The 57,700-nt window shown below is 46.2% G+C and overlaps 1 protein-coding gene across 1 annotated transcript; it reads right to left on the bottom strand.

Moving 5' to 3' along the window:
• Positions 1–39,512: 39,512 nt before the first annotated feature.
• Positions 39,513–56,391, bottom strand: LOC137316363 (NACHT, LRR and PYD domains-containing protein 3-like). Its single transcript, XM_067980432.1, has 10 exons — positions 56,302–56,391; positions 52,427–52,522; positions 50,538–50,704; positions 48,285–48,453; positions 48,114–48,179; positions 42,365–44,102; positions 40,731–40,817; positions 40,404–40,574; positions 40,052–40,219; positions 39,513–39,879 (listed from the first exon to the last, which is right to left on the bottom strand). The coding sequence occupies exons 2-10, from the start codon at positions 52,488–52,490 to the stop codon at positions 39,792–39,794; spliced, it is 2,718 nt and encodes a 905-aa protein (XP_067836533.1). The 5' UTR covers positions 52,491–52,522; positions 56,302–56,391; the 3' UTR covers positions 39,513–39,791.
• Positions 56,392–57,700: the final 1,309 nt, after the last annotated feature.

Here is a 57,700-nt window from a genome sequence, read left to right on the forward strand (position 1 = left end):
ATATTTTTGAAGATCTGGAACGCACTTGCTTAAAGGAACTTGCAAAAGGTAATTGGACATGTACTTGAAGAGGATTAGTTTTCAGGGTGATGGGGATAAAAGTGTCAGTAATAGTGTTATTAATAAACACTGTACATTATTATTAGTATCAGCAATAGTGTTCTTAATAAACATTGGGGATTTACATTGATTCCTGTTATTTCGCTGTCTCTGATCCCCAGCAAATGGGATATCGGTCTGAGAGATTCTTGCACCAAGGATCTCTCCTCCGCTCTCAGTACAAAGCGGTCACTGACGGATCCGAACCTGGGTATTAATGAACTGGGAGATTCAGGAGTGAAACTATTGTTTGCGGCTCTGAAGAACCCAAACTGTAAAATACAGAAACTGCAGTAAGTATCAGACTGTTTGAGATTGTGTTTGTAATAACTGGATGACTAACACTGTACATTATAATTAATATCAGTAATAGTGTTATTAATAAACAGTGTATATTGTTATTAGCATCAGTAATAGTGTTATTAAACAGTGTACTTTATTATTAGTATCAGTAAGAGTGTTATTAATAAGCATTGCATATTATTATTAGTATCAATAATGGTGTTATTAATAAATTCTGTTCATTATTATCAGTATCAGTAATAGTGCTACTAATAAACTACGTTATTGATAGTATCCATAACAGTGTTATTAATAAACACTGTACATTATTATTAGGATCAGTAATAATGCCACTAATAATCGACATTATTATTAGTATCAGTTATAGTGTTATTAATAAACACCGTACATTAATATTAATATCAGTCATAGTGTTATTAATAAACAGTTTATATAATTATTAGTATCAGTAATAGTGTTATTAAACAGTGTACATTATTATTAGTATCAGAAATAGTGTTATTAATGACCTCTGTACATACATATCAGTATCACTAATAGTGCTACTAATAATCGACATTATTAATATGATCAATAATAGTGTTATTAATATACATTATAATTGATATCAGTAATAGTGTTCTCAATGAACACTGTACATTATTATTAGTATCAATAAGTGTTATTAAAAACAGTGTACATTATTAGTATCAGTAACAGTTTTATTATTAAACACTGTACATTATTATTAGTATCAATAATAGTGTTATAAATAAACACTGTACATTATTATTAGTATCAGTAATCGTGTTATTAATAAACACTGTACATTATTATTAGTATCAGTAATAGTGTTATTAATAAACACTGGGGATTTACCCTGATTCCTGTGATTTCTCTCTCTCTGATCCTCAGTCTGGATGATGTCGGTCTCACAGATTCTTGCACCGAAGATCTTGTCTCCGCTCTCAGGACAAACCGGTCACTGACGGGTCTGTCCCTGGGATTAAACTCCTTCACAGACCGATCTGTCCCCGCTCTCCGCTCCCTCATACTGACCCGCAGGAGTCTGGAGCGGATCGGGTGAGTGTTTGTGTTAATGTTTAATGTAATAAATGAAATATCACTGGGATTCAGGCCCTTTTATGGGTAATATTTGTCTGTAATTATTATTGAAATATTAACCCCAGTCTCCCTGTTATTTACACTGTTGTTCAATCTGTTTATTTCCTGTTTAATCTTTAATCTGTTTCAGGTTGAGGGAGAATCAGTTCAGTTCAAACGGAAGGAGACACCTGGAGTCACTGCGGGAATCCAGACCCGGACGAAGTGTGGAACATTTCAATTTATAACCATTCCTGGTCTCATTATATGAACATTTCAATTTATAACCATTCCCGGTCTCATTATATGAACATTTCAATCTCGAACCATTCCTGGTCTCATTACATGAACATTTCAATTTATAACCATTCCTGGTCTCATCATATGAATACTTCAATTTATAACCATTCCTGGTCTCATTATATGAACATTTCAATTTATAACCATTCCCGGTCTCATTATATGAACATTTCAATTTATAACCATTCCCGGTCTCATGATATGAACATTTCAATTTATAACCATTCCTGGTCTCATTATATGAACATTTCAATTGATTACCATTCCTGGTCTCATTATATGAACATTTCAATTTATAACCATTCCTGGTCTCATTATATGAACATTTCAATTTATAACCATTCCTGGTCTCATTATATGAACATTTCAATTTATAACCATTCCTGGTCTCATTATATGAACATTTCAATTGATAACCATTCCTGGTCTCATTATATGAACATTTCAATTTATAACCATTCCTGGTCTCATTATATGAACATTTCAATTTATAACCATTCCTGGTCTCATTATATGAACATTTCAATTTAGAACCATTCCTGGTCTCATTTTATGAACATTTCAATTTATAACCATTCCTGGTCTCATTATATGAACATTTCAATTCATAACCATTCCTGGTCTCATTATATGAACATTTCAATTTATAACCATTCCTGGTCTCATTATATGAACATTTCAATTTATAACCATTCCTGATCTCATTATATGAACATTTCAATTTATAACCATTCCTGGTCTCATTATATGAACACTTCAATTTATAACCATGCCCGGTCTCATTATATGAACATTTCAATTTATAACCATTCCCGGTCTCATTATATGAACATTTCAATTTATAACCATTCCCGGTCTCATTATATGAACACTTCAATTCATTACCATTCCTGGTCTCATTATATGAACATTACAATTGATAACCATTCCTGGTCTCATTCTCTGAACATGTCAATTTATAACCATGACTGGTCTAATTATTTGAACATTTCAATTTATAACCATTCCCGGTCTCATTATATGAACATTTCAATTGATTACCATTCCTGGTCTCATTATATGAACATTTCAATTTATAACCATTCCTGGTCTCATTATATGAACACTTCAATTTATAACCATTCCTTGTCTCATTATATGAACACTTCAATTTATAACCATTCCTTGTCTCATTATATGAACACTTCAATTTATAACCATTCCTTGTCTCATTATATGAACATTTCAATTTATAACCATTCCTGGTCTCATTATATGAACACTTCAATTTATAACCATTCCTTGTCTCATTATATGAACACTTCAATTTATAACCATTCCTGGTCTCATTACATGAACATTTCAATTTATAACCATTCCTGGTCTCATTATATGAACATGTCAATTTATAACCATTACTGGTCTAATTATTTGAACATTTCAATTTATAACCATTCCTGGTCTCATTATATGAACATTTCAATTTATAACCATTCCTGGTCTCATTATATGAACATTTCAATTTATAACCATTCCTGGTCTCATGATATGAACATTTCAATTTATAACCATTGCCGGTCTCATGATATGAATATTTTTGGCCGATTCTCTGTCACTCCCCTTTAATCGGCCGCGCTCCAGGTTCAAATCCGAACGGCCCTTTAACGGTTTCCAGCTCGAGCTGAGCGAGCGTCGTCTCCCATTGTGACGTCAGAGGCCCAGCGACAGGGTCACGAGACTCAGTCACCCGGTCCCCCAGCGCTGATTCTGCCGGATATCCGGGGCTGGATGGTCCCCAATGGGGAACTGGGTCAATGTACAGACAGGAAGGGCACAGGGTGGGGCTCAGTCTGGGCTGCAGTGGGGCACTGGGTCAATGTACAGACAGGAAGGGCCCAGGGTGGGGCTCAGTCTGGGCTGCAGTGGGACACTGGGTCAATGTACAGACAGGAAGGGCACAGGGTGGGGCTCAGTCTGGGCTGCAGTGGGACACTGGGTCAATGTACAGACAGGAGGGGCCCCGGGTGGGGCTCAGTCTGGGCTGCAGTGGGACACTGGGTCAATGTACAGACAGGAAGGGCCCAGGGTGGGGCTCAGTCTGGGCTGCAGTGGGACACTGGGTCAATGTACAGACAGGAAGGGCCCAGAGTGGGGCTCAGTCTGGGCTGCAGTGGGTCACTGTGTCAATGTACAGACAGGAAGGGCCCAGAGTGGGGCTCAGTCTGGGCTGCAGTGGGACACTGGGTCAATGTGCAGACAGGAAGGGCCCAGGGTGGGGGCTCAGTCTGGGCTGCAGTGGGACACTGGGTCAATGTACAGACAGGAAGGGCCAAGGGTGGGGCTCAGTCTGGGCTGCAGTGGGACACTGGGTCAATGTACAGACAGGAAGGGCCGAGGGTGGGGATCAGTCTGGGCTGCAGTGGGACACTGGGTCAATGCACAGACAGGAAGGGCCCAGGGTGGAGCTCAGTCTGGGCTGCAGTGGGACACTGGGTCAATGTGCAGACAGGAAGGGGCCAGGGTGGAGCTCAGTCTGGGCTGCAGTGGGACACTGGGTCAATGTGCAGACAGGAAGGGACCAGGGTGGGGCTCAGTCTGGGCTGCAGTGGGAAACTGGGTCAATGTACAGACAGGAAGGTCCCAGGGTGGGGCTCAGTCTGGGCTGCAGTGGGACACTGGGTCAATGTACAGACAGGAAGGGCCCAGGGTGGGGCTCAGTCTGGGCTGCAGTGGGACACTGGGTCAATGTACAGACAGGAAGGGACCAGGGTGGGGCTCAGTCGGGGCTGCAGTGGGACACTGGGTCAATGTACAGACAGGAAGGGCCCAGGATGGGGTTTAGTCTGTGCTGCAGTGGGACACTGGGTCAATGTACAGACAGGAAGGGACCAGGGTGGCTCTGAGTCTGGGCTGCAGTGGGACACTGGGTCAATGTACAGACAGGAAGGGTCCAGGATGGGGCTCAGTCTGGGCTGCAGTGGGACACTGGGTCAATGTACAAGCAGGAATGGCCCAGGGTGGGGCTCATTCTTGGCTGCAGTGGGGCACTGAGTCAATGCACAGACAGGAAGGGCCCAGGGTGGGGCTCAGTCTGGACTGCAGTGGGACACTGGGTCAATGTACAGACAGGAAGGGGCCAGGGTGGAGCTCAGTCTGAGCTGCAGTGGGACACTGGGTCAATGTGCAGACAGGAAGGGACCAGGGTGGGGCTCAGTCTGGGCTGCAGTGGGACACTGGGTCAATGTACAGACAGGAAGGTCCCAGCGTGGGGCTCAGTCTGGGCTGCAGTGGGACACTGGGTCAATGTACAGACAGGAAGGGCCCAGGGTGGGGCTCAGTCTGGGCTGCAGTGGGACACTGGGTTAATGTACAGACAGGAAGGGCCCAGGATGGGGTTTAGTCTGGGCTGCAGTGGGACAATTGTTCAATGTACATACAGGAAGGGACCATGGTGGGGCTCAGTCTGGGCTGCAGTGGGACACTGGTTCAATGTACATACAAGAAGGGACCAGGGTGGGTCTGAGTCTGGGCTGCAGTGGGACACTGGGTCAATGTGCAGACAGGAAGGGACCAGGGTGGGGCTCAGTCTGGGCTGCAGTGGGACACTGGGTCAATGTACAGACAGGAAGGTCCCAGGGTGGGGCTCAGTCTGGGCTGCAGTGGGACACTGTGTCAATGTACAGACAGGAAGGGCCGAGGGTGGGGCTCAGTCTGGGCTGCAGTGGGACACTGGGTTAATGTACAGACAGGAAGGGCCAGGATGGGGTTTAGTCTGGGCTGCAGTGGGACACTGGGTCAATGTACAGACAGGAAGGGACCAGGGTGGGGCTCAGTCTGGGCTGCAGTGGGACACTGGGTCAATGTACAGACAGGAAGGGTCCAGGATGGGGCTCAGTCTGGGCTGCAGTGGGACCCTGGGTCAATGTACAAGCAGGAAGGGCCCAGGGTGGGGCTCATTCTTGGCTGCAGTGGGGCACTGAGTCAATGCACAGACAGGAAGGGCCCAGGGTGGGGCTCAGTCTGGACTGCAGTGGGACGCTGGGTCAATGTGCAGACAGGAAGGGCCCAGGGTGGGGCTCAGTCTGTGCTGCAGTGGGACACTGGGTCAATGTACAGGCAGGAAGTGCCCAGGGTGGGGCTCGGTCGGGGCTGCATTGGGACACTGGGTCAATGTGCAGACAGGAAGGATCCAGGGTGCGGCTCAGTCTGGGCTGCAGTGGGACATTGGATCAATGTTGGATCAATGTTCATCTGTCCACGAAGGGACTCCGCATTTCTTCTTGTGTTATTGCTGCTGGATCTGTTCCGTCCACTGAAACAGACAGAGTGGGCCCTGGTTTAACATCTCATCGGGAAAAGCAACAGTCAATGGAAAATAAAATCAGGCGGCGTGGAAAACAAGCTGCCAATTCGCTTTCGCCCGTTTTGCTCGAACGCCCGGGGTGAATTTATTCTCCAATCTATTCCCTGGACTGGCGATCGAATGGGGTTAAATTGTGAGATATTTAAATCGTGAGTCCGAAATTCGTCTCACCAATCTGCAGCCACTGATCTAAACTATAATGTGATAATCAGTGATCCAGCTCATGCTGAATTACTGTTGTACTCTCAGCTGCTTTTACAATCGGTTATTCATTGTGTTAATTATCTGCCTATTCATTATTTATTATTAACATTGCTAGATGTCCCTGCCCACAACTGTTTCTATGTAATTATTATTGGTGTACTCAATCTTTAAATAAGGATAATTATGAATTCCAAGTCAATAAATCACTATTGTGCATGATTTGCTGTGAGACGACTTCTTCTTTGACGATTTGGTAAGAAAGTGTTAATCCATTCACTCAGCAGCTTGTGGGGATCCTAATTAATGGTCGGTGAGATGAACTCATTCAATCTGAACTGGGTGATTTCAGACAGTTCAGGGAGCAATATTAGGCATCATTCACTTCTGGACATAGGTCACAATCGAATAGGAACATGTTAAACCGAGGCCCCAAACCCAGGGCCCAGAGAGGAAATTAAACCCCAGGGCAATAAACAGACTGAACTCACGTGGGCCCTGTTTGGTTGCAGCCTGTGGAGGAGGCCTCGGTCGGTCCCATCTGGGGCAGACGATCAGTCCCCTCTGAGGGAGGCAAGAGACACCCCAGAGTGATCCCAGAGTGGCAGTCTTTATATTGAGACCACCACGACAACTACTAGGACAACAACAAATATTTGTATTCATAATACATATATATATATATTTTTATATGTATGTGTATTTGCACACGACCAGCAACGTGGCATCTTGGACAAAATGGCGGCAAGTACGGCGGCCATCTTAGACATCTTGGACAAATGTCGCGAGTGCGGCAGCCATTTTGTATAAAATGGCGGAAAGTACTGCACAGAATGTCCCTGGTAATACCACAGTGACCACAGAATGTCCCAGAGTGCACTCAGTCACCCCAGTGTGATCCCAGATTGCAACCAGGGATCCCACAGTGCACCCAGTCACCGCAGATTCATCCCAGAGGAGCAGGCTTTATATTGAGATAACCACCACAACTACTGGTACAACAAGAATAAGTTGTATTATGTGTATTTTACACACGGCCAGCATGGCGGCATTTTGGACCAAATAGCGGCAGGAACGCAGCCATCTTCGAAAAAATGGCGTAAATTACCACGCGGATTGTCGACAGTGACCCCCGAATGTCCCGGTGAACACACAGTGACCCCAGAGTGCGCCTCGTCACCACAGAGTGATCCCAGAGTACACCCAGAGGTCCCAAAGTGCATCCAGTCACCCCAAACTGATCCCAGAGTGCTCGCAGGATCCCAGAGTGTGTCCAGTCACATCGGAGTGATCCCAGAATTCACCCAGTCACCCTAGATTGATCCCAGAGTGTGCCCAGGGATCCCAGAGTGCACCGAGTCAACACAAGAGTTGTACCAGAATGCACCCAGTGTTCCCAGATTGCATCCAGTCACCCCAGAGTGATCCCTGCGTGGCAGTCTTTATATTTAGACCACGACCACAACAACAACAACTTGTATTTATCACATATGTATCATATACATATATATGACATGTATATGTGTATTCACACACGGCCAGCATGGCGGAAAATACGTTGACCATCTTGGACAAAATGGCGGCAAGTAGTGCGGCCAACCTGGACAAAATGGCGGCAAGTACGGCGGCCATCTTGGACAAAGTGGCGGCAAGTACGGCGGCCATCTTGGACAAAATGACGATGAGTATGGCAGCCATCTTGGATGAAATGGCGGCAAGCACCTCAAGGCTGTTCGACAGGAACAGCTGGAGCGCATTCAGCCCTTCGAGCCTGTTATAGAGTAACAGGATGCCAATCAACCCCTCGAGCCTGTTGATAAGAACAGAATGAGGCTTTTCAGCCCTTGGAGCCTGTTACGCAGGAACTGGAGGCCATGCAGTCCCTCAAACCTATGACAATGGGACAAGGCGAGGCCATTTAGCTCCTCCAGCCTGATACACACGAACAGGAGTATAATCTACCATTCAAGCCTGTCAGAGAGCAACAGGAAGAGCCCATTCCAACCCTCGAAACTGTTACTCAGGAAGAGTCGGCCAATCAGACCCACAAGACTGTTATACAGTAAATGAAGTCCATTCAGCCCCTCGAACCTGTGATACAAAAACTGGAGGAGGCCAATCAGCACTTCGAGCCTCTTACACGGGAACGAGAGTGGCCATTCAGCCCTTCGAGCCTGTTATATGGGAACAGAAGTACATTCAGCACCTCGAGCCCATTACGCTGGAACAGGACAAGGCCATACAGCCCCTCAAGCCTGTTACATAGGAACAGGACGTGCCGTTCAGCCCTTCGAGCCAGTTACAAAGGAACACGAGGAGGCGATTCAGCCCTTCGAGCCTGTTATACAGGAACTGGACGACTTTCAGCCCCTCGAGCCAGATAAGTAGGAACAGAAGGAGGCTATTCAGCCCATCAAAACTGTTGTACAGGAACTGGAGGAGGCTAAACAGCCGCTGGAGCCTGTTACACAGCAACAAGAGGAGGCCATTCAGCCCCACGAGCCTGTTAGTTAGGAACAGGAGTAGACCATTCAGCTCCTCGAGCCTGTTCCGCCATTCAATTAGAGCATGGCTGATCTGTATCTTAACTCCATCCAGCCGCCTTGGTTCCATAATCCTTAATACCATTGCCGAACAAAAATCTATCAATCACCGTTTTGAAATTTCGTATTGACCCCCCGACTCAACAGAATTTTGTGGGAGAGAGTTCCAGATTTCCACTACGCTTTGTGTGAAGAAATGCTTCCTGACATTACCCCTGAACGGCCTGGCTCTAATTTCAAGGTTATGCCCCCTTTTTCTGGATTCCACACCAGAGGAAGTAGTTTCTCTCTATCGACCGTATCAACTCCTTTAATCATCTTAAACACCTCAATTGGATCACCCCTTAATCTCCTATATTCAGGGGAATACAAGCCGAGTCTATGCAACCTGTGCTCCTAATTTAACCATTTTAGCCCGGATATAATTCCGGTGAATCTGCTTTGCACCCCCTCCAAGGGCAACATAACCTTCCTGAGGTTCAGTGCCCAGAACTGAATGCAGTCCTCCAGATGGGTTCGAACCAGAGCTCTGTACAGCTGGAACATAACTTCCTCCCCTTTATATTCCAGCCCTCCTGAAATAAAGGCCGAAATTCTATTAGCCTTTTCAATTATTTTTGTAACTGTCCACTAGCTTTTAATGATTTCTATACTTGGACCCCTAAATCTCTCTGCTCCTCCACAGTTCCGAGCTCCTCACCATTTAGAAAACTCTCTGATCTATCTTTCTTAGATCCGAAGTGGATGACCTCACATTTCCCCAGATTGAACGCCATTGACCACAGTTTTGCCCACTCACATAATCTCTCAATGTCCTGGGGATGCTTGGTGCTTTTGTTTGGTTGGAGAATGCTTTATATCAGATCGTTATTTCAAAAAGATTACAACTGAGTTTTATTTTCTACAGTTTGAACAAGATCATTATTGCCCGATCAGTAAAATGTCCGTGTTTATTTGGATAGTGGTGATAGTTCAGAGATACTTGCCTTTTTGTCTACTTCAATTAAGTGAAATTTTGCTGATTTAAAATCAGCTGTATTTCTAAGCTTGAAAAAGCAGCTCCTCTGTTAGGTGAGGCTTCACTCCCAATGTCTCAGGGTTTCCGCTTGTCCTGATATCAATGTAACATTTGAAGGGCTCCAGGTAATGAACAGTGAAACCCCTTCAGATTATCTCAGCCCACTCGTTCTATCCAGTGCCTAATAGTGCCTGCTCTTCAGAGGGTGACAGATTCACACTAGACTAGGCCTTGTTTTAGACTTTAACTGTCAAACAAATTGATGAAACAGTGAGAGAATAAACAGAATAGTAGCAGTAAGACAACAGTTTTACTGTAAAGCTCAACCAGATCCTTATTGGAAAATAAAATAATAAATAATTCACAAATACTATACGAAACTGTGACCGAACTTTCGAACATCCTGGTTCTTTGTTGTCTTTTTCTCACAAACTATGGAAACTGTCGACTTGATTAACATTCTCAGAGATTCCAAACAGACTCACCAGTCTGAAAAAGACAGGCTAATAAATGCCTTCAAAACAGTGATTGGGAGCCAGTCATTTTAAGCAATGTTCTGTTTAATTCAAAAGAAGCTCTCAATCAAAACTGTGCGAGAAGAAATGACCCCGGAGGTTTGTATCTGAATCAAATGTTTGACTTTGTGAGGTGAAGGCTGCTTTTCAGAGGGGCAACCTGCCTTTAAGAGGTGCAGGCTGCCTTTAAGAGGTGCAAGCTGCCTTTCAGAGGTGCTGAGCACTCACACAATATAGCCCCCCTCCTCCTGCTGGTGAGAAGCCGCTCAACAGCGCAGCCAGGCCTGACTGCTCGCAGGAATCAGGTCAATCACCAGACAGCACCAATCTCACGGACTGTCTGCATCTCAACGACCGGGTGCAGGTTAATCACTCGGGGGTTAATCGACCCCCGCGCCCGGATTCGGGGGTTATCGAATTTAACCCCGTACATATCTTTATATATATATTACATAGAATACAGCACAACACAGAAACAGGCCATTCAGCCCATCTGGATAATGAAGTTCCCCTGAATTTCTTATTTGACAACAACTTCTGGAGTAGAAAATATAATACAATCTATAATCTAACAATATATTTATATATATTTAAAATCGAATGCTGAGTACAGCACAGTACAGAGGCCATTCGGCCCGACTGTTATTTCTCGTTTACAACAACTACTTCATGTATGTATAATACAATATAATATATCTTTAAATAAATATTACATAGAATGCAGCACGTCACAGAAACAGACCATTCGGCCCATCTGGGTAAAGATTTTCCTTTGAATTCCTCATTTGACAACAACAACAAATTCTTGACAATGCAGTATAATATAATATGTAATATAATTATATAGTTATATATATTTTACATTGAATGTACAGTACAGCACAGTATAGCACAGAGGCCATTCGGCCAAACTGCTATTTCTATTTTGCAGCAACGTATTCTTATATGTAAAATATATTTATCTTTCGACATATATATATATATATATATATATATATATACACACATTGCATAGAATATAGCACGGCACAGAAAGAAGCCATCCGGCCCACCTGGGTAAAGAGGTGTCTCTGGGATTCCCCGCTTAACAACAACAACAACAACGACAATCATTTATTTCCTACACCGAATTTACAGCAGGTAAACAGTGCCTTTCGGCCCAACCGTGTCAATTAATATCCCACAGTGCACCGAGCGATAGTGCTCCATTGATCCACAGAGTCCCAGTGATCCACAGTGCACCGAGTGATTCCACATTGCACCCAGTGATAGTTCCCCAGTCATGCACAGTGTCCCAGTGATCCACAGTGCACCCAGTGATCCCACAGTGATCGCAGAGGGACCCACTGATCCTACAGTGCACCCAGTGATCCAAAGTGATCCAGTGATCCAAAGTGCCCCAGGAATCCCAGAGTGTCCCAGTGCTCTCAAAATGATCTCAATGATCCCACAGTGCACCCAGTGTTCCCAAAGCGCACCCATTGATTTCACGGTGCACCCAGAGGTCCCAGTATCCAAACTGCATTTGTGTAAAAGTTTGAGAGACTTTCTTTGTATTCAACAACTTGTGTATATAAAATAACGTGTGTTATAATATTTATATATTACATAGAATGGATAAAGACATTTCTCCTTTGATACAATGAAGCTGAAACTCAATGGCGGCCAGCAAGGCGGCCATCTTAAACAAAATGGCCGCCAGTGTCCCAGTGATCTCACAGTAACCCAATGATCCCACAGTGTCCCACTGGTTCCACAGTGTCCCCAGTGATCCCACAATGTCCCAGTGAACCTGCAGTGTCCCAGTGATCCCACAGTAACCCAATGATCTCACAGTGTCCCACTGGTTCCACAGTGTCCCCAGTGATCCCACAATGTCCCAGTGAACCTGCAGTGTCCCAGTGATCTCACAGTAACCCAATGATCACACAGTGTCCCACTGGTTCCACAGTGTCCCCAGTGATCCCACAATGTTCCAATGAACCTGCAGTGTCCCAGTGATCCCACAGTAACCCAATGACCCCACAATGACCCAGTGAGCCTGCAGTGTCCCAGTGATCCCACAGTAACCCAATGACCCCACAATGTCCCAGTGAGCCTGCAGTGTCCCAGTGATCCCACAGTAACCCAATGATCCCACAATGTCCCAGTGAACCTGCAGTGTCCCAGTGATCCCACAGTAACCCAATGACCCCACAATGTCCCAGTGAGCCTGCAGTGTCCCAGTGATCCACCAGCAGCCCGTGATCCCACAGTGTTCCCAGTGATCCCACCGTGACCCATTGATCCCATAGTGACCCAGACAAAACTCACATGAGCCCCATTGCGTGCAGCCTCTGGTGAAGGCCTCGGTCAGTCCCCTGTGGAGAGAAAGCTTCTTGTACAAGGAATACTCCTCCTCCAAAACATTCTCATTCCACATCTTTATGTTACAGCATATCCACAAACAAATTCCTTTGGAGAGAGAGATTGTGAAAAGGAATTGATTAAGAACAAAGCAAGCGATTAAAAAGGCACAGCAAGAGCCCAGAGCTCCCTCACACTCACTCACTCAAACACATTCACACTCAGTCATTCATTCATCCCATTACACAGGCAGGCAATCTCTCAGCAAACACCACTGACAAACAAAATCCCCAGTTACAAAGCAGAGAATCTAAAGAAAAGAGAGAAAAGTTGGGAGAGAGAGAGAGACAGAAAGACACTCAGTGCAGACTGAAGAGCACAAGTTGCTTCTCTCGCTCTCTAATACAAGTTTGCTGCGTGTTCTCTCCTGATTTACCACTCATTCCCTCACTCCCTCACTCACCATCCCCCGTCCCTCCCCTGAAAGGTGTTGGTCTGTCTGCCTGTCCTGGTTAGTGTTTGCTGCAGGGTCCAAATTGCCCCTGTGCTCATTTTCTCTTCTGTTCCGGGAGCAGGGGACACAAACCCTGGGCATTTTTTGCTACTTCACCCTTTATGTTGCAGTTTCCAAAATTGAACGAACTTTCCCTTTGCTCTTTTCTCTTGTTTTAATTAGCAGTGGACAAAAAGCCTGTAGTTTGTGATCAACTTACAGTTTGTGGATTTTTCCAATTAGCCAAAGAGTTCAAACAAATTCATGACGTTTAAAACAGCGAAAGCAAAACAGTTTTATTAAAAACCTAATACACAGTAAGATCCCTCACTCAGTTACAAGGACAATCTCTCAGCAACACTCATTTACACAGAAACAAATCCCAGTTTATAAAGGAGAAGAATCTAAAGAGTAAAAGATTGAGAGACAATCTTTATCGACAACAAGAACATGTATTTATATATTACAGCAACAACTACAACATCAATTTGCATCTATACATATACACGTATTTCCATTATACAACTACGATTACAAAGCCTTCATAAAGGATGTGGGGAAAGAGCAGAGGGGGAAATGGGACTAATTCGGCAGCCCTTTCGAAGAGTCGGCACACACACAGTGGGCCGAATGGCCTCCTCTTGTGCCATAGTTACCATGAAACCATGAATCTATGAACAACAACTTCAATGCCATGAATCCGAAACAAAATGGACACCAGTAAGGTAGCCATCTTACTGAGAGACAAGCTGGACATCTTACTGAGGGGCAAGGCTGCCATTTAACTGAGGCGCAAGGCGGCCAACTTAATGGGGGCAATATGGTGATCAGGAACAAACTGGCCGCAACGAAGCATAAACAAAATGGCCGTCCTGATCCTGAAACATAATGGCCGCTAATAAGGCATCCATCTCACTGAGGGGCAAGCTTGTTATGGTGAGAGACACTGAGAGGGTTCATTTGCTGTTCCTATTAAATCATTGTTGCACTTTAGTTAAAGATGCACACTGTGTGAGACTGGCACTAGCTGGTGTTTAACACAAAGACATTGGCGCTGTGAGGGAAATAAAGACCAAAATATGAACTTCTGCAAAAAAATGGATTAACATTTGGTCATTTGGACTTAATTCGTACAGAGAAGGAGAGACCAGACATTCGGAGGAAAGGTCCAATGAGCCATTTTGTGTAGAGAATGTAATTCTAGCTTCTGTTAAATAAATCAGAGTAAAATTGGACTCAATCTGAATGTAGTTCTGATCTGGGGTTTAATCCATTTCTCCATTCTTCATATTTTTCTTTAATCTGAAACAATAACAGTATTTGTAACAGTAACAGATCAGGAGAGTGCTGCGGGACCCTGTCCAGTTTAGTAACACAGCAGAAGGGGTAAGAATACAAAGTGATTTATTACAGAATCCAGCAGCTCACTGGGAAAGTTACACATGGTCCAGATGGAGGAGCAAAAAGGTGCAAAGTGATTTTACACTGTAAGTTGGGGCAATTCCTTTTTGTCTCCTCGATGTTTAATGTTACATTTAAATAATGGGTTCTTTATCCTAAAGATAAAGTTTCAGGCACAAACCATGGCTTTATGAACAAAACAATCATTTATTGTTAATTTACTAGAAAAATTGAGATTACAATTTAATCAACATCTTTGGTTTAGCCAGATTTAGAATTGCTTTAACAACAATAAAACAACACACTCTGAATTCCCAAAATACATAACTGTTTGGAAATTAAATATGTATCTCAGACAGATCCCATAACAACAGTTATATCCTTATGTTTGGCTCAAGCTTGCCGGGAAGATTCCAGGTATTTTCAAGGATAATGTTGTAGTGTAGCGTGAGTTTCTCTTGTATCCAAGTCATCTGCTTCACAGGCAATCTGTAAACCAGCATCGAGGCATCAAGCTGGGAGTTAGCGAGCAGTCATGGAGATTCCAGGTGAGGTGGTGCTGCCAGGAAGTGAAAGGGGAGGTTGGAGCAGTCGTGGTGGATCTGTGTCTCTCCACACTCAACATCTGCCCAGATTTTAAAGACCCTTTAAACAAACAATCACACCTCTGGGACGGCGGGTTATCAACAATTGGTTCAGACAAATATAACCCAAGATTGATTGACTCTCAATGTCCACAACGTAACCAAGTTAAGTCGGCAGGAGTTCAAACCACCTATAGCCCTCCTGGAATCGTTCTTGTTGCTATGGTGATCTATCCTCTGCTGTGGCATCTTTTACAATGTGTCATTAACAATCCTTTTAACAGCCCTTCCACCTTTTAATCGTCCTTTTCCTTCAGACATGCTGAAGCTGAATGAATCTCAGGCTTTCGTTTATCAGATGAATGTTTACTACACAGAGCAGCTGGGAAACTCCTGCAGTAAGTAATGGTCAGGGTCAGGTACACAAGGCTGAGTGACTTTATTGTGGGGCCTCCAGGCATCACGTCTCTCTTTGTTTATCTCTGTGGATCGACTTTTCCCATTTCATCCGTCTTTGTTCTATTCTGTTTGTTTCTCACTCTCTTCAGTTGTGCTTCTGTCTACTTCTTTCTCTCCGTTTCTATTTGACTTCTCGATCTCTTCTTTCCATCTGTTTCTGTATTTCATTCCATCTCTCTCAGTCTCCGTTTTAATTTTTGTATTTCTTCCATCTATCCTGTTTTCTATTATTTTCCTTGCTTTCTGTTCCTCTTTCTCTCTTTCTCTTACTGTATTTTTATGTCTGACACTCTCCTGCTCTGCCTCGCTCTCAGTCTCTAATTATTTTGAATTGATTTCTTCTGTCTATTTACCTCTCCGCTCTTATCACTTTATAATTATTTGTCAGTGTCTCACTCTCGTTCAATCCATATCTGTGTTGTCTCTCTCTCATTATAATATATGTTTTTTTCTCTCTTTATTTTTATCTCCAATCTAAATAACCGACTCCTTGTTTCTCTCCATCTCCGAGTAACTCTGTCTCTGCCACTCTTTGTTTCTGCACTTTTGTAATTGATACATTTCTTTTGTCCTTGTGTACTCTCTCCCTCCGTCTCTCTCTCTCTGTCTGTCTCTGTCCCACCCTCTCTCTGTCTCTCTCTCTCTGCCCTCCATGTCTCTCCCTCTCTCTTTCTCTCTGTATCTCTCTCCCTGCCTCTCTCTTTGTGTTTCTCTCTGTCACATTCTCTGTCTCTCTCTCTCGCACTCTCCCTCTCTCCGCCTCTGTCTCTCTTTCTCTCTCTTCCTCTCTCTGCCTCTTTCGAATTGCCTATCCCTCTCTTTCCCTCTTTAGAGCACCCTCTCTCCCTCTTTCACTCTTTCTCTCTCTCCCTGTCTCTCCCTGTCTCTGTTCCTCTCTAATTGCCTCTCCCTTTCTCTCCCTCATTCTAGCTCCTTCTCTCTTTCTTTCACTCTCTCTCTCTCCCGCTCTCCACCTCCCCTACCCCTCCCTCTCTGTCCCTCTTTCTCTGTCTCTCATGCTCTCTCTCTCTCTCTCTGTCTCACTCTTTCTCTCTTCCTCTCTCCATTCCTCTCTCTCACCATTAATGTGGAGTACACACATTCTGAACATGGCCACAGAAATGACTTTGATTTCCAGCTTTGGGCATTTTGCCTTGCACTCAGTTAATTAAAGTCCAGCTGAGCCCTTTAGTGCCGCAATTTTGAGTAACAATGAAAATGCACGTGTCATCTAAAGAGCAAACTCCACCTCAATAGGTCAGATTATGAATAAAATATAACCTTAGAATCAGATTTAAGATCATTTCAGGGCTCTGTGCTGCTAATATAAAATGTACTTTCCATCCCCCGGGAAGTGTAGGGGATGGAGAATGAAATGGGATTTAGTTCTAGTGCTTGAAACCCTTCAGCTCTTTCTATGATTTCAATAATTCAACAATTAGATTGAGTGGGTATTTCACCGCGTTCTTCAGCTCGTCTCTGAATTTAGTCTGGGTCAGGACATAAATACACGTGTTTGTGCAGGAATTGAGAAGCTGCAGCATCTTTGCTGTGTGTTCTGTGATATAACCTGGGTCAGTGTAGGAGTAATAATACCAATTGTCTGCAATTCGTATATAAATGTAAAATACAACCCGTGCCATCCACAACAGTATAAAACTGCCCGATATACTGAAGAGTAAAATGATGGATTTCTTTCGGTTCTCCATCTCTGGATCACTCTGATTCTCTCCATTGCTGCGGCCCCGGAGTCCCCTGCGGATTCGACTGGACATTAAAATACGCCTGACTGTCAGAACATTGAGCAGCAAAATCAGACAGAACGGGACACAAGGGGTTAAAATGAGGTGAAACATGTCAAATGCGGCCCATGCTGGGGAAGTACGGAAGCTCTGTTTAACAACACAAAACCAGGGAACATCATCAATTATAAATCGAGGTTCATTCATAAAGTACCAGGGGACACTCACTGAACAGCCCAGCACACTCACTGTTCCCAGAACCACAGCCGCCGTTCTCTCGGTGCAATATTTAGTTTTCAGCTTCTCACAACAAATGGCCACAAATCGATCAAAAGTGAAAGCGACTGTGAACCAAACAGAAACCACAGTGACTGCAGCATTCAAGGAGGTAATAAAACTACACACGGGAGTAATGAGCAGGAATGAATCTCTGAAATAAATCGCACTGATCCACATCAATATCACACTAATGATGACGACCATGAGATCGGCCACTGCCATTCCCACCAGGTAGACACTGATACATTTGGAGAGACCGCACTTTCCTCGGGACAGGATCACAATCGCCACCAAGTTAACTATAAGAGAGAGAAAATGAATCAGAGAAATTACTGATCAGACCTGGAGTCAAAGCAGCAGTTTGAGAGGATCTGGGGAGAAATTTCCAGCTTTGTTGCTGCATGGAAGGGTGGAAAGTGATTGATTGACCGGGGCAGCGCTTTCGGGCTGAGAGATGTTTTTAAACACAATGATCAATAATGAATTGGGAGATGGATACAGAAAGTGAATAAAGTGAGCACCGGATACACTGGAAGGGCTGAGTGAGGGCGCAGTGCCGGTTGGGAAGGGAAAAGGGGTTTTACACACCGGGAATCCAGCGCATTAAAGCCGGATTTGGGCTCCAGACTGACGGGAAAAAGGGGGAAGGGTCGGGAAGGTGAGGGGACAGGGGGAGGTACAGCTGGTTTATTTTTCTGGGTCAAGTGAGCCGACAGTGGCTGGCACTAAATGGGAAAGGCAGCTAGAGTCCGAGCGAGTGAGTGAGATTGGGAGGGTGACAAGGAAAATGACATGGAGGAGCTGGACGGGAGTCAGGAGCAGAAGATTTGGGAAAGTGGACAAATTGAAGCAAGGGATGAGGAGATAGAGGATTCAATGCAGTGAGAGGAGAGGCTGGGATTCACAGGGAGAGACTGCAGCAGAGTGTGAGAGGAAATCAAATCTATCGGTCCCACTAAAACAATCCAACTAATACATTCAATAGTTCATTTCTGTGGTTATTGATATCAGGTAACCTGTGTAGTTATAAAATGTGTGCAATAAATTTACTTTGTAATTCACTTGAAATTAAATTTAAAAGTATTAATTAAATCAACCTCGTTGTTTATTGAATTCACCTAACTTTAACGTACTGTATCCGAACAATTCATTACGATCAAGACATTTCTGATTATATTTTTTTCAGCAAATTTTATTATGTTTAGTGTAAAGTTGGAAAACAAAGAACATTCACAAAAACAGACTGAGGACCTGACAGGGATAGAAACATGAGGAGCGAGTCCCACAATAAAAACTCACCCAATCTGACCACATCATAATGACACATTCAAGTCATGTTTTCTCTGTTTAATTGTACTGGAAGTTTCAGCAGCTCATTCTGATGAATTATTCACACCATAACCTCTCGCTTTCCCTCTCAGTCGCCCTCTCTATCACTCACTCTACTCCCTATCTCAAGTCAATTTTCATATCCGATTAAATCCTATCATCCTGTGCCTGCATTCTGTTCACCAGCCCCGTGTTCCACCGATCCTATTCTCAGTGTCAGTTTGTTGAACAATGAAGCCTCTGTGCAATAGTTTAATGTTTCTACAGATCATCCGATTCTCCACCTGTTCACTTACACTATTCACTTCATCTACAAATCATGGAATAAACAGAATCGAATCCCTCTCCCAGGCAGATCTCACAATAATTGAGATTCCTTCTCCAAGAATTATAGGGTACAGGGATAGATGGCGGGACTGTTCAATTTACAAAACGCCAACATCATACTTATAAACTACAGGTAAATAGAAGGGCTGCTGATTCCAACAGGGACAGTGCAAATTGAAACCACAAAACATTATACATTTCATTTTACAGTGAAGTCCAGCAATAGACTGTCAGTGAATTCATCCACAGTGAAACAGAGAAGGAGATGTGAAAGATTCAGCAGAAAACTCAGTTCAGTAACCAGACATCTGAAGCGGCGTCAGATACACACATAATGAAATAATATTTCATAACAGTGATCACCAATAAATACATTGAAATCCCAGTTAAACTGAAGCATGTTATTGGAGAGGGAGGATATTCCGCTGCCTCCTTGTAACACTGAGACCGTGAGCTGTCTCATTATCAATCACTGAAAACACATTGATGAAAACATATTCCAGGACAGGTTAGTTCCACAACAAGAAATTGTTATCATCTCCTGATGGTCTGATACCAACTCTTAGCCCAATATATTCAGTACAGAGAATAATGCAGTAACAATGCCAGGGTTGGATGGACAAATTCATGACAGATATAATGCAGCGCCTCAATACCGAAAGAGCAGAGACTTAACACATTCCATCATTCAACCAATGGAACAGAACAAGTCACTGTGTAAAATATGTAGGGACAAAAAACAATTTGCCAAGTACAGCAGCAGAGTTAACACCGATTTACACCTTTAACAGATGAGATAACGGCTTACCCGGAACTCCAAATGCTGCAAGAACTGGATAATAAATCCGTATTATCTGATGGATTACTGGATCTTCCATTTCTGTGAGAAGCACTGACTTCTGTTGGCCTGGAAACCACAGCTCCAGCAGGCACTCTGAGCTGATCCATTCCAACAAGCCCTGATTTATACAGGGGATAAGTCTCCAATGACACGGTTATACTCCTGACCATTGCTATTAGTTACAGTCAGTTTAACAAACACATTATATCAGCAGCTTTGACTCCGATGTAAATAATGTGGTGAATAAAACACAAACATCTCAAAGTCCACGATATTACTTAATCAGACCTCTCTCAGGAATAAAGTTTAAATCTGATCTCATACAGGACTGATCCAACAATAATAAACGGCTTCATTTACAGCTTTTATATAACTACATTGACCATGTTCACTCCTGGTGTTTCATTTGTAATTTAGACCGATTTCTCCGCAGTGTGCACTGAATCCAGGGACACGAGCAGACCCGTTTCACTCTGTTCCTGCAGTTTCCCAGTTAAAATATGAATTTTGAGTCTCTGATACGAGGACAGTTAAAGGGCAGGTTGAGGATTGAAGCCTAGAAATGCCTGTGGGTGATATTAGGGGACGGACACTGAACGTGTCCCATTGACATTCCTCTCTCCGCTATTTTACTGCAGATGTTTTCCCGTTTGTTCTACATTGGTTAACGGCTCCAGTAAAATTGGCCGGGTGTAAAACCGAGCTGAAGTCATGACCCTTTTTCACCTCCATCACAAAGGCCCCGTAATTCCCTCACCCGCCTCCATTCCTTCCTCAGCCCATTGCCATTGAAACCCTCATCAATGTCTCTGTCCCCTCCAGATTCCATTCCTCCAATGGACTCCTGACCGGCCCCCCAACCCCCACCTTCTATAAACGTGAGCTCGTCCAAAACTCTTGTCCGTGTCCAACCAGCACCAGGCACTGCTCGGACTCACTGACCCTCACTGGCTCCCAGTTACATATTCATTACATTTAAAATTCTCATCCTTGGGTTTAAAACACTCCCCATTTCCAGACCTACAGAGAACCCACCCGTCACCATCTCATTCATCGGAAACTGGCCTCTTTTGCTGGGACTACCCTCACTTGGTTCCATTCACCTATCTGATCAGAGCCAGGAGAAGCTTCTCTTCCCACCCTATCACCGTAATCTCTGATGTTTCTAAAGGTTCAATCCTTGGCTCCCTCCTCTTCCTCATCTACATGCTGCCCTTTGGTGAAATAGTCCACAGACACGGACCAGCTTTCAGATGGACGCTGACAAAACCACCGCCTCTCTTGACACTTCCAATGTCTTTGTGTTGTCAGACCCATATCCTGTTTTAGATGAGCCACCAGTTCCTCCAGTTAAAAATTGGGAAGTCATCAACTTTGGCCCAAAAATTTCCACATCCTAGCCACGGATTCCATCCCCACCCCTGACATTTGATTGATGAGCCGCTCACCAATCACGGAATCCCTTACTAACCGACATTTGATTCCAGTCTCCGAAGCCTGTCGATTCTTTTTATTTTTTCTTACACTTAAATCCATCAGGGTCTCATCCCTCCCTATCTCTGTAACCCCCTCCAGTCCGACAGCCCCTCCCAAACACTCTGCTCCTCCAACGCTGGCCGCTTGTGCATCCGCAGTCCATTTGGCCTACTTTTGACACCAGTGACCTCAGCCATATCCACGCTCCTGAATTGCCTTCCTAAGCCCCTCCATCTAACTCTTCTCCTTTCAAGTCTCAGACGTGGCTCAGTGTTCGCAGTCTCACCTGTGAGTTAGAAGGCTGTGCATTGAAGCCCAATTCCAGAGGCTTGAACACATAATCCAGGCTGACACTGCAGTACAGTCCTGAAGGAGCACTGCACTGTTGGAGGGTCAGTCCTGAGGGAATGCAAAACGTTCGGAGAATCAGCACTGAGGGAGAGCAGTACAGTCACATGGTCAGTACTCAGGAAGCGTAGTACTGTCAGAGGGTCAGTACTGAGGGAGGGCTGCACTGTCGAAGGGTAGCTACCGATGGAGCGCAATACTGTCAGGGCGTCAGTACTGAGGGAGTGTTGCACTGTCGGTGCGTCAGTACTGAGGGAGCGCACTACTGTCGGAGTGTTAGTACTGAGGGAGTGGCGCACTGTCGGAGGTTTAGTACTGAGGGAGTGGTGCACTGTCGGAGGGTCAGTACTGATGGAGTGCAATAGTGTCCATGAAGAGTAGGAGGTTTAGGGGTGATCTTATAGAAGTCTATAAAATAATGAGGGGCATAGATAAGGTAGATAGTCAAAATCTTTTCCCAAAGGTAGGGGAGTCTATCACGAGGGGGCATAGATTTGTGAGAGGGGAGAGATACAAAAGGGTCCAGAGGGGCAATTTTTCACTCAAAGTGTGGTGAGTGTCTGGAACGAGCTGCCAGAGGCAGTAGTAGAGGCGGGTACAATTTTGTCTTTTAAAAAGCATTTGGACAGTTACATGAGTAAGATGGGTATGGAGGGATATGGGCCAAGTGCAGGCAATTGGGACTAGCTTAGTGGTATAAAATGGGCAACATGGACATGTTGGGCCGAAGGGCCTGATTCCATGTTGTAAACTTCGATGATTCTATGATTCTATGGTTAGTACTAAGGGAGTGCATTAATGACGGAGGTTCAATACTGTGGGAGCGCAGGACCGTCAGAGGCGCAATACTGAGGACGTTCTGCACTGTCGGAGGGTCAGTACTGATGGACTGGCACTCTGTTCGATGGTCAGGGATGTGGGAGCGCAGTACTGTTGAAGGGACAGTACTGTGGGAGTGCTGTACTGTCGGAGGTGCCAACAATAGGATACGTTAAACCGAGGGCTCATCTTCACTCTCAGGTAAATATAAAAGTTGCCACCGCAATATTCGAAAAAGAGCAGGAGAGTTCTTTCCGGTATCCTGGCCAATATTTAGCCCTCAAACAACAATACTAAAGCCGATTTTCTGGCCATATATCTCATTGCATTGTGTGGGATCTTGCTGTGTGCAAATTGGCTGCCACGTTTCCGACATTACCACAGTGAATACACTTCACAATGTTCTTCATTGCCTGTTTTGGGACGTGCTGAGGCCTTGAAAGGCGCGAAATAAAGGCAAGTTCTTTCCTTCTTTCAGACCTTCCATGAAACCCATTTCTTGCTCCAAGCTTTTGTCAACCCTTCTATTATTTCCTTCTTTGGTCGTAGGTCCGTTTTTGTTCTTCAGACATCGAAATTCTTCTCTCTAAAAGCAATCCTATCCCCTCCGACTCTCCATTTACCTCTCCTCCTTTTACACCCTCCTGAAACCCACTCTTTGACCAAGGTTTTCATAAGAACATAAGAACATAAGAAATAGGAGCAGGAGTAGGCCAATCGGCCCCTCGAGCCTGCTCCGCCATTCAATAAGTTCATGGCTGATCTGATCCTAACCTCAAATCTAAATTCATGTCCAATTTCCTGCCCGCTCCCCGTAACCCCTAATTCCCTTTACTTCTCGGAAACTGTCTATTTCTGTTTTAAATTGATTTCATGATGTAGCTTCCACAGCTTCCTGGGGCAGCAAATTCCACAGACCCACCACCCTCTGAGTGAAGAAGTTTCTCCTCATCTCAGTTTTGAAAGAGCAGCCTCTTATTCTAAGATTATGCCCCCTAGTTCTAGTATCACCCATCCTTGGGAACATCCTACTGCATCCACCCGATCAAGCCCCTTCACAATCGTATATGTTTCAATAAGATGGCCTCTCATTCTTCTGAACTCCAATGAGTAGAGTCCCAATCTACTCAACCTCTCCTCATACGTCCACCCCCTCAACCCCGGTGTCCGCCCCCTCATCCCCGGTATCTGATTCCTTTTGTACCTGTCTTCCCCTCACTCCTCCGTGAATCCGCTTGGGAATGTGTGTAAAATTAAAGGCGGTCTGGGAATGCAAGTTTTATTAACCTTCATTGGAATGTGTTCATTATTTGTCCACTCTTTGAGCAAAAGTAATTTCTGGGATCATATTCTTGTACCAGAAAGAGATTTATATCATAGACGGACATGTTGAGATAAATTAACATTGGAAAATGGTCGTGGATACCGTTTTTTTAGACCAACATAACTTGGTTAATGTGCAGACATCACATTGCAATCAGTTTGTACAATCGTGAGTGAACCGTTCGGAAATTCTCTATCTAATAGGAGACCAGCAACACTGACGAGAATGGAGATTTATTAGTTATTTGTCGTTTTACTCTTTGATTATATTCCGTTTCACTGCTCTGTGGGACTGGTGACTAGGATGAAGATTTATTCGTTATTTGTATTTTTACTCTTTGATTATAACCCGTTTTACTGCTCTCTGGGACTGTCGACTAGGATGAAGATTTATTAGTTATTTGTATTTTTACTCTTTGATTATAACCCGTTTTTCTGCTCTCTGGGACTGATGATTATGATGAAGATTTATTCGTTATTCTCTTTGGTTAAACCTCATAGTTCCAGAGCAGTTTCGGTGTCCCATTATAGAAACAACATTAAAGCCACAGGGAGAGCACAATGTAGATTCACTCGAATGAGGCCAGGAAAAGGAAACTTACTTGGAAAGACTTGAAAAAACAGGATTAATTTCATGGGAATTGAAAAGAGGAGACTTAAATTTTAAACAGAAACAGGACATTCGGCCCAACTGGTCCATGCCGGTGATTATGCTCCACACGAGCCTCCTCCTAACTTCATCTCACACTATCAGGATATCCATCTATTCCTTTCTCCCTCGTGTACTTATCCAACTTCCCCTTAAATGCATCTCTACTATTCGCCTCAACTACTCCAGGTAGGAGCAAGTTCCATAACTCTAACCACTCTCTTGGTTAAAAAGTTTCTCCTGAATTCCTTATTGGGTTTATTTGTGACTATTTTATATTGATGACCCCAAGTTTTGGACTCCCCACAAGTGGAAACGTCTACCCTCCCTCTAACATATCAAACCCCTTCATAATTGTGGAGACCTCTATTAGGTCACCCCTCAACCTGCTCTTCTCTAGAATAAAAATTCCCAGCCTGTTCAGTCTTTCCTGATATTTATAACCTCTCAGTTCATTCTAGTGAATCTTTTTTGCACCTTCTCCAGTGCATCTGTATTGCTTTCATAATATGGAGGCCAGAACTGTTCACAGACCTGAAACATTAACTCTGTTTGTCTCTCCACAGATGCTGCCTGACATGCTGTGTGTTTGCAGCATTGACTGACTTTATTGCAGTATTCTAAGTCTGGTCTTACCAAGGTCCTGTACACGTTTAACATAAAATCTCTGCTTCTCAATTCTACTCCTCTGGAAATGAATACCAGGACTGTGTTTGCATTTATTTGGCCTTGCTCCCTCAGTAAGATGGCTGCCTTGCTGGCGAGCATTTTGTTTCCGGTTCAGGGCCGGAGTGATTGGTTCCTTTTCACCCACTGTGTGCTGTACATGTACAGGAGCTGACATTGTGACACACATGGGCCGTAAAGTACAGAGAAGGAGATACAAACTGAGAGAGACATTTTCTTTTAAAGTAAATGCACTGATTGTCACACATGTGCAGATGTGAATTTTGTGTGTATTCAGGGCCACCATTTTGTGTCAACACAGCACTGGGACATTTATTACAGACTACCACTCCTCACTGGGAAAGACACACACTGTACAAAGGGCAGGAAATATAAAGTGAAACACAGATACAGGTCTGAAAGGAGATCAGAAATTGTACAGATAAAGCACAGGTACCGATCACTTCGTTATCTTTAAAAAGTGTTCTTTTATTTTAACTATTGAATAAAGTTTTCCCAAAACTACACACCAGATCCTCCAATCTGCATATCAGACCCGACCAATTTGCCGGTCTGGGTTTGTACCAGTCCATTTTTCTGTTTCTGAAACGGTGCTGAAACAGAACTGAAACGGCCCTTATCAAAGTCACAAATGACTTCCTATTTGACTCCAACCGTAGTAAACTATCCCTCCTCATCGTTCTCGACCTGTCTGCGGCCCTTGACACGGTTAACCACACCATCCTCCTACCGCGCCTCTCCTCCGTCGTCCAGCTGGGTAGGACTGCGCCCGCCTCTTCCATTCTTATCTATCCAGTCATAGCCAGAGAATCACCTGCAATGTCTTCTCTTCCCACTCCCGCACCGTTACCTCTGGAGTCCCCCAAGGATCTATCCTTGGCCCCCTCCTATTTCTCATCTACATGCTGCCCCTCGGGGACATCATCCTGAAGCACAATGTTAGATTCCACATGTACACTGACGACAACCAGCTCTTGGAGCATGATGGGAAGGATCCCGTTGTCGTGGTCAGCGTATGAACCAAGGACATACGTAGAACAAGGAATGAGGTTTTGCTGAGGGAATTTGAGGAGCTAGCTTCCAAATTAATAAGCAGAACGGCAAAGGTATGAATCTCTGGATTACTACCTGAGATCTGAGGAAATTGGCATAGGGTCAAACAGATCAGAGTGTTAAAAGCATGGCTCAAAGACTGGTGTGGGAGACAGGGATTTCAATTCATGGGGCACTGGCACCAGTACTGGGAAAAGAGGGAGCTGTTCTGTTTGGATGGACTCCACTTAAAACGGGTTGGGACCAGTGTACTGGCGAATCGAATAAATAGGGCGGTAGATTCGGCTTTAAACTGAAAAGGCAGGGTGGGGAGCGATTTTAGGTAAGGGTGAACTCATGAATCAAAATGGAAAAGTCAAGGCCATGGGGTAGTTTATTGATTTGGGTAAAGATAAGTAGAGTGTGTCAGGGTGGTACAGAGAGTTTAATGGCAATAGTGCTTCAGTGAATAAGGACAAATCAGGGAATAAGAGTAAAACGTTCAAATTAAAGGCGCTTTTCTGAACGCATGAAGTTGTTGTAACAAGCTAAACAAATTAATGGCGCAAATAGAGGTAAATGGGTTTGATCTCGTCGTCGTTACTGAAACGTGGTTGCAAGGTGACCAAGGTTGGGAACTAAATATTCCAGGGGACTTGACTTTTGGAAAAGACAGACAAAATGGAAAAGGAGCGGCGGTAGCTCTGATAAAAGAATCATAGAAAAGTTACAGCACAGAAGGAGGCCATTCAGCCCATCACGCCTGCGCTGACTCTATGCAACAGCAATCCAGCTAGTCCCACTCCCCCCACCCTTTCCCCGTAGCCCTGATTTTGTTTTCCTTTCCAGTACTTGTCCAGTTCCGTTTTGAAGGCCATGATTGAATCTGCCTGCACCACCCCGCCTCGGGCAGTACAATCCAGATCCTAACCACTCGCTGTGTAAAAAAAAGTTTTTCCTCATGTCACCTATGGTTCTTCTGCCAATCATCATATATCTATGTCCTCTGGTCCTTGACCCTTCCACCAATGAGAACAGTTTATCTCTATCTATTCTGTCTCGACCCTTCCTGATTTTGAATACCTCTATCAAATCTCCTCGCAACCGTGTGTGTTCCAAGGGGAACAATCCCAGCTTCTCCAGTCTATCCACCAAACTGAAGTCCCTCATCTCTGGAATCATTGTATTAAATCTCTAGTAAATAATAAAGGCAGACAAAATGGAAAAGGAGCGGGGTTAACCCCGATAATAAAAGATGACATAAAGACAGTGGTGAGAAAGGATCTTGGCTCGGAAGATCAGGATGTAGAATCAGTATAGGTGGAGATAAGAAATGACAAGGGGCAGAAAACACTGGTGGGAGTAGTTTACATGCCCCCTAACAGTAGTTATACTGTTGGACAGAGCATTAATCAAGTAATAAGAGGAGCTTGTAACAAAGTCACGGCAATAATGGTGGGGGACTTTAATCTTCAGAGAGACTGGACAAATCAAATTGGCAAAATTAGTTTGGAGGATGAGTTCGTGGAATGCATTTGGGACAGTTTCCTAGAACGATCGTATGTGGAACCAATCAGGGAACAGGCTATTTTAGATCATGTCTTGTGTAATGAGACAGAGTTAATTCGTAATCTGACAGGATGGGATCCTCTGGAGAAGTGTGATCGTAATATGATACAATTTCACATTGATTTCGAGAGTGACACACTTCAGTTCGAAACTAGAGTCTTAAACTTAATCAAAGCCAATTACATAGGTTTGATGGGCGAGTTGGCTCAGGTTAATTGAGAAATTAGATTAAAAGATATGATGGTCGATAAACAATGGCGATCATTTTAAGGAATGTGCAGGAAGGTGGCAGATGGAATATAATGTTTGGAAATGTGAGGTTATTCACTTTGGTAGGAAGAATAGAAAATAGAATATTTTTAAATGATGAGGAAATATTAAATGTTGGTGCTCAGAGGGATTGGGTTTCCTTCCACACGAAACACAAAAAGTTACCATGAAAGTACAGCAAGCAATTCTGATGGCAAAAGGTATGTTGTCCTTTATTGCAAGGGGGTTGGAGTACACGAGTAAGGAAGTCTTGCTGCAATTGTACAGGGCTTTGTTGACACCACATCTTCAGTACTGTGTACAATTTTCGTCTCTTTATCCAATAAAGGATGTACTTGCATTAGAGGTGGTGCAATGAAGGTTCACTAGATTGATTCCTGGCATGAGAAGATTGTCCTATTAGGAGAAATTGAGTAGAATGGGCCTATACTCTCTGGAGTTTAGAAGAATGAGAGGTAATCTCAGTGAAACATAAAAGATTCTGAGAGGGCTTGACAGTGTCGATGCTGAGAGGTTGTTTCCCCTGGCTGGAAAGTCTAGAACTATCAGGATAAGGGGTCAGACATTTAGGAAAAAGATGAGGAGGAATTTCTTCATTCAGAGGGCTGTGAATCTTTCGAATTTTCTGTCCCAGAGGGCTGTAGATGCTCAGTGGATGATTATATTTATGGCTGCGATCGATAGATTTTTGGAATCTCTAGGCGTTAAATTGAGCAGTGCCAGAAACCGGGCGTGGGTATCGTGATCTGCAATTTACCCGCGCCCGGTGTTTCCTTTGCAGGCAGGACGAGACATTTGTCCAGCCTCAGTACTTACCTGAAAGCAGCGTTCCAAATCAGCGTTACCACGAGAATTCAAGGACATTCGCACTTCACACCAACAGGGGTAGCCCCAATCTCTTAAAGGCAGGCTGTCTATCTGAAAGCCAGTCAAAATGTCTTAAAGATAGCTGGTACGTGTTATTTGCTAAAAAAATAACAGTGTGCTGTCTGCAGAGTCTGAACGGAGATCTGACATCACACACGTAAAACATAAATGCAGGTCCCATCCCTATGTTTACAAACTGTTGAATTATGTTAAAACATTGAATAAACATTGCGTATCACTAAATCCCACACCCTCCAATCTGCTTGCTGGACCTCACCAATCTGCCGGTCCGAGTTGATATCAGGCCTGCGAGAGTGAGAGCACAAAGGTTCGCTGATGTAGCACTAAAGGGTTTAGTGCAAGAGGTGGACAGAAGAAGGGGCACGTGGCCCTCCAGTTATATGTTCAAAAGGCAGTAGGGGGCGAAGTCAATGCCAGCCGCATAGCACCACGTAACATGAATGCAGTGCAGGAAGAAGTTCAATACTTCGACACGAGTAGGTCAAGGTGCGTGAGATCAACTCTCAAGCGTCAGCTCCTACCAATTGCCCCACTAGCCGCATCGAGTGCTCCACGAACTATACCCCCCATCACCCACACACCATCAAATTCTTTCAATCAGTACTCAACACTTCCAATTAGGTGCTTCCATTTCACCGTCACACATTATCACTGTTGCAAGCCGCGCAACCACAACACACAGGTCACTGCACTCTGGCAGCTATTCAATCATGACAAGCACATCACCCAGACACACGTCCCGCTTTCATTGCAGGAAAAGGTGGCGCTTATGAGGAGGCAGCAAGTTTTTAAAAATTTATTTACAGGATGTGGGCGTCGCTGGCGAGGCCGGCATTTATTGCCCTTGAGAAGGTCGTGGTGAGCCGCCTTCTTGAATCGTTGCAGTCCTTGTGGTGACGGTTCTCCCACAGTGCTGTTCGGAAGGGAGTTCCCAGTGGTCTGCCCAGTTTTATTCTTAATATGACTTTTCGTAGCGAGATTTTACAACTGAGTGGCTTGCTAGACCATTTCAGAGGGCAATTAAGAATAAACCACATTGCTATGGGTCTGGAGTCACATATAGGCCAGACCAGATAAGAACGGCAGGTTTCCTTCCCTGAAAATCATTCGTGAACCAGATGGGGTTTTATGACAATCCGGTAGTTTCATGGCCACCATTACTGATACTAGCATTTTAATTCCACATTTCTATTTAATTAATTGAATTTAAATTCGCTAGCTGCTGTGATGGGATTTGAATTCATGGAGTCTGGATTTTCGTCTGGGCCCCTGAATTACTAGACCAGTAACATAACCACTATGCTACCGTACCCCAGTGGCAGTGGTATTCACCCCCTCGAGCCTGTTCTGCCATTCAATAAGGTAATTGTTGATCTGTGGCCAAACTCCATATACCAGCCTTGGCCCGATATCGCTTAATACCCTTGGATCACAGAAATCTATCAACTTCTGCTTTAAAATTCACAATTGAGCTAGCATCAACTGCCGTCTGGAGAAGAGCGTTCCAAACTTCTCCCACAAAAACATTTACAAATGCATCAGCAGCCAGTAACAATAATCCAGCAACTAATCTGTAAATCCTGCAAGGTCCTTTCAATAGCGCTGTTGGGGTTCCTCCAGGCACTCATGTTCAGATAGTCGTGGTTAAAGGCAATGTGGGCACCATTTTGGGGCCTAAGGAGTCCAGTAAGTGCCAAAAAAACGGGCGCCGCGTGTCCCAATTTATAGCCCGATTTGTATTTTGTCGATTCACTTACTTTCTCTCTCCGTCACAACCTTGACTGCAGGAGGTGCTGTGGCCCAGTTAAAGCTGTTTTTGACTATTTCTCCGCTGGTGGGGGAGTCCAGAACAAGGGGGCATAACGTTAAAATTAGAACCAGGCCGTTCAGGGGTGATGTCAGGAAGCACTTCTTCACACAAAGGGGAGTGGAAACCTGGAACTCTCTCCCTCAAAAGTTTGTAGAGGCTGGAGGTCAATTGGAAATTCCAAAACGGACATTGATAGATTTTTGTTAGGCAAAGGTATTAAGGGTTGTGGAACCAAGGCGGATCGATTGAGTTAAGATCAGCCATTATCTAAGTGAATGGCGGAACAGACTCGACGGACTGAATGGCCTAATCCTGTTCATGTGTTCCTATGCTGGAGACTCAGAGAGACTGATGATAAAGGGGCAGAAAGAAAGAGAGCGTCAGACAAAAAGAAAAGGAGTCACCGCGAAAAATAGAGAGCTTGGAGATCAGAGAATGAAAAATAACAAAGAGAAACGGAGTCTTCGGGAGATTCAGAAAGAGGGAGAGAGGAGAGAGGGAAACGGACAGAGAGTGGGAAAGAGAAACGGACAGCTCTTCCCCTTTCCCTCCACAAGGCTCTCGAGAAAGTGCAGACTGTTTCTATCGCAGCATAACTGCGGCTTAAAGTGCTCGGTTAGATCAGGCAGAGATTCTCTTTCTATAACGGGGGAGCAGCTGCATCTTAACATGGTGTCAGACACACACTATTTGACAAACAGGTATGACACTTGGTCTCCGTTTTTAGCTAATAACCAAAAAGGAATGATTTTTTGAATTTGATCCAGAAATATTGAGGTTGATTTAATGATGCCAATGGAGGATTGGATAAGTTATGGAGATGTGGAGCTGTGTCCTCTCCTCATTGGGCAGACTGATCCTGGGTTTGCACCTCCACAGATTCGGCTTTTCCTATCCTGTCCCTTACTGTCATGATGCACTGGTTCAGTTCTCAGTACTGAAACTGGGGGCCTTCCCCGAGATCAGATGCTGTCACTCTGAGATCTTCATGTACATTGTACCTTCAATCCTATTCATATCTTGAGATCTGGAGCGTGGCTCATTCATACAGGTGGATTTAGATTTCATTCCATACTCGTGTTAGCTGTGGTTCAGTGGGAGCACAATAGCTTCTGAACCAGAGGGTTGTGTGTTATAAGCCCGTTAGAGCGCTGGTATTCAGTGTCTCAACAAATATATGGCAAGGGATCAGATGAACCTTTGACCCCTTCACCTTACCGCCTCACGAAGGAACCGTCTGGGTTTAACCTCCCAGCCCTTGTCTGGAAGTGAATGATGCCGAATATTGCTCGCTGAACTGTCTAACATCTCCCAGTTCAGATTGAATGAGTTCACCTCACCGATCATTAATTAGGATGCCCACAAGCCACTGAGTGAATGGATTAACGCTTTCTAAAAAACCTTCAAAGAAGTCAGACAGCAAATCATGCACAATAATGTTTTATTGACTTGGAAATCATAATTACCGTTGTTTAAACATTGAGTACACCAATAATAAGTACACATAAACAGTGGTAGACTGGGTCATGTATCAATCCTAACAACATAATTAATAGGCTGAAGCTTAACACAATGAATAACCGATTGTAAAAGCAGCTGAGAGTATCACCATAATTCAGCATGAGCTGGATCACTGATTATTACATTATAATTTAGATCAGTGTCTGGCACGACTGCAGACTGGTGAGATTAATTTAGGATTCACTATTCAGCTATCTGACAATTTAACCTCATTAGATCGCCAGTCCAGGGAATAGATGAGAGAATAAATTCACCTCGGGCGTTAGTGCAAAACGGGCGACAGCGAATTGGCAGCTCGTTTTTCACTCCGCCTGATTTTATATTCCATTTACTGCTGCTTCCCCAGATGAGATGTTAAGCCAGGGCCCCCTTCGTTTCAGTGGATGTAACCGTGGAGCCCCATGCTGGATCCTTCCTGTCTGTACATTGACACAGTGTCCCACTGCAGCTCAGACTGAGTCCCACCCTGGGCCCTTCCTGTCTGTACATTGACCCAGTGTCACACTGCAGCCCAGACTGAGTCCCACCCTGGGCCCTTGCTGTCTGCACATTGACCCAGTGTCCCACTGCAGCCCAGACTGAGCCCCACCCTGGGCCCTTCCTGTCTGTACATTGATCCAGTGTCCCACTGCAGCACAGACTGAGCCCCACCCTGGGCCCTTCCTGTCTGTACATTGACCCAGTGTCCCACTGAAGCCCAGACTGAGCCACACCCTGGGCCCTTCCTGTCTGTACATTGACCCAGTGTCCCACTGAAGCCCAGACTGAGACCCACCCTGGGCCCTTCCTGTCTGTACATTGACCCAGTGTCACACTGCAGCCCAGACTGAGCCCCACCCTGGGCCCTTCCTGTCTGTACAGTGACCCAGTGTCTCACTGCAGCCCAGACTGAGCCCCACCCTGGGCACTTCCTGTCTGTTCATTGACCCAGTGTCCCACTGCTGCCCAGACTGATCCCCACCCTGGGCCCTTCCTGTCTGTTCATTGATCCAGTGTCCCACTGCAGTCCAGACTGAGCCCCACCCTGGGCCCTTCCTGTTTTACATTGACCCAGTGCCCCACTGCAGCTCAGACTGAGCCCGACCGTGGGCGCTTCCTGTCTGGACATTGACCCAGTGTCCCTCTGCAGCCCAGACTGAGCCCGACCCTGGGCCCTTCCTGTTTTACATTGACCCAGTGCCCCACTGCAGCCCAGACTGAGCCCCACCCTGGGACCTTCCTGTCTGTACATTGACCCAGTTTCCCACTGCAGCCCAGACTGAGCCCCACCCTGGGCCCTTCCTGTCTGTACATTGACCCAGTGCCCAACTGCAGCCCAGACTGAGCCCCACCCTGGGCCCTTCCTGTCTGTACATTGAACCAGTGCCCAACTGCAGCCCAGACTGAGCCCCACACTGGGCCCTTCCTGTTTTACATTGACCCAGTTCCCCACTGCAGCTCAGACTGAGCACGACCGTGAGCGCTTCCTGTCTGGACATTGACCCAGTGTCCCTCTGCAGCCCAGACTGAGCCCGACCCTGGGCCCTTCCTGTTTTACATTGACCCAGTGCCCCACTGCAGCCCAGACTGAGCCCCACCCTTGGCCCTTCCTGTCTGTACATTGACCCAGTGTCCCACTGCAGCCCGGACTGAGCCCCACCCTGGGACCTTCCTGTCTGTACATTGACACAGTGTCCCACTGCAGCCCAGACTGAGCCCCACCCTGGGCCCTTCCTGTCTGTGCAGTGACCCAGTGCCCCACTGCAGACCAGACTGAGCCCCACCCTGGGCCCTTCCTGTCTGTACATTGACCCAGTGCCCCACTGCAGCCCAGACTGAGCCCCACCCTGGGCCCTTCCTGTTTTACATTGACCCAGTGCCCCACTGCAGCTCAGACTGAGCCCGACCGTTGGCGCTTCCTGTCTGGACATTGACCCAGTGTCCCACTGCAGCCCAGACTGAGCCCGACCCTGGGCCCTTCCTGTTTTACATTGACCCAGTGCCCCACTGCAGCCCAGACTGAGCCCCACCCTTATCCCTTCCTGTCTGTGCATTGACCCAGTGTCCCACTGCAGCCCAGAGTGAGACCCACCCTGGGCCCTCCCTGTCTGTACATTGACCCAGTGTCCAACTGCAGCCCAGACTGAGCCCCACCCTGGGCCCTTCCTGTCTGTACAGTGACCCAGTGTCTAACTGCAGCCCAGACTGAGCCCCACCCTGGGCCCTTCCTGTTTTACATTGACCCAGTTCCCCACTGCAGCTCAGACTGAGCACGACCGTGGGCGCTTCCTGTCTGGACATTGATCCACTGTCCCTCTGCAGCCCAGACTGAGCCCGACCCTGGGCCCTTCCTGTTTTACATTGACCCAGTGCCCCACTGCAGCCCAGACTGAGCCCCACCCTTGGCCCTTCCTGTCTGGACATTGACCCAGTGTCCCACTGCAGCCCAGACTGAGCCCCGCCCTGGGCCCTTCCTGTCTGTGCATTGACCCAGTGCCCCACTGCAGCCCAGACTGAGCCCCACCCTGGGCCCTTCCTGTCTGTACATTGACCCAGTGCCCCACTGCAGCCCAGACTGAGCCCCACCCTGGGCCCTTCCTGTTTTACATTGACCCAGTGCCCCACTGCAGCTCAGACTGAGCCCGACCGTGGGCGCTTCCTGTCTGGACATTGACTCAGTGTCCCACTGCAGCCCAGACTGAGCCCGACCCTGGGCCCTTCCTGTTTTACATTGACCCAGTGCCCCACTGCAGCCCAGACTGAGCCCCACCCTTATCCCTTCCTGTCTGTGCATTCACCCAGTGTCCCACTGCAGCCCAGAGTGAGACCCACCCTGGGCCCTCCCTGTCTGTACATTGACCCAGTGTCCAACTGCAGCGCAGACTGAGCCCCACCCTGGGCCCTTCCTGTCTGTACAGTGACCCAGTGTCTAACTGCAGCCCAGACTGAGCCCCACCCTGGGCCCTTCCTGACTGTTCATTGACCCAGTGTCCCACTGCAGCCCAGACTGATCCCCACCCTGGGTCCTTCCTGTCTGTTCATTGACCCAGTTTCCCACTGCAGTCCAGACTGAGCACCACCCTGGGCACTTCCTGTTTTTCATTGACCCAGTGCCCCAATGCAGACTAGACTGAGCCCGACCCTGGGCCCTTCCTGTCTGGACATTGACCCAGTGTCCCACTGCAGCCCAGACTGAGCCCCACCCTGTGCCCTTCCTGTCTGTTCATTGACCCAGTTTCCCACTGCAGCCCAGACTGATCCCCACTCTGGGCCCTTCCTGTCTGTTCATTGATCCAGTGTCCCAATGCAGTCCAGACTGAGCTCCACCCTGGGCCCTTCCTGTTTTACATTGACCCAGTGCCCCACTGCAGCTCAGACTGAGCCCGACCGTGGGCGCTTCCTGTCTGGACATTGACCCAGTGTCCCTCTGCAGCCCAGACTGAGCCCGACACTGGGCCCTTCCTGTTTTACATTGACCCAGTGCCCCACTGCAGCCCAGACTGAGCCCCACCCTTGGCCCTTCCTGTCTGTACATTGACCTCGTGTCCCACTGAAGCCCAGACTGAGCCACACCCTGGGCACTTCCTGTCTGTACATTGACCCAGTGTCCCACTGCAGCCCAGACTGAGACCCACCCTGGGCCCTTCCTGTCTGTGCATTGACCCAGTGTCCCACTGCAGCCCAGAGTGAGCCCCACCCTGGGCCCTTCCTGTCTGGACATTGACCCAGTTTCCCTCTGCAGCCCAGACTGAGCCCCACCCTGGGCCCTCCCTGTCTGTACATTGACCCAGTGTCCCACTGCAGCCCAGACTGAGCCCCACCCTGGGCCCTTCCTGTCTGTACAGTGACCCAGTGTCTCACTGCAGCCCAGACTGAGCCCCACCCTGGGCCCTTCCTGTCTGTTCATTGATCCAGTGTCCCACTGCAGCCCAGACTGAGCCCCACCCTGGGCCCTTCCTGTCTGTTCATTAATCCAGTGTCCCACTGCAGTCCAGACTGAGCCCAACCCTGGGCCCTTCCTGTTTTACATTGACCCAGTGCCCCACTGCAGCTCAGACTGAGCCCGACCGTGGGGGCTTCCTGTCTGGACATTGACCCAGTGTCCCTCTGCAGCCCAGACTGAGCCCGACCCTGGGCCCTTCCTGTTTTACATTGACCCAGTGCCCCACTGCAGCCCAGACTGAGCCCCACCCTTGGCCCTTCCTGTCTGTACATTGACCCAGTGTCCCACTGCAGCCCAGACTGAGCCCCACCCTGGGACCTTCCTGTCTGTACATTGACCCAGTTTCCCACTGCAGCCCAGACTGAGCCCCACCCTGGGCCCTTCCTGTCTGTACATTGACCCAGTGCCCCACTGCAGCCCAGACTGAGCCCCACCCTGGGCCCTTCGTGTTTTACATTGACCCAGTGCCCCACTGCAGCTCAGACTGAGCCCGACCGTGGGCGCTTCCTGTCTGGACATTGACCCAGTGTCCCTCTGCAGCCCAGACTGAGCCCGACCCTGAGCACTTCCTGTTTTACATTGACCCAGTGCCCCACTGCAGCCCAGACTGAGCCCCACCCTTGGCCCTTCCTGTCTGTACATTGACCCAGTGTCCCACTGCAGCCCAGACTGAGCCCCACCATGGGACCTTCCTGTCTGCACATTGACCCAGTGTCCCACTGCAGCCCAGACTGAGCCCCACCCTGGGCCCTTCCTGTCTGTGCATTGACCCAGTGCCCCACTGCAGCCCAGACTGAGCCCCACCCTGGGCCCTTCCTGTCTGTACATTGACCCAGTGCCCCACTGCAGCCCAGACTGAGCCCCACCCTGGGCCCTTCCTGTTTTACATTGACCCAGTGCCCCACTGCAGCTCAGACTGAGCCCGATCCTGGGCGCTTCCTGTCTGGACATTGACCCAGTGTCCCTCGGCAGCCCAGACTGAGCCCGACCCTGGGCCCTTCCTGTTTACATTGACCCAGTGCCCCACTGCAGCCCAGACTGAGCCCCACCCTTATCCCTTCCTGTCTGTGCATTGACCCAGTGTCCCACTGCAGCACAGAGTGAGCCCCACCCTGGGCCCTCCCTGTCTGTACATTGACCCAGTGTCCCACTGCAGCCCAGACTGAGCCCCACCCTGGGCCCTTCCTGTCTGTACAGTGACCCAGTGTCTCACTGCAGCCCAGACTGAGCCCCTCTCTGGGCCCTTCCTGTCTGTTCATTGACCCAGTGTCCCACTGCAGCCCAGACTGATCCCCACCCTGGGCCCTTCCTGTCTGTTCATTGAACCAGTGTCCCACTGCAGTCCAGACTGAGCCCCACCCTGGGCCCTTCCTGTTTTACATTGACCCAGTGCCCCACTGCAGCCTAGACTGAGCCCGACCCTGGGCCCTTCCTGTCTGGACATTGACCCAGTGTCCCACTGCAGCCCAGACTGAGCCCCACCCTGGGCACTTCCTGTCTGTTCATTGACCCAGTGTCCCACTGCAGCCCAGACTGATCCCCACCCTGGGCCCTTCCGGTCTGTTCATTGATCCAGTGTCCCACTGCAGTCCAGACTGAGCTCCACCCTGGGCCCTTCCTGTTTTACATTGACCCAGTGCCCCACTGCAGCTCAGACTGAGCCCGACCGTGGGCGCTTCCTGTCTGGACATTGACCCAGTGTCCCTCTGCAGCCCAGACTGAGCCCGACCCTGGGCCCTTCCTGTTTTACATTGACCCAGTGCCCCACTGCAGCCCAGACTGAGCCCCACCCTTGGCCCTTCCTGTCTGTACATTGACCCAGTGTCCCACTGCAGCCCAGACTGAGCCCCACCCTGGGCCCTTCCTGTCTGTGCATTGACCCAGTGTTCCACTGCATCCCAGACTGAGCCCCACCCTTGGCCCTTCCTGTCTGTACATTGACCCAGTGTCCCACTGCAGCCCAGACTGAGCCCCACCCTGCGACCTTCCTGTCTGTACATTAACCCAGTGTCCCACTGCAGCCCAGACTGAGCCCCACCCTGGGCCCTTCCTGTCTGTACATTGACCCAGTGCCCCACTGCAGCCCAGACTGAGCCCCACCCTGGGCCCTTCCTGTCTGTACATTGACCCAGTGTCCCACTGCAGCCCAGACTGAGCCCCACCCTGGGCCCTTCCTGTCTGTACATTGACCCAGTGTCCCACTGCAGCCCAGACTGAGCCCCACCCTGGGCCCTTCCTGTCTGTACATTGATCCAGTGTCCCACTGCAGCCCAGACTGAGCCCCACCCTGGGCCCTTCCTGTCTGTACATTGACCCAGTGTCCCACTGCAGCCCAGACTGAGCTCCACCCTGGGCCCTTCCTGTCTGTACATTGACCCAGTATCCCACTGCAGCCCAGAATGAGCCCCACCCTGGGCCCTTCCTGTCTGTACATTGACCCAGTGTCCCACTGCAGCCCAGACTGAGCCCCACCCTGGGCCCTTCCTGTCTGTACATTGACCCAGTGTCCCACTGCAGCCCAGACTGAGCCCCACCCTGGGCCCTTCCTGTCTGTACATTGACCCAGTGTCCCACTGCAGCCCAGACTGAGCCCCACCCTGGGCCCTTCCTGTCTGTACATTGACCCAGTGCCCCATTGGTGACCATCCAGCCCCGGATATCCGGCAGAATCAGCGCTGTGGGACCGGGTGACTGAGTCTCGTGACCCTGTCACTGGGCCTCTGACGTCACAATGGGAGACGACGCTCGCTCAGCTCGAGCTGGAAACCGTTAAAGGGCCGTTCGGATTTCAACCTGGAGCGCGGCCGGTTAAAGGGGAGGGACAGAGAATCGGCCAAAAATGTTCATATCATGAGACCAGGAATGGTTATAAATTGAAATGTTCATATAATGGGACCAGGAATGGTTATAAATTGAAATGTTCATATAATGAGACCATGAATGGTTATAAATTGAAATGTTCATATGATGAGACCAGGAATGGTTATAAATTGAAATGTTCATATAATGGGACCAGGAATGGTTATAAATTGAAATGTTCATATGATGAGACCAGGAATGGTTATAAATTGAAATGTTCATATAATGAGACCATGAATGGTTATAAATTGAAATGTTCATATGATGAGACCAGGAATGGTTATAAATTGAAATGTTCATATAATGGGACCAGGAATGGTTATAAATTGAAATGTTCATATGATGAGACCAGGAATGGTTATAAATTGAAATGTTCATATAATGGGACCAGGAATGGTTATAAATTGAAATGTTCACACTCCCACACTCAGTCCGGGTCTGGATTCCCGCAGTGACTCCAGGTGTCTCTTTCCGTTTGAACTGAACTGATTCTCCCACAGCCTGAAACAGATTAAAGATTAAACAGGAAATAAACAAATTGAACAACAGTGTCAATAACAGGGAGACTGGGGTTAATATTTCAATAATAATTACAGAGAAATATTACCCATAAAAGGGACTGAATCCCACTGATATTTTATTTATTACATTAAACATTAACACTAATACTCACCAGATCCGCTCCAGACTCCTGCGGGTCAGTATGAGGGAGCGGAGAGCGGGGACAGATCGGTCTGTGAAGGAGTTTGATCCCAGGTTCAGATCCGTCAGTGACCGGTTTGTACTGAGAGCGGAGACGAGATCCTCGGTACAAGAATCTGTGAGACCGACATCATCCAGACTGGGGATGAGAGAGAGAGAATTAACAGCAATCAGGGTAATTCCCCAGTGTTTATTAATAACACTATTACTGATAATAATAATAATAATGTACATTATTAGTAACACTTAATTTTACTAATAATAATGTTTAATGTTAGACAGCCAGTTATTATAAACACAATCTCACACAATCTGATACTTACCGCAGTTCCTGTATTTTACAGTCCGGGTTCCTCAGAGCCGTAAACAGTAGTTTCATTCCTGAATCTCCCAGTTTATTATTACCCAGGTTCAGAACCGTCAGTGACCGGTTTGTACTGAGAGCGGAGGAGAGATCATCGGCACAAGAAGTTGTGAGACCGTTGTACCATAACCTCGAGATCAGAGTGAGGAGAGAGACGAGCAGAGATAACAGGAATCAGAGTAAATTCCCAGTATTTATTTGTATTATTATTACTTATACTGACCTTAATGTACAGTGTTAGACATCCAGTTATTACAAACACAATCTCACACAGTCTGATACTTACTCCAGTGTCTGTATTTTACAGTCCGGGTTCCTCAGAGCCGCAGACAATAGTTTCACTCCTGAATCTTCCAGTTGATTTCCTGCCAGTCTAAACACAAACATACAGAGAGTGAGAAACAAACTGAATCCAATCCCCGATCTGACACAATTTCTCTCTGATTTTTCAGTGTTTCCTGTAGTATCTTCAGGAAATTAATAACTAGATTTCCCTGTCGCGGACAATGAATCTTACTCTGTCCGACGCTCCATATATTCAGGGACTGTCAGTAAATATATTTATTAAATAAAGTGCTGTCTGTGTGAAGCCTTCAAATGTCCCTCAGTCCGGTCTCATTCCCTGATGATCAGAATCACCCTCCTGGAGGTCCCGTCATGTTTGGGGAAATTGTCTCATTTCTGCTGATTCTTAAATCCCAGATTTTATGGGAATGGGGCAATTTTCCTGAATTAAATGATAAAGTGGTGATTACCTGTACTTTATGCAGTATTATATTAATCTGTTTCATACCTCGGGGTGAGTTATATTGTGAAACGGCACTAAAGGCTGCTGTAAAATCCATCCCCCAGGATTTTATGTAACAAGGAGAGTTTATTCTGTCCTGTTACTAGTTTTAAATGTCCCTGTACTTCTCGTTTATCGGGGAGGGGAGTCTCTCACTTTATTCCCATTAAATTCTCTCCACATTTATTTCAGGCGCAACGTTCCCGACAGTTTATGGGGATTTTTCTGAAGTTCCCTCCCCGAGCGGGGCCTCACACACAGGGGGCAGATTATGGGAAATTCCCGGGTTCACTGCCCCCTGGTTAACCCAGGAGCCTCCCGCTGTGTGTGAGGCCCCACCGCTGGCCGGTGTGTGTCTGTACTCCTGGCCTAATACCCCACAACCCGTTAGATTGGAACCTTTTCAAAGGCAGATTTTAGTTCCCAAATCTCACTGAAGTGTCGGCCTGGATTAATGAGCGAGGGGCCTGAATCCACGACCTTCTGACTCAGAGGCACGAGTGCTGCCAGCTGGGTAAAGAGATGATGGATGTATTGGAGAGTGTGAAGGGCTGTGTCATTGATGAGTTAAGATAACGGACCGTCGTCCTGCGGGGAAAGCTCAGCTCGCCCACTGGCGGTTGACTGCCCGAAAGCTGTGTTTTGCTGTTTGTTACTGAATGTTTGGTGTTTCTGCTTCCCTCTCCAACACACGTTGACAGTCCGGTGACTGTCACTTGCCCCCACACCTCGGTAAGAGGGTGGGATGCTCCGACACACAGACTGCTGCAATTAGTGTCGATCTACTTGTAAGTAACAGTGAGAAGGAGCCTCTTCAATGGAAGCATCTCAGTCAGTGAGAAAAACAACAATAAATATCATTTATTACAATTAAATTATCAGACTCTTTCAGTGACCTGTATTTACTGATCGGATAAAAATTGTGAAATCCCGAATTGTTCACAAGGATCCATTTTAGATTCTCCAGTCCTGAGGGAATTACTAACCGATCCTCTTATCATTTGTCATATTTGTGTTGAATCTGTTTCTCTCTGGTTTAACTGAACTGCTTGTTTCCCTTCATTTCGGATCAGCAATACAATCCGTGACTGTTCTACAATTGGCCTGACAGTTAGAGACAAATAATCATTCACCTCAACACCTGGCATTTGTGCAGTACGGATCTCAGCCGCTGGAGTCCTTCACACCGAATGGAGCAGCTCCCCAGATTGAGGTGTTTTATTGTATCACAGAGTCCAATGACATGAGACAGGACCGCACAGTCAATCGGGGTCAGTCCCAATCCATGAAATGTTAGTGTTTCCACAGATCCCACTGTGACCCGAGCCAGTGTTTGATTCTGAGACTCAAACAGGTAGTGGAATGTGTTCAGGAGGTTCCTTTTCCCAGTTTCACGCTCTGTCTTTCCAATCTGTCCTTCAACCTTCTCCTTCACCCAGTCAATCACTCCGCAGATCGTTTGATGAAGAAATGGACCCAGAAACTCCTCCAGGGGCCGAGCTGACTGTGAGGAGGAGAGACCGACAACAAAACGGAGAAATATCTCAAATCGCCCATCTTCCTTGCTGTGGGCTTCACTGAGGAGTTTCCGGATGTCCCCTGGATCTGGAGTCAGGAATTGTGCGAGTGCGGCCACAAACTCTTGGATGGTGAGGTGCGGGAATGTGTAAACCACACTCTGGGCAGAATCATCTCTCTCCAAAAGTTCCATCATGAACCCAGACAGGAACTGGGAAGGTTGCAGATTGGACTTGATCAAATCTCCATTTCTAAACACAATCTTCTTCTCGGAGACTCCAGTGAAGGCCATCTCACCGGCCTTCAGTAACACATCACGGGGGGATTCAATCTCTCGGCCATGGTTTTTCAGAATGTTGTAAATATAGTAGGAATATAGTTGGGTGATGGTCTTGGGAACTCGCTGCTGTTTCCTGTCTCTTTGTGTGAAGAAGGGACCCAGTGACAGACAGAGGATCCAGCAGTAGGAAGGGTTGTAACACATGGTGTACAGGATCTCGTTCTCCTCCACATGTTTGAAAACAGCTGCTGCCACCGCCTGATCTTCAAAAAAATTGTTGAAATATTCCTTCCGTTCCTCACCATCAAATCCCATGATTTCAGCCCAAACACTGATCTCAGCCTTTTCCAATAAATGTAATGCAGTGGGGCGGCTGGTCAATAGCACTGAACATCCTGGGAGCAGCTTGTGCTGTATTAAACTGTACACAATTTCAGACACTTCACACTGGTCTTCAGGATCTGTGCAGATGTAATCAGCCTCTGTATTTCTCCGATTGTCAGCAAAATCGATACTGTCCTTGAATTCATCTAAACCATCGAATATAAACAGTAATCCCTCTGGGTTCTTCCAGAGCTCTCCCAGAATATTCCCAAAGTAAGGAAACAAATCTAGTATCAGGTTCCTCAGGTTTATTCCACAGTTAATAGCGTTCAAATCCCGGAATTTAAAACTGAAAACAAATTGAAAGTATGGGTATATTTTCCCAGTGGCCCAGTCATAAACAATCTTTTGTACCATTGTTGTTTTTCCAATCCCCGCGACTCCACTCACTGCTGCTGAACTTCCAGATTTGGATTTTCTCTTGGAAAAGCTGCTCTGGAACAATTGATCAGTTCGGATTTTTTCCAGTTCTCTCCGGAGATGTTTCTCTCTCCACTCTTCATGCTCTCGGCCTCTTGCCAGCAGTTCATGTTCTACAAGTGTCCGATCTCGAACAGTAGAAATGACCGTTAGTTCAGTGTATAGAGTGACCAGCTGGAAAATCTTAACCTTCTCCTTTATTAAGATCGTGTTCACTCTCAGTGTTTCAGTTTGGACCCGGAGTGTTTCCTTGTGTTTCTGTTGAACATCTTCAATTAGAACAGACAGAAAGTGATTCTTAATGTGAGTTGTATAGGCATAAAACCAAATTCTCAATATCACTTTACTATTCAGTAAATGTTCTGAGATTGAATTCCCAGCTTCAATAGAGTTGCGAGCAGGAAATTAAACTGAGTTACTGAAAAACTCGCTTGAAAGTGAATGATGGCGGAGAGAAGTTTCAAATCCTCACATGATTCTAATATTTACTGAACATGGAGATTTCTGTGAAAGTGATATTTTCCCTCTGATGATTAATACTATCAGCCCTGGCCTGAACCATGGACATCTCATTAAAATCCAAATGTGATTCTGGTTATACGAAACTGGAGGTTCTAGTGTATTATCCTATGAAACCATCAGAGGTGCTAACCTTCTGCGGAAATGGGAAATATGTTATTGTGTGCATTGGGAGAGGGATTGACTGTGAGTTGACAGAAGTTCCACTGTTATTGTATCAGACCTCGGGCAGGTTATCTGGGATATTGTGGGCACTGGGAGAGAGACAGACTGTGAATGGACAGAAGTTCCACTGTTATTGTATCAGACCTCGTGCAGATTTTCTGTGTTATTGCGGGCACTGGGAGAGGGACAGACTGTGAATGGACAGATGTTCCACTGTTATTGTATCAGACCTCGGCCAGTTTATCTGTGATATTGTGGGCACTGGGAGAGGGACAGACTGTGAATGGACAGAAGTTCCACTGTTATTGTATCAGACCTCGGGCAGGTTATCTGGGATATTGCGGGCACTGGGTGAGGGACGGACTGTGAATGGACAGAAGTTCCACTGTTATTGTATCAGACCTCGGGCAGGTTATCTGGGATATTGTGGGCACTGGGAGAGGGACAGACTGTGAATGGACAGAAGTCCCACTGTTATTGTATCAGACCTCGGGCAGGTTATCTGGGATATTGTGGGCACTGGGAGAGGGACAGACTGTGAATGGACAGAAGTTCCACTGTTATTGTATCAGACCTCGGGCAGGATATCTGGGATATTGTGGGCACTGGGAGAGGGACAGACTGTGAATGGACAGAAGTTCCACTGTTATTGTATCAGACCTCGGGCAGGTTATCTGGGATATTGTGGGCACTGGGAGAGGGACAGACTGTGAATGGACAGAAGTCCCACTGTTATTGTATCAGACCTCGGGCATGTTATCTGGGATATTGTGGGCACTGGGAGAGGGACAGACTGTGAATGGACAGAAGTTCCACTGTTATTGTATCAGACCTCGGGCAGGTTACCTGGGGTATTGTGTGCACTGGGAGAGGGACAGACCGTGAATGGACAGAATTTCCACTGTTATTGTATCAGACCTCGGGCAGGATATCTGGGATATTGTGGGCACTGGGAGAGGGACAGACTGTGAATGGACAGAAGTTCCACTGTTATTGTATCAGACCTCGGGCAGGTTATCTGGGATATTGTGGGCACTGGGAGAGGGACAGACTGTGAATGGACAGAAGTCCCACTGTTATTGTATCAGACCTCGGGCATGTTATCTGGGATATTGTGGGCACTGGGAGAGGGACAGACTGTGAATGGACAGAAGTTCCACTGTTATTGTATCAGACCTCGGGCAGGTTACCTGGGGTATTGTGTGCACTGGGAGAGGGACAGACCGTGAATGGACAGAATTTCCACTGTTATTGTATCAGACCTCGGGCAGGTTATCTGGGGTATTGTGTGCACTGGGAGAGCGAAAGATTGAATGGACAGGAGTTAAGTTGCTGTTGTTTTTAGACTCGGTTGGGTTATCTGGGATATTACGTGCATTTCTATCGTCACCTGATCACAGGTAAAGGTTACTGCCATTCTGAAGTTACAGAGGGGAATCAGAAAGATGAATTAAGGTATTAGGAGTTTAGTTTGAAGGAATGGTGAGAGTGTTTGATGTATTTTGTTTGGGCAAGAAACTTCTGAATTGAAATGTTTTAATGGAATTCCCAACATTCGTAAGTACAAAAGAACATAAGAAATAGAAGGAGGAGTGGGCCATACGGTCCCTCGAGCCTGCTCCGCCATTCAATCAGATCATGGCTGATCTACCTCAAATCCACTTTCCCGCCCAATTCCCTTATCCACTGATTCCCTTCGTGTCCAAAAATCTATCGATCACAGTCTTGAATATACTGAATGGAAACAGGAAACAGGCTCACAAACAACAAAATAATTAATAACGGAGAAGGGAAGTCAGGGTAGTTTTCTCACACAAAGGGCCAGAGAAACTTGGGAAGGATACTAAAAGGGCAGTGTAAGTGGGGTCAAGAGAAAAGTTGTACGTGTTTCTGTGGATACACTGTGAGGAGGGGTAGTTGGTGTCATCTCTCTTAGGGACATGCTTATTTGGGCCAAATGGCCTTTTGCTGTCTCTAATCATTCTCCTGTTATATTGTGTTTCAGAAATTGTGAACAATTTTTTAGCAGTTTTACACCTACATTGAATGTGTTTTTCAAACAGTCCATTCATATTAGAATTAGAATTACTGCCCACATCACTCAGTGTGATGGTGGAGCAGAAAACATTCACAGTTCATTTCAACTGTTCTCCGAATAATTATACTCCGTTATTTCATTTTGGTCTGAATTTCTTATAATGCAGGTTTGGGAAATTACAAATCTGTTTCCATTATTCATTGCATTGGGTCTAAAAAGACCCCTGAGTTAAACGACTATTCTTTGAGCAGAATAAGGTTCTCACTTTCTCTGCCATTCGGAAGTTAACCCATAACTTCCGAATTACCCTGAATATTGTCTTTCCCTCCACGGATTAATGATCCATTGTGTTAACATCTTCTGAGATGAGATCGAGCACTTGGACGTCTCATTCTGTGCTGTGAAATGATAATATTTTAATATTTTGCATTTATCCAACTCTTTCCCTCTAGTTGATGGTGGGCAGATTTCTGGGGGTGGGGGGGGGGGGGGGTGGATGGGGCTGGCGCCTGGTAACCCTTAACATCTGGCTCAAGGCACTGCTCATTAAATTTGAGCCCAGAGCATCTGTGCGGTGCATACGCATAGTGTGTGGGATTCACAGTGCACAAAGGTTCCTGCCAGGTAAGTATGAGGATTCACAGTGTGTCAGGAACTTGCCAGACGTGTATGGGGATTGACAGTGTATCCGGATCCTGTCAGGTGGTAATGGGGATTCACAGTGTATCAGGATCCTGCCAGGTGTGTATAGGGATTCACAGTGTATCAGGATCCTGCCAGGTGTGTATGGGGATTCACAGTGTATCAGGATCCTGCCAGGTGTGTGTGGGGATTCACAGTGTATCAGGATCCTGCCAGGTGTGTGTGGGGATTCACAGTGTATCAGGATCCTGGCAGGTGTGTATGGGGATTCACAGTGTATCAGGATCCTGGCAGGTGTGTATGGGGATTCACAGTGTATCAGGATCCTGGCAGGTGTGTATGGGCATTCAGAGTGTATCAGGATACTGCCAGGTGTGTATGGGGATTCACAGTGTATCAGGATCCTGGCAGGTGGGTATGGGGATTCACAGTGTATCAGGATCCTGGCAGGTGTGTATGGGGATTCACAGTGTATCAGGATCCTGGCAGGTGGGTATGGGGATTCACAGTGTATCAGGATCCTGGCAGGTGTGTATGGGGATTCACAGTGTATCAGGATCCTGGCAGGTGTGTATGGGGATTCACAGTGTAACAGGATCATACCAGGTGTGTATGGGTATTCACAGTGTATCAGGATCCTGCCAGGTATGAACGCTTTTTCACAACTTTTAAGCCTGGATTAACTGGAGTAATAAAACATCTGCAAATTTACAAATAATTGAGAACTGCGAATAGGAATGGATCGCGCAGACGATTCAAAGATTATTCGCAAATCAAAATCTAACTTTATTCTGTTTCCTCCACCCTTTGAACTTGATTCCCAGATTCTGACAATCTCTCAATAAACGGCTACAATCAAACATTCTGATTCTCAGAAGTGAAATAAACGGTTTGAAATCTCCATTTCATCACTTACCTTTCAGGTGACTGGGTATTTCAGATAAACCTCGTCCGATGTTCATATAATCAAATGGATCAGGACCTGTTTAAATCAATGAGCTTTCGTAAAATCTGATCTGTGTAATATTATAGTAAATTCTGCATTGTTTCAATCTGAAATTGAATTCAGTGTGTGATTTTAACGTACCAAGTTCCTGAATCTCTTTCAGTATTTTGACCAACTTTGGTATTCTGTGCATTTTCACAAAGGATTCCCACATCACCCTTCGGGCCCGGGAGCCTTTCTCCATCACCAGATTGAGGAGAAGTTTGGAACTGTCTGCCCTGTTTCCCTTCTCCGCGAGCTCAGTGACTTTCTGTAAAGAATAATAATGAACATATTGAGGAGTGGAGTGAAAGACAAAGACTGAGAATGAGAAGGAAAGGAGCTGCTCCGTGATGGGATCTCCCAGTTTATATTGAGTGGAGTGGAGTGAAAGACAAAGACTGAGAATGAGAAGGAAAGGAGCTGCTCCGTGATGGGATCTCACAGTTTATATTGAGGAGTGGAGTGAAAGACAAAGACTGAGAATGAGAAGGAGCGGAGCTGCTCCGTGATGGGATCTCACAGTTTATATTGAGTGGAGTGAAAGACAAAGACTGAGAATGAAAAGGAGCGGAGCTGCTCCGTGATGGGATCTCCCAGTTTATAAAGAACACAGAAAGTAATCACAGGGCCGGGTATTGATCAATTCTGAACATGGGCAGAATATTCTGTTAACACCTTGATTCAGTCATTATGGGAATGAAATGTGATGAAACTATAATGTAAATGAGAAATATTGTTCTCAGAGAGTGAGGAATCACTGAGAACCTGCAATAGTTTTAATGGGACTTGTTTTCTCTGTCCTTCAGTGTCCAACATGACATCAGATTACTGATTGACAATATGATACTCCTGTTACTCGCACTTACCTCCTACTCTCACAAATTATTGATTTGTCTAAAAATAAAACAGCAGCGAATCAGAGCTGAAGTGACAGGGAAGGGACGATTCTAAAGTGAGGAAATCAGCTGGAAAACTGTCTGAGAAATTACCACTCCTGATTTACCAGTGAGGACAGCCGACCAATAATAATAACGGTGCTAAATATCCGTCACTTTTCTGTAAGTAATTAAATGTCTGACACCCAGTTTTCTGCACATCCACTGCCGGTATGAAACCTCGGTAACCGGGAGCACATATCCAGCAATGGGGCTCGTGCAGCCAAGACTGTCATCAGTAACAATGTATATTTATATAATGCCTTTAATGTAGAAAGACGTCCCAACACTGGACCACTACTGCTTGGGTGATGATGAGATGCACAAGATGTCAGAGCCAGAGCAATAGAGAATTCTAGGGGGCAGGAGGGCTGTAAGGCTGGAGGAAGTCAGAGTTTGGGTGGGACGAGGCCATGGTGTGGCTTAAACAGGACGGCATTCGAAAACTGTGAGGCAGCAGGTGAGTGAGCACAGGAGTGAGAGGTGAGTGGGATGGAGGAGGGACAGGGTACAGGCAGCAGCGTTTGGGATGAGCTGAAGTTTACCGAAGGCAGAGGACGGGAAGCCAGCCAGGAAAGCATTGGAATAGTTGAGTCCGGAGGAAATTTCCTCCAATTAAATATTGGAAAGACCAAATCCATCCCTTTTCACCTACAGACTCCACTATTCCAATGGTCTCCTGGCCGGCACTCCATCTTCCACCATCCATAAAATTGAGCTCACCCAAAACGCTGTTGCCTGTATCCTAACTACACCAAGTCCCATCACCCACTGTGCTCGCTGACCTACATTAGCTCCCGGTCCGGGAACACCTCTATTTTAAAATACTCATCGATGTTTTCAAATCCCTCATCATTCGCTCCTCCCTGTCTCTGTAACCTCCTCCAGCCCGACAACCCTCCGACATCTCTGCACTCCTCCAAGTTTTGCCTATTGCGCATCCCCGATGGAAATCGCTCCACCATTGGCAGCTGTGAGTCAGCTGCCTAGGCCCTAACCTCGAATTCCCTCCCTAAACCTCTCCACCTCACGCTCCTTTCCTTCAAAGAAACTCCTTATAACCTACCTCTTTGACCGAGCTCTCCTAATAACTGTTCACGTGGCTCGGAGTCAAAATTTATTTGATAATTGCTCCTATGAAGCGCCTTGGGATGTTTTACTATGTTAAAGGCACGATATAAATGCAAGTTGATGTTACCCTGTCCTTTCTCTGTACAGATACTGACCATTCCGCTGGGTATTTCTATCTCATCCAATCATTGGTTCAGATTCAGAATATTTGTAATTTCATCCATTTCTCCTCTGTTTGGCCTGTTTCTGTTCTGTAACATTCTATGATTCGAAGATGTGATATTCTGTCAGTTCTGTTATGTTATGTTTAAATAATCCAAACTCATTCTGTGTCCATCCCACTTACGTGATACTCTTGTCCACTGAAATGTTTCTCATACGTTAATACGAAGTTGACGCCCTCCACTCCCTCTTCAATCGCCTGTTCCAGTCTGTCCCGGTAGAATTTCGTCAACTGGAACAGCTGGTAATCGTCGCACTTTGTCAGGAGCTCAGTGATTGCAGTGTTCGGATCTGTGAACAAAAATGGAGAAAACTAAACACATTATCGACTTTCTATCCGGGCGGCGACATTTCCTCTTAAACCAAACAGCTGAAGCCTCCTGCGAGGCACATTATCAAACACCTTCTGAAAACCCATATACACCGCATGTGCTACATTCCATCGTTCCGTACAGTCAATTCTTAAAAAAACGGTGTTTAAATATGTGAAACACGACTTGTCTATAGTGAATCCGTTCCAGCCTCCCGATCATCCCCTGTATCTCTAATTCGATCTGGAATTATAGATTCGAGGAGTTTGCCCACCACTGACGTACACTAATTGATCTCCAGTTACCCGGTTTACCTTGTCTCCCTCTTGAACAGATACACTACTTTGTCTCTTTCTAATCTATCAGCACAGTTTTTATATGCAAAGTCTCCTCCCTGACTTCATTTCACCGCATTCGTTGTGGGTCCAGCGGCTGCTCCACTTTGGCTATTCTTCTCAGATGCAAATCCTTCACTAGTTATCTCTAACTCTGGTCCCACATCCTCCTCCAGTACACCCACATTCCCACTAACACCAGTGTTAGAATCTTCATTAATCTCCCCTCAAAATGTTATAACCAGGAAGATTTTGCTCTGAGTCCCGTGTAAACATAAACCATATGGTCTCATATCTCCTGGACCATATCTCTTATGCTTCTGACTTTCCAAATGTGTTTGGAATGATTTGTACATTCACAGACACAACATTTAAAACGAACTCTGATTTATGGGGAATTTTAAACAGTATTCGTTTTTTCCCTGACATCAATAAGCTTATCTCTCATTACTTCTAAGTCCCCTTCCTTTATTCTGCTAATATCTTTTCATTATTTCTTAAATCTTCTATTTCTGCTCCAACAGTCCATTTAGAGGAGGATGTGGGACCAGAGTTAGAGATAATTAGTGAAGGATTTGCATCTGAGAAGAATAGCCAAAGTGGAGAAGCCACTGGACCCACAACGAATGCGGTGAAATGAAGTCAGGGAGGAGACTTAACTCACTCTACTCCCCAAGACCGTGAATCCTTCCCTCCTGCTCCAGCCCAAGAACCACACATTGACCTGCCTCATGTTTCCCTCCTTAAGTGGCCGAGTGTAAAACAATCCGGAGATCACCACCTGGAGGTCTTATCTTATATCTAGAGCCTCAGTCCTAATATTCCCTCTATAAACGTATTTCTATCCGTGTAATTGGTTCCGACCATGACTATCCACTGCTCTCCTTTCCTTCAGAGATGGTCCCACCTGTTCCAGGATGTTCTTCTTTCTGGCACCAGGGCGGTAACTTACTATTTGGGACCTGCTCAGGGCTGCAGAAGAGTCTGTATATTCCCCTGACTATAGAATCTCCCACCACTATCACTCTCCTATTCCTGTGCCCCGCCTGCCTCTTGCCTCTTACCCCCACCCCACTCGGGGTGTCCCCCAGCTCCCCGTTCTCACACTTACTCAGGAAGACAATCCTCTCAGCCACTGTCTCTATCCAACTTACAGTCCCCAACACCAGGTACCAATTGGACAGTTCCAGTAATCACAAGATCCCTCCACCTGTGACTGCACTGTCCCTCTAGATGGTCACTCACTTCCCTCTATCTACACAGTATCTGTGATGTTACCTCTTCTTGTGTGAGCTGCAGGTTCCTGCTCGTGATCTGGACCCCTTGTCAGGACAGAAATTATATTTTGATGAATTTTCTGAACCTACCTGTGTCCATTTGCATTCTTGTTGAAGATGTTGGATCTTTTCCCCTGTTTGGACTTTCAGCCATGGTGGTGACAAACGTTCCTAGATTCAGATGCTCTGTAATAAATATAATATTAACAGGAGGGTTAGACAGAAATATTAAAATGAGCAGGAGCGCGTTCCCTTGTTAAACATGAAACCAAGTCCCTCCTCCCCCATCAGTACAACAGCCGTTAGTTCTGGGATCGAGCGTATCTCGATTGTTATGATCAACGCTCTACATCAGGTGGGACACAGACAGCTGCCCAGTGAAATCCAGTGAGTCCTGCTGATCTCCACAACCCAGTTCCCGTCGGTCGAGACTCTGCACCGGGAGCGCCCATTGGTAAGATTTGCTCACACAGTGCCAGCAGAACCAGCCTTATAGCTGAGGTAGTGAATAATCTGAAAGGAAATATGGAGCAGCATCATCATTGATGAATTAAATGGCCCTTCACTCGGTTTTACATTCTGGCGCTATTGTATTATTTTATTCACAGAAGTGTTTAATATTTTTGATTTGTTCAGTATTGATAGTAAATCCTCGTACTTTATGAATTTGATATCTATCCACATATATAATATATAGCTGGGTTTAATTCCTCTGGTCACTGTGGGCAGCGATATTGTCCGTGTGTTAATGGAGATGTGTCCTGGTTGGTGCTTCTATTAGAATATATTTACCACATCACTCATGTTGTCAGCACATGACAATTGAGCACTGCAGGAAGTGAGGAGATTTACCACTGTTCTAATATTAACACGAAGGAGCACTGTAGGAGGTGGGGAGATTTACCACTGTTCTAATATTAACACTAAGGAGCACTGTAGGAGGTGGGGAGATTTACCACTGTTCTAATATTAACACTAATGAGCACTGTAGGAGGTGAGGAGATTTACCACTGTTCTAATATTAACACTAATGAGCAGTGCAGGAGGTGAGGAGATTTACCACTGTTCTAATATTAATACTGATGTATAATGTTATGAATCGTGTAACTTTAAAGCGTTAGGTGATGCACATCATTCATATTTGGAATCTCATTAAGGGTTTCACAATCTCAGAAAACACCATGAATATATGAGATAGATTTGACTGCTGTTTTACAATCTGAATTCTCCTCTTGTGTTTGTGTTTCGAACAGAATTCGTGGCGGGGGCTGAAGATGGTGTCTTCAGTCTTCCCAATGTTTAATTGGAGAAGTTATTGAACTCGTCTAAGACTGGATCTCGGACTGGCAGCGTAACAGAGCAGAGGGAGTAGAGGGGTCGAGAGAGGTGGTGGAGTGGTAGAGCGGAGTGTTCTCTGTATACCTGTGAAAGCTGATTCGGATAATGTCTCCAAGGGGCAGTATATAGATGAGAAATAGGAGGGGGTGAGGTTAGATCCACGGGGGGATTCCAGAGGTAACAGTGTGGGGGTGGGAAGAGAAGCTATTGGTGATGATTCTCCTGATACGACTGGACAGGTAAAAGTGGAACCAAGTGAAGGCAGTCCCACTGAGCTGGACAACGGAGGAGAGGCTTTGGAGGAGGATAAAGTGATCGACCGTGTCAAAGGCTGCAGAGGTGGTGAAGAATGAGGAGGGATAGTTTACCATGTTCACAGAAGGTGTTATTTGTGACATTGAGTATTTCCACTTCAGTGCTGTAACAGGAGGGGAAACCCGATTGGAGAGATTCAAACATGAAGTTGTGAGAAAGATGGGCAGAAATTCTGAAGGCGACAAAAGATTGAGAGGAAAGGAAGGCTGGCAGTCGGGATACACGTGTCTAACGATTCACCCACTTGTCTATCTGGGCGCCTCTCATTGATCAAGCCCTCTCCTCTGTAATACAAAAGTCTCATTTGTGGTTTAATCTTAACGAACAAGTTAAACTCAGTCAACTTTTCCATAACATTCCACGCTCTGGCTGGGATACTGGAATCTCCCATTTTCACCGGAGGAGTTCGCTTGTTCCAAGATACAGAATTAGAGAAAAGATTCCAAAATTCCCTTTTTGCAAAACTGATTCATAAAATGCAGCCTCGTCACTTCCCTTTATTACATAGAATCACACAGGTGGACAGCACAGAAATAGGCCATTCGGATCAACTGGTCGAGGCAGGTGTTGATGCTTCACTTGAGCCTCCTCCAACCACACTTCATCAAACCTGATCAACATATCCTTCTATCCCTCGTGTTTATCGAGTTTCAAACTTCAAAGCATCTTTTCTTTGTAGTGAGGCTTTGTAATCTGGAGATTGCCTTCTCACCGACCCTGTACAGTTCACGTGTTGTTGTTTGTCCATCCCACAAAGTCAAACTGACACCGACACCCCACTGACCCGGCCCCGCACCCACACCCCACCGACCCGGCCCCACACCTCACTGACCCGGCCCCACACCCACACCCCACTGACAGTGGGCGAGAGGTTACACTCCAATTTTAATACCTGAATTGTGTATTCTGATGTGTAACAGGAAGTGAATGTGACAGGAGACGAGTGAAGCATTAAGTGTGACACGTAGGGCAAATGAGCGTTAGAAATAAGACTTTTAATTCGTTACTAGAGCATCTCGATGGCCTTGTTCAAACTGTGACAGATGAACTGGAATGTGTTCTCGCTGTTTTTGAAACAGGCCAGAATGGGAGGCGGACATGTGTGAATGTTCACTATAATACCAGCAGTGCTGGGAGGACTGAATAAATCGTAGAATAATTTTCTCAGTTAAAATAGTATTCAAACAGGAGTTGTTTGTTTTAGAAAAGTATTATTAAACCATGGCAACAGGAAGTCTTATGAATTATACATATCTACACAACCTACTGCTGGATTATAATCTCATTTTTCTGATAATACAAACTCTTTAAAATTTTTATCGTATCCAGATGTCCCAACTCCTGGTATGCCAAATATATAGAGAGGAGTTTACACTGAAAGTTTCATGGTCTGAATATATCGATAGTTTACACTGAATGTTTCATTGTCTGAATATATCGATAGGAGTTTACACTGAATATATTCAGACCATGAAACATTCAGTGCAAACTCCTATCGATATATTCAGTCCATGAAACAATCGATAGGAGTTTACACTGAATGTTTCATGGTCTGAATATATCGATAGGAGTTTACACTGAATGTTTCATGGTCTGAATATATCGATAGGAGTTTAAACTGAATGTTTCATGGTCTGAATATACAGATAGGAGTTTAAACTGAATGTTTCATGGTCTGAATATATCGATAGGAGTTTACACTGAATGTTTCATGGTCTGAATATTTCGATAGGAGTTTACACTGAATGTTTCATGGTCTGAATATATCGATAGGAGTTTACACTGAATGTTTCATGGTCTGAATATATCGATAGGAGTTTACACTGAATGTTTCATGGTCTGAATATACAGATAGGAGTTTAAACTGAATGTTTCATGGTCTGAATATACAGATAGGAGTTTAAACTGAATGTTTCATGATCTGAATATATCGATAGGAGTTTACACTGAATGTTTCATGGTCTGAATATACAGATAGGAGTTTAAACTGAATGTTTCATGGTCTGAATATACAGATAGGAGTTTAAACTGAATGTTTCATGGTCTGAATATACAGATAGGAGTTTACACAATGCTCATCCGCTTCATTCCTGACAGTATTAATATTCCCGGGGTTCATTACTCAGACTATTAATGCTCCTCCACTCCATTCCTGACAGTATTAATAATCCCGGGTTTCATTACTCAGACTATTAATACTCCGCCGCTACATTCCAGACAGTATTAATAGTCCCACGCTTCATTACTCACGCTGTTAGTACTCCTCAGCTCCATTCTAGACAGTATTAATAATCCCGGGCTTCATTACTCACGTTGTGAGTACTCCTCCGCTCCATTCCAGACAGTATTAATATTCCCTTCCCACACCCACCGTCTGCTGGGGCCGCAGACAATGGCGAAGGTGGACTCTCAGGCCGCCCGGCCCGCTCTTCTGCTTCCACCACCCCCGGGCCCTTCAACCCCCGCTCCTCCTCCTCCTCCTCCTCCTCCTCTTGGCCGCCCTCCGCCTGCCGCTCATCCTTCTCCTCTGCGCCGCCCGCACTCTGCCTCTTCCTCCACCACCGCCACATTGGCGACTCTCGGACAGATGCTCCACCGGCCGCGCTCTCCCAACAAGAGCCCTCCACCGTGAGTCTGCAAAAGCGTCAGCGCGCCTGCGTCAAACGCAGCCCCGCCCCTGAAAACCGGACGGTGAGTGACAGCCACGCCCACTCCATCACCACGGCAGCTGATTGGTTGGTTGACTGACTGACAGGCGGGCGGTGACCCCGCCCTCGCCTCCCCGGCAGCCGCTCGGTGAGTGACAGTGAGGCCCAGGCCCGTCCCCTGTTACCCTGACAACCAAAGAGATTGACGGAGAGGGCGCTTCCAGGGACTGGGAATCATGGGTCAGAGAATCATTTTATTGTCAGGAGTGCGGGGGGTGGAGGACAGGGGTGAGGAAGTCTGACTGTAATTGTACAGGGACTTGGTGAGAGCTCACCTGGAGTACAGGGGTGAGGAAGTCTGACTGTAATTGTACAGGGACATGGTGAGAGCTCACCTGGAGTACAGGGGTGAGGAAGTCTGACTGTAATTGTACAGGGACATGGTGAGAGCTCACCTGGAGTACAGGGGTGAGGAAGTCTGACTGTAATTGTACAGGGACTTGGTGAGAGCTCACCTGGAGTACAGGGGTGAGGATGTCTGACTGTAATTGGACAGGGACTTGGTGAGAGCTCACCTGGAGTACAGGGGTGAGGAAGTCTGACTGTCATTGTACAGGGACTTGGTGAGAGCTCACCTGGAGTACAGGGGTGAGGAAGTCTGACTGTAATTGGACAGGGACTTGGTGAGAGCTCACCTGGAGCACAGGGGTGAGGAAGTCTGACTGTAATTGGACAGGGACTTGGTGAGAGCTCACCTGGAGTACAGGGGTGAGGAAGTCTGACTGTAATTGGACAGGGACTTGGTGAGAGCTCACCTGGAGCACAGGGGTGAGGAAGTCTGACTGTAATTGGACAGGGACATGGTGAGAGCTCACCTGGAGTACAGGGGTGAGGAAGTCTGACTGTAATTGTACAGGGACTTGGTGAGAGCTCACCTGGAGTACAGGGGTGAGGATGTCTGACTGTAATTGGACAGGGACTTGGTGAGAGCTCACCTGGAGTACAGGGGTGAGGAAGTCTGACTGTAATTGGACAGGGACTTGGTGAGAGCTCACCTGGAGTA

The sequence above is a fragment of the Heptranchias perlo genome, unplaced genomic scaffold, assembly GCF_035084215.1.
Source record: "Heptranchias perlo isolate sHepPer1 unplaced genomic scaffold, sHepPer1.hap1 HAP1_SCAFFOLD_59, whole genome shotgun sequence".
Lineage (NCBI taxonomy): Eukaryota > Metazoa > Chordata > Chondrichthyes > Hexanchiformes > Hexanchidae > Heptranchias > Heptranchias perlo.

Excerpts from the sequence above, each read along its gene's own strand:
- LOC137316363 (XM_067980432.1), bottom strand. The coding sequence starts at position 52,490 with ATGGCTGAAAGTCCAAACAGGGGAAAAGATCCAACATCTTCAACAAGA. Across the intron at positions 50,705-52,426 it reads AAGAATGCAAATGGACACAG|ATCCGAACACTGCAATCACT; the intron begins GTAGGTTCAGAA and ends TTTTGTTCACAG. Across the intron at positions 40,575-40,730 it reads TGTAAAATACAGACACTGGA|GTTATGGTACAACGGTCTCA; the intron begins GTAAGTATCAGA and ends TCTGATCTCGAG.